The following is a 64,636-nucleotide window of genomic DNA, read 5'->3' on the forward strand; positions in this document are numbered from 1 at the left end:
AGTGTTTTCAAATCTGGTAGTCCAAGACCACCCTCTCTGACACTTTTATGCACTGTTTTTCTACTAATTTTATCTTGTTTTTTTTTTGTTCCATACAAACTTGTATTTATCTTGCAAAGTACGAAAAAAAAAAAAAAAGGTCTGGTGGGTCTGGTAGCACAAATGTACAAGTTTTGAAAGGATTAATGATTTTGATACAGCCACCCTGCCTAGGGTGTTATTTGTCTTTTTATCCATACTCTAAACAAGTGTGTTACATCTGCTAACTTTTCTCAGTAATTTATATTACCCCAGTTTTGTAAATCACTTGTAAACCAAACTCCTAAAATCTTAAACTTTGGTGGGTCCCATTCTATGCCTGTCATATGAAGTATGTTGTATGTAAGAGGAAGTGAATTGAACTGAACGACAACTGAGCTCCAAAAATCACACTCACAATATAAATCATATGCTGAAACAAAAATCAAGTAATGATTTAAAATGACAAAACAGATACCAAAAAACCCCATGAAACTGGTGCAATAGGGGGATATTCAGTCAGTGGCATTTGTGGTGTATAACTGTCAGACTGAGTTTTTGTTTTTTCACCTTGAGGCAGTTGGCATTCAGTTTGAATTGCCTTCACTTCTAGAAGTTTATTAGGAAACTGTCTGTTGACTGATTTTTTTCACCCAACCCTGTCTTCTGAAAAATAAAATGATTTGAAATAAATAGATGGGTAAATAAATGATTTTATCTCTCTCTCTCTCTCTCTCTCTCTCTCTCTATATATATATATATATATATATATATATATATATGTTAAAGAAGAAAAAAAGACAAAAAAGAAACAGTAATGAAATTACATCAACAGCGAAGAAACAACTCACCACACAGTGTTACCACAAAGCTTACATCACTGAAACTATTTTCTGTCGCTCAAACCATATATTCTGTGCTTTGCGTCAGCTAGATTTCAAAGCATGACAACCTATTGCGTTTTGTCCACCATCTTGCCAACATGTTGGTTTCTGTATGATGTGTGTTTGGCAAGCATTCAGAGATTTAGTTGGTGGATGGGGGGAGGTTGACATATGGATAGATGTAGTTGTAGCAATTGCCTGTATATTGAAACATTGAAATGCTTATTGATGTGGACAGGACTTGCCTGACTTTGGTTGGAAATGTTCACGCTCCTTTGTAAAACTGTTTCACTCAGTTTGCAGAATACAGTTAACATCTCAGGAAGATATTCACAAATTTGTCTTAGAATCAAAATGCCTAATCAATTTAATCTAATTCTGTTTTTCATATCATGTTTTGATTCCCTCCTGGTCATCATTGATATGATTACACACCCTGTTCTGATTGGTTGTTGTTGTTTTTTTACCCTGTGATTGTGTGACACCTTATCATCCAAAGCCCATGCTCATTTAAAACAGCATATGTGGTACTGTTCCATAAACACCTCTGTGATTACACACCTTTTTTTTTCACATATGATCCATTTTCCCCTCTCCACTGTATGCTTCCTTCCCATTTCGCAATTGAGTTTTTTTTGTTTTTTTTTCTTCTTTATTTTTCTTCAAATCTTAGCCTAGAAATGTTAAAGACCAGAAATTGTTGATAGATACATAAACAAATCTTGTGGAAATCAAAATGGTGACAAGGTGATCAAGGCTGGTTGTTTCAGTAAAAACATTGACATTCCAGCACACGCAGCTTTTGGTTCATGTGCAGCAGGAGCAAAAGATATACTTTGAGTCGATTGATGTTGTTTATGTTCTTTCTAAATCTTACCAATTTATATAAGTTTCATTCTTTTACTGCCTCCACCCTCCTTTCCCCAAAAAATTCGGAAAGAAAAAGAAACTTCTGCTTACTCATTTGCACCCTTGCGTTCAATTCATTTGGCCTTCCCCCATTGTGCTTTCATCACCAGACATTACAGTGAGAATGAAAAATAACATGTTCTAAAAGCCTGTTTTTAAAGATTATTTTGGCATGGTACACATGAATGTGAGTGCTGCTACTCTCGGACACTGTTTTGCTGCTCTCAAATAGTATATGTGCTGCTCTCAAGTCAAGTTAGGAGTTGGCATGCCTGAACAATGGTATGGTGGTCAAAATGTTGATGATTCTACTCAAGCTGAAAATGTCTGGGTAATCATATCTTGCAGATGACATTGAAAGCCACAGGGACAGTCAGTTTATATTCCAGAAGTGTGTTAGTCTGGTTCTCTCTGTGTTGTCTTTTTTTTTTTAATGCAGTAAAGTAGAAATGACAAGTGCCAGTGGGTTATTAAGGAGAATTTTTGACATCTTGGAAATTACCATCTGTGAGATGACTCACACATGGGTCATTGAAACTGAGTTGATCAGCACTAAGGCAGTAGATACAGTAACAGTGCTGATGTCATGCACCGCACTAAGCCACACACTGGCTGAGTGAGTGAGTGATAAAGTCACAGTGCTTGTGTGCCAGGTCAGTGGGGAGGACAGAGCAAAATGCATACTGGGAGCACAAATGAAATCAGGATAGTGTTTCGGCACTTTCTTCCCTCCTGATCATGATGGAGTCCATGGCACCTCTCATTCCCCTGGGCAGGGTTCTCAAGCACCCTCTTCAGAGGGCACTGAGGTTACGGTGGTCCCAGAGCACTCAAGCCATGGGATACCCAGATATGTCTGGGCGAGTGGTTCCTCGAGGTGACATCAGGGTGGTTAATCACCCCTCTTCGGACACAGGGGGTGCCTATAGCCACACCTACTCTTCAGGTGGCACTCTTCACAGACGCCTCCTCCCTGGGCTGGGGAGCCCACATGGACTCACTCCATGCAGCAGGGACTTGGTCCCCGGAGGAGCGCCAATGCCACATCAATGTTCTGGAACTGGAGGCAGTTCGCAGGGCTCTCCTGCATTTTATGGGGGAGGCCACTGGCAAGACCATCCGCTTGTTCACGGACAATACGACGGTCGCATGTTACGTGAACAAAGGGGGGGGAGCGCACTCGGCAGACCTTTCCCTGCGGACCGAGGCTCTCCTCCGTTGGTGCCACAGCAAGGGCATTGCACTTTCAGTGGGACACATAGCAGGAAAAGCCATCATCTTGGCAGATGCTCTCAGCAGGTCCAAGAGTGTCATCCACTCAGAGTGGACCCTGGACAAGGACACCCTTCAGGGGGTGTGGGAACGGTGGTTTCGGCCAATGGTGGACCTTTTTGCGACAAAGTTCAACAAGAGACTTCCCACTTATGTCTCTCTGGTCACCGACCCAGAAGCGTGGGCAGTGGATGCTCTCTCTTTAGACTGGAGCAGTCTGATTGCCTACACGTTTCCTCCCTTTCCAATTCTGTCCAAAGTGATACGGAAAGCCAGATTGGAACGCCTGCAGCTGATCCTCATTGCACCAAAATGGCCAGCCCAGCCCTGGTTTCCGGACCTTCAGTCCCTGACATATGTTCCACCCCTGGAACTCGAAACCAAATCTCATCTGCTGAGGCAGCCTCGTTCGGGCATTCCTCATTCCAATCCTCAACTGCTCCACCTGCACGCATGGCTGCTGTGCGGTCGGAACTGTCAGCATCACCATTGAAGTCTTCGACCCCTCGGTCGGCCTCTGTGTCGGCTGCGCTGACCCAGGGGGGTGCCTCCTCTGACCTCCTCTCCATAGTCACCAAAGCAAGGAGAGAGGGAACGGAGACTTTGTATGACTTTCGCTGGAAGAAATGGTTGCGGTGGTGTACAGCTCAGGACATTCCCCCTACTAACCCTACAAGCATGCAGCTGGCCAACTTTCTGGCTGACTGCTCCTCGGTTCTCAACCTGTCTGCTAGTTCTGTGCAAGGGTACAGGTCTGCCATCTGTACCACAATCAGACAGCTAGGTGGTCCTGCCTTTAAAGCAGATTCCCTGCTCAGAGAGGTGGCTAGGGGTGCCTCTCTGAAGGAAGCTAGAAACCCCAGAAGAGTGCCCCTCTTCGACTTGTTCCTGGTGCTGGATTTCATTCGAAAACAGCCCTTCGAGCCATTGGGGACTATTCCTTTCGACTTGCTCACCCTCAAGACGACTTTCCTTCTGTTGCTGGCCGCAGGCCATCGTAGAAGCAAGATTCATGGTCTTAGTGGAATGCCACAAGATCTGGCCTTCCACAGAGATGGTTCCATCACTCTTCGTTTCCTTCCAGAGTTACTGGCTAAGAACCAAGACCCTGAGGTCCCTTCCCCCTCTCTGAGGGTCAGACCTTTGTCTGATATTCTTGCCCAAGATGATGAGGATAGGCATCTCTGCCCTGTTTGGTGTCTCAAATACTATTGGGATAGGTCTCGCCATAGGCGTTCTTCTCAGAGGCGTCTGCTCATCTCCCTCAATGACAATTACAAGAAAGACATCGCTGCAGGCACCATTTCCCGCTGGGTTTCCCAAGTCATTCATAGAGCCTACTCTCATGCACACAGGGATATCAGCTGTCTTCATCCCAGAGCACACGAAGTGCGGGCTGTAGCTACTTCGGCTGCTTTCCAGCACTCAGTGCCACTGCAGCATGTCTTGGAGGCAGCCTTCTGGCGGTCTGAGAATCCCTTCATCAACTTTTACCTCAGGGATTTCCGTATGACCAGGGCTGACAGTTCCAAGGGGATTTCCTTTGTCGCGGCTAACACTGCCGTCTTGGTTACAAGGGTTCCCCATACGAACCAGTAGGCGTTGCCCTCCTCCATTTGCTTTAAATTCTGCATCAGTTTGACATGGTACAGTATATGACACCAAAAGGAGGAGTTTGTATTATACTCCATGTTTGGTGTTACATATACTTACCATGTCAAACTCGAATGCCCACCCGTCCGTCCCCACATCTCTGCCATGGTTCTCATGGGGCATTTTCTTCGATGGCCACAGAATGATTCAGCGCTTATGGCTTTTAGAGGCGTTTGATTGGCTAAGAGCGGATCGGGCAAAACTGCTCGTCTTTTCACCGTTAGCCGCGCAAAATTTGGCCAAGCAGAGCAAACCAATAGGCCTAGTTTGCATCAGTTTGACATGGTAAGTATATGTAACACCAAACATGGAGTATAATACAAACTCCTGTTTGTTTGTTAATTCTTGTTCCTATCCATCAGTCATGAATATGTGAATCAGTGGTTTTGTTGATAAAAGTAATGGACATTACAGGACAGTTTGGTGACATTTGTTTTGTTACTGGTTACAGATCAAGTCTACACTGAAAAGATGATCGTTTCTGGTGATTCAACAGTAAGTTTCAGTTTTTTTCATTCTTGTTTCTTTATTCCTTTATTTCTTCCTTTCTCTTGAGATTTGCATGTCCTGTGTTTGTTTAGAAGTAGTATTTTTGAGTTTTAATTGAAACTTAGGATGAATTTTCAAATTAGGGGTATAGGATCAGCCTTGGAAGATTCCTTTTTGGGGAAGTTTTCTGAGTTTGTCTCTGTGAACTTCTTGTATAAGCTGACAGGAAGTGCTTTGCTGCAATGGCTTCGAGTTAAGTGCTTTGTCTCACTAAGAGTTTGGTGGTGTTGTGAAATTTTTCTCTTTTTTGTTTCATTGCTTTCCATGTGAACGAGAAGGTGTGGAGACAGGGAGTGGGATGAGTTTCAGTTTCAGTAGCTCAAGGAGGCGTCACTGCGTTCGGACAAATCCATATACGCTACACCATATCTGCCAAGCAGATGCCTGACCAGCAGCGTAACCTGACGCGCTTAGTCAGGCCTTGAGGAGTGGGATGATGAGTTGTGATGATGAGTGGGATGATGAGTTGTTAAGTGTTTAGCCTTGACAGGTTCCACACAAATTCATGTTTCTAGATCTTGTTTCTCCTTAAGATGTAAAATTAGTGGAGTCTCAGTTTCTCAAGGAGGTGTCCAGTCGAATTTGTGAGAAAGGGTGAGAGTTGTATTCAAACCGAGACACTCACAGAAACTGTATTGGCAGATGAAACTGTAGAGCATAATGTGAACAGTCTTTTTAATGATGATGATGATAACTCAGTTGGTAAAGTGCCTCTCCAAGGAAAGCATGCTCAGCTACGCAGTACAGTGTAAAAACCAATGGTTGAAACATGCAATTAAATACTAAAATGAAAAACGTAAGTGTAAAACCTTGCACGGACAACCAACCAAACACTGTTTTATGTTCATACACACACAAAATCATCACGCACTACACATCACTCATCGTACATATCACACATCACTATTACAATACCCAAGTAATGTACTTGTCATATCACAATATATATGTATCCAATATCACAATACCTATCATAGCAATCTTCTCTTATTCTGCGTTCGTAGGCTGCAACTCCCACGTTCACTCGTATGTACACGTGTGGGCTTTTACGTATATGACCATTTTTACTCCGCCATGAAGGCAGCCATACTCCGCTTTCGGGGGTGTGCATGCTGTGTATGTTTTTGTTTCCATGACCCAACGAACGCTGACATGGATTACAGGATCTTTTACGTGCATATTTGATCTTCTGCTTGCGTATACACACGAAGGGGGTTCAGGCACTAGCAGGTCTGCTCATACGTTGACCTGGGAGATCGGAAAAATCTCCACCCTTTACCCACCGGGCGCCGTTACTGAGATTCGAACTCGGGACCCTCAGATTGAAAGTCCAATGCTTTAACCACTCGGCTGATGCGCCCATCGTCATAGCACTCAAAACCACTCCCAATATCACAAAACTTAAAACAGTATCACAATTCATAAAAACCACTCCCATCACTAGAAGCCAGCCACATACACCACAATACACTAAAAATGTACTTCTCAAAATACAAACACTCAGACAGCATTCTTTCTTTTCTTTTTCAGGGTGGTGCGTATATGTGTGTAGATCAGTATGTGATTTTGTGTTCAGAGCAGAGAAGGAGGGTTTACCATTTCCAGTGTGTGTGAACATAGAAACAATGTCTTCCAGTGTACTTCATGTTCATAACATTGGTATGTGAAGCTCTGTTATGATTGTTCCCAGAACCTGAACCTGAATAGAGTGAATCAACTCCACATTGCACAGACTGCCGAAGCTGCCACACTCAGTCATAGAGATGCGTCCACATCACAAGAGCCATCAGCCTCCAGTCTTCCAGCCTCAGAGCTGGCGTCACCAGTGTGCCCTTCAGGAGGTCCATCACCTGCAGATCGTGCAGTTCCTACCGCTCCACTCGAGACAGATCAGGGCTACGTGGACGATGGAGGGGCTGTGGCGCCCGAAGCCACCGCACTTGCTAATGGATGTTTATCCAGGTCACAGAGTACCCCTGGAGTTGAACAGCCATCAGCCTCCAACCCTCCAGCTGCTGCACAAGGTCATAGAACTTCATCCAGATCACAACAGCCATCAGCCTCCAACCCTCCGGCTGCTGCACAAGGTCATAGAACTTCATCCAGATCACAACAGCCATCAGCCTCCAACCCTCCGGCTGCTGCACAAGGTCATAGAACTTCATCCAGATCACAACAGCCATCAGCCTCCAACCCTCCGGCTTCACAGCTGGTGTCATCAGCAGGTCAGAGCAGCGTGAAAGATGCCGTCTTGACTGATGATGATGAAACTCTGAGGAAAGAGCCATACTCAACTCGGAAAGAAAAAACAGAATCTAAAGATAAGAGAAAAGATTCTAAGGGTAAGGGAAAAAAGAAGACTCTTGTCCAGCTTCCAGCGTGTTGATGATGATGATGATGATGATGAAGCTCCAAGGAAAGTTACACTCACCTTTGTCAAATAGTAACATGGAAACAAAGAATGAACCAAAATGCAGAAAAAAAATTATAATGTGACAAAAACAAGTACAAATTAATGTTGGAATTTCAAGAAATATACCTGTGTCAAGATCCGATGGCAGGAGAAGATCCGAAATGAAGATCTGTGGGAGCGAGCGGGACAGAAACCAGTGGCCAAGCAGATACTGTGGAGGAAGTGGGGCTGGATCGGACACACCTGAGGAAGCCAATGTCCAGCATCACACGACAAGCCCTGACCTGGAACCCGCAGGGAAAGAGGAAGAGAGGCCAGCCTCGCAAAAGCTGGAGGCGAGATACCGAGGCAGGGTTATGGAAACAAGAACCCACCCAGCATGCACACCCCCCAAAACGGACTATGGCTGCCTGCTTGGCAGGGCAAATATACAAAATTGTCATGCATGTAAGATGTTACATGTCTGTATGAGTGTGTATGTGTGCGTGTGTGACAGAGTGAGTTTTGAATGCCTGTGGCCAGAGGAAGAACGATAATTTTTTTTTGTACATTTAGAATACCTGTATGAATGTGAAAATATTTTGCACGTGGTAAGTGTGGGTGAATCGTGAGCTGTGCATGTTCATGTGTGTGTGTGTGTGTATTTATGTGCTGCAACGTCAGTCTGAATGCATCAGAGCTCGGGTGATGTGTGTCTGTGTGCCTTGACTGTTCCGAACATCAGGTGGGGAAAAAATTAAGTTTTTATTTCATTGTTTATTCAGTGATTGGTTGCTGGATTATTTTTATTTGAAATTCAACTTATGATTGAATAGTTTGAGAATTTAGTAGTTTTTGCTGTTGGTTTTGAAATGTGTGCTTTTTGATAAATTAATACTTTTTTGTGTAATTTATAAGACGTAGTGACTCATAAATGAATATTCTATTGTTAATTGGAAAATTGTATGAATGCATGAGTGGTGTGAAAGGATAGCATATATAAGAAAATAAAATAAGGGGAAAGTAAATGAAGGGGGAACATTGAGGATTAGCTGGATGCTCGTTCAGTGTGTCGGAAGGAATAATTTAAATGGAGTGTGCCGAGAGCTACAAACTGGAAAAAGTGTTGTCAGGGCTCCATGTTGACCGGCCACGGAGTGGAGGGACCTTGTGGAACTGGAATGTTCACTGAGAAGGAGGTGCCCGAGTTTCCCACGAGTGAGTGGGGTGGACATTGACACTACTGTGAGTAGACTAACTGGCTGGCATAGGACTGAGGTGATCCTGGGATTGGATAAGTTGTGCACAGAGAGAATTGACTTGTGACAGTCAAGACATTTGTTCCTGGTTCTTTTGAAATAATTTCTTTCAAGGTGAAGAATGAGTGAATGAAAAAACATTTTTCCTTTTGGCTCAGGGGAAAATTCCTTGTGTCTGTTTTCTGTTTGTTTACTGAGAGAGTGAGAGACTGAAGACTGAACTCGCTAAATATTTCTTCCATTATCTTGTCTGTCTCCTCACCCACTCAGTAACAGCGTGACTGAAACCTGATTGAATGACACAGGAAACAAATGATGAGGGCCCAATGGCAGCTGTCAGTCAGCTTTCGCCAGGTGGGTAGTCTGCTGTTGTTGAAATAACTCTGTGTTTCTAAAGTGCTTTGAGCTTGGTCTCCGACTGAAGGTTGGTGCTATATAAGTATCCATATAAGTATCATCATCATCATGTTACGGAAAGGGAAAGGCCATTAGAGGGAAAAAAAGCTGCCAGGCTGCAATTTCCCCTCACTGTCTGCCACAGACAAATCAACGTCGAAGACTTAAAACAGCTGTGGTATTGTTTCTTTTGTTTTGTTTTTTGTTTTGTAAGTGTGTGTGTGTGTGTGTATAATTTGACTGTCATCATTTATTGTTTTCACATCAAACTTTATCATCGCATCATTAACTTTATTAGTAATAGCATAGATATTGAAATAAAACCTCATCATTTTACTCCCATGTGTCTGATTTCCTCTGTATGAAGGGATAGGCCCTCTCTTCTAATGTGGGGTGTGACACATTGATATGTCGCTCCATGAGAAACCAGACCAAATAAATGAACAACTTGGGGTGTCAACTTGTACTCAAGAGGACATCAAACAGATTAGATCAGATGTGGATGAACTCACTGCAGATTTTATCGTTCAACACAGAGATAGATTAGAAAGTGTTTTACTTAGACCGATAAAGATGATGAATGGTGAAATGAAATGACTTCAAGGAAATGTTAATCTTCATAGCTGTTTGGAATAGCTGCAGAAGGAAAGATACAATTATAGACTGGCACAAAATGACGAGGAATAACATGGGTGCCAGTGGAACATTTGTGTGTAAGGAGTGTAGGAGGAACAACCGTGGAAAACTGAGTCAGTTGCAGTCTACATCAGAAAATGCTCCAAGACATTTTCACAAACCAGATGGGCATGTCTGTTACAGCGAAAGACGTTGAAACCACTCACAGCTGAAGTTGATCTGACACTGGTAAACCACATTTTATGATTGTTTCTGTTCCTGTCCCTTCGACCCACCACACACACACACGCACCACATACAATCACACACCACATGCCATACGTTGGTACGCTGCATGTTTGTGTCGGATTGAAGGGCCAACAGAAACATACTTCATGCATGCTTTTTTTTGTGGTTATTTAAGAATCATGAACTAAGTGTAAAAAGTGAGTTTGGTGCTGGGGGTGCTGATTTATTGGATTTTCCTTGTTCTGTTTGCTGTTATAGGAAGATTATGAATGTGATAAATGATAGTTGTGCAGAAAAGAATTTTATGATGCTCAATTACATGCATGCACACGCGTGCGCGCGCGCGCACACACACACACACACACATACACACCTCCACTCTCTCCCCCACACACATTTTCTTCTCATGGAATCATGCTTCTTGAATACATACATGATTTTAACTGTGATTGCTCTTATTTGTTTACTTAGGTTTTTGTGCTTATGTATGATGAAGTGTAAGATTTGTTGGGTATATATTTGTTAATCTTGTAAATTGTGTTTATACAGAATCAGTGATTGTGTTTTATTATTTTTATGCTTCTTTTATATCTTTCATTAAAAATTGATTCTTTCTAGAACTTTGTAAAGAAAAGAATTTCATGATGCTGTATATTACCCCCCCTCACCCCCCCCCCCCACACACACTTTTCTTCTCATGGAATCATGCTTCTCAAATACATACAAACATAAATTTTAACTGTGATTGCTCTCAGTCATTTACTTAGGTTTCTGTGTATGTATGATGGATTGTAACAATTGTTGGGTATATATGTTTGTTAGTCTTGAAAGTTGTGCTTTTACAGAATCAATGATAGTTTTTTATGACTTTTATGCTTCTTTTATGTATATTTATTGTGTGTTGATTCTTTTTGAAAAATGCTTAGAGAGGCTGCTTCAGTTTGTATTTTTGCATTGTATAAAAAAACGGAATTTGATGCAGCTATGAATTCTGGTCTCCAAAAATATGAGTAAGAGTTGCATGATATAAGTGATAATATTGTCTTTTATGTTTTGCTATGGATATGTTTTTTCATGTTTGGTGTGTTAATTTATAATGCTAAAATTGAGAAGTTACAATGTCAGTTGTGGTTTTTTGTTGTTTTTTGTTGTTGGTGTTTTTTTAAGATGTATCCAACCAATTAATAGACCTTCATCTTAAAGAGCTTATCTTTCGCCAGTTGCTCATAACCATCATCATACACGTTAACCCGGAGAGCGTGATGAGCCACGATCGTGGCTTTCCCTGTGAAGTGCGATGGGCCACAATCATGGCTCTGTTTACATAAAGTCCGAAATTGTTTGGCTATACTCGATAGCCATCCTAAAACTGCCTTGTTTTGGTGTTACTGCCTCCCTGCTTGTGTTTGCACAAAGTTTAACCTTGGTTACAAGTCCAGATCTTCATGTTTTTTGTACACAGTGAGTAACACTGAAGTTGACAAAGCTCAGGAAATGAGTGACTTTGTCACCAGTGATGATTCGTTTGCTGACAGGGATTCTGGTGAAAATGGCTTTGTTATTTTGACACTTGGGCATGCTGGCTTGCTTGTTGTTCATTCAGTTTTGTGTCCCCAGCTACAAAAACTGGGGGGTGGGTGATGGGGGTGGGGAGGGATGGTAAAGTGGGTTAGGCATGCTAGAAAACTGGGAATTATTTGGATTTAAAGCATTTTTGCTGCTTTTGAAAGCAACATGAGATAAAAGAAAACATTTATTTCTGTTTTTTCCTGTGATTGCATAAAGTATTGTAGATGTACGTGCGCGTGACGTCAGTGGGTGTGTCTCAAAGACCACAATGCTAATAATTTCATTGTTTCAATTATATTCATATGATTCTGCAGCCAGAACTTTTTTTTGTACAGTTTAATGCCAGTTTTGAGATTTTGACTGTAAGAGCTGTGAAAATACATATAAACATTGCGGTTGACATTTTTGGAAAATAAGTGTGCAAAATTTGTTGATTATATCCTGTGGAATATCTCCAACTACATGCAAGGTATACAGCCTTTTTCTTACTTTTATCTGATTCTTCATTCACTCTACTTTCCAAAAATGTATAGGTTTACCTATTTATTCGTACTGATAAGCATACAAATGTCCCAAATCAGAGCACAGGTAGCGGAGGCAAACTATCCCTTTGTTTTAAGCATGATTTCTGTTTGTATTTTTTATTATATCCAGCACTTTGAGGGTTAAGGTGGCTCATTGATACTCAGAACATCCATCACTCAGTATCAAAAACAGAATGTTATCATTGAAAAGTTCCAACCACCAGTGTTTATGAAATTCAGGAGTCACATCTGTGCCTCCTTGATCTGAGATCTTTTGAAGTGAGCCCTTAACAAGTTGCGAAGGCAGTGCTTCTCCCTTTCAACTATTTACAGCAGCTCTTTCCTTGAAACATGGTAGTTGCCTTCAGACTTTTTAAGATGCCAGCTGAAACAGAGGAATACTTACTCTATGCCACTGTTCCTGAGAGAGGACAGCCCCTGTTGCTGAGTTTGAGGCATCAGTGTCCAAGACAAATATCGCACTCACCTTGGGGAAGGAAAAGATGCCTGCTTTGGAGTCTCCAGGGATTTCTGGCTCTCAGCCATCCATCTGAATTCAGCACCTTTCTCGGTCCGTATGTAGTAGGTGAGCTGTATCAGCAAATTTCTTCCTGAATCACCGTGAACAGCAGCAAAGTTCCAGGAAACAATTGTGTAATTGTGTTGCTGAACGAAGGGCCGGCCATGCAACCACTGCCTCTGTCTTCATGGGTCTGTCTTGACTCCATCCTTGGAAAAGTTAAATGGCGTGGAATTCAATTTCTTTGTGAAGAAGTAAGTTACATGGCCCTAGAATTCAACTTCTTTGTGAAAAAATTTACATTTGGGTGGCCACAGTTTTTGTCAAGTTTCTTGCAGACAAGTAAGAACTTCCGGAAGATTTGTCAGATGCTCTTCAAATGTTCTGGAATGAAACACCACACCATCCACATACACATGCAAAATGCACCAAAAGCCCTGAAAGACTTGCAACACTCACATTAGTTGCTGAAAGGTGACCAAGTCAAGAGTGGAGAACCAGCATGAATCTTCTAGGGTATCCAAGGTGTCATCATTGTGGAGAAAGGGAAACAAATCCTTTTTGGTGATGGGGTTCAATTTCCGACGATCTATGCAGAACCACAGTGACTCATTATTTGTAACAAGGTCCACCAGTGGGGCCCAAGGGATAGAGGGAGGTTCTGTGATCTGCTTTGCCATCATCTTCTGGATTTCTTCCTCCTTCTTTGTTCATGGGGTCTGGCATGATGCTCTACAGACAGGAACATTTTTTCCTGTCTCAATCTTGTGTTTTTGCCAGTTCTGTTTTGCTCGTTTCATATGAAGTTATAGACATGTGAAGACACTGTATGCAAGGGCTCAACACACGTTCTGATTGATACTTCATTTTTTTCCTTTCAGCTCAACAACACTTCTGCAGACTATTAAAAGGTTGGGTACCTCCATATGGAAGTGGTGTTGTCTGTTCCCTCCCCTTTATGCTGCTTCAAATGCCAGAAATTTGGACATGTAAGAGACAGATATTCTTAGGAGGTCTGCTCCTTGCTAGCAGTTTTAATCTGGAGTTGGTTACCCAGCGCTTACTTTGATCAAAGTTGTTGTGGGGTTTTTTCCCTGTAGACTGATGTCTCCTCAAAGTTGAGAATAGTTACCACTGAGCTTTGATTTAAAAATTTATGAAGGTGGTAAATATTTGTTTTTAAAGTCAACATTTAACATACATTAAAAAAGAAAAAGAAGTTATGAATCCTACAGTAATATTTTGGGTACCTTGATTACTTCATGTGTCTACAACTTACATCAGCTATATGAAAATTTACACTGATAACTGATTTAAGTAATATTAGACTGATGATCATTTTGATGGTTCAGGATATCCTCAATGTATGCAGCATGCAGGGTTCAGATTTTCTAATTCTATCTGGAGAGTTGAAATTTTTCTGACGCAATGGAAAAGAAACTGTTTGTGCCTTTCTTCAGTCCTATCCATGTTTTTTTTTTTTAGAATTTCAAATGTATTTTGATCAAATAAGATTGCAAAATGTCTTGTGTTTCAAATTTTGTTGTTGAACTCAGCCTATGCCAGTCCCAAGCCCAGATGCAAATGGAGGGTTGGATTGGCAGCTGGCGACCCCTCTCTGTCAAAAAATATCTGCTACAAAAACGTCAACTTCTGTTGGACGGACTAAATATTGTGAAGAAATATATAAATAATGAAATGAACCGTTAACTGTTGAACATACTTTGGTTTATTATGTACAAATTAGGCTCTTTGAAAAATGTGTTGCCAAATTAAGATATTTGTCATTGTTAGAAATCATTTCATTGTTTAAATTTTTTTGTTTTGAAACTAGCCAGTTATTTTCAGTTTCTCAAGGAGGAGTCACTTCGGACAAATCCATATATTATATGCTACACCACATCTGCTATGTAGATGCCTGACAAGCAGGCATACGAGAACTTGCCAGTCAGTGTCAAACAACCACATCTCTCTCTCTCTCTCACCCCATCTGCATGTTCTAATAAAGCATTAAAAGATGATCTTCATATGTAACATAATAATCTGAAAATGTTTTTATGTTCATGTACACCCCCTTCTGAGGGGTCATGGCCTCATGAATAAACCATCTCAATCTCTGCATGCACTAAGTATGGGTGTTACAAGTGTGCCTGAGAATGTACTAGGTAAGTGATTGCAAGAACGTGTGTGTACGAGTTAATAGTAATTACTGTTTCAGTTTTTAAATCTGTATATAAAAACATATTATTTGTTTATTCATGATTGTGCAGTTCACACACACACACAGTTTGTTAGGTTTATCTTCAAAATATATTGATGAATTCTATCAATTTTTATATTCTAGGTAAATAACATTTAATGTATACAGTGAATGAGAGAAACTTTTTTTTTTTTTTTCTTTTACAATGCGTTCATATTTTAATGGAAGTGCCTCAGAAGTTAGTTTTTTGTTGTTGTTTTTTTCATTAGACATTTCATTTATTCCACTCCCGAATGATTGAATGGCGGATTTATTGTGTGGAATGATTATATTGATGGCTGTGCAGAACAGATGTTTATCTTCAAAATATGGATTATGTCAGCTTTTACATGTTAGGCATTTACAGGCAAAGTGAATGTGTGAAAATTTATTGTTGCGTGTGAAAACACTTTAACATGTTTAGGGTAATTGACAATTAAATGTGTGTCTTGTATAATTATATTGAATGCTTTGACTGAATAGGCTGGAGTTTTCATACACATGCAAATTGATATGAAAATATGCCTTCTGCTTATTTGAAGAAATAAAAGAAAATACTTTAGCCAGTTGGAAATCTCAGTCTGTCTGTACAAGTGCTATGCCTGATGAAAGGACCGAATCTGACAGTGAATGAAGAGAAGCCACCACCACTTCTCCTTGCGGACAGCTGCTCTGCACTTTCCTGCGTTCTGGTCAATCCAATCCACTCCTCCCCTCATCTTGTCTCAGTGTTTGATGCGGAATGGCTGGACCGCATATATTTTCTTCTTCTCTGACCTGGACAATCTTGACGTGCTGTGTTCAGTGGATGGATGCCAAATTTGTTGGAGACTGATGTTGATCATAATGATGTCGTTTCATCGCACAAAAGTGTCAGATGTAACATCAGTGCAACAGCTGTTTGGAGTCCCTAACATGAGACACTCTGCTGATAGGGGTTAAGATCTGTTCTTGAAATGTTTTCTTGTTGGGTACATGCCTGTGTTGCTATTGCACCAGACCTAATTTCACTTCTAAGATGATGAGTGTATATACCTTGCACTGATGTTTACAATTTACAAGAGTGTGTTGTTGAAAACAATCTTTCTTTTTTTTTTTTTCATTTTGTTTCCTTTTTTAAAAAAAAGGACATAAATTTTCAGTCGCTTTTTAATCCCTGGACTGACAACACTTTTGAGGTCAAATAAATTCCATATGCTGAAGAAAAAAAAGCAGTGTCAGTACCGTGCACATTTAAAAGTTACACTGTAGATTCTCTGTTTGTGGGATTGTTTATTGTTGTTTATCGTCCAGCTGACCGCACAGGGCCATATTAGGACTGCCCAACCATATAAATGCTCAACCGCGTCAGACAAAACTGTCACATCTGCCAAAAAGTAAATAAAAAAAATATAAAAAAAAAAAATTACCAAGACGAATCAATTAAACACAGTTCATGACACAATATCTTTACCATTTAGTTCCTTAGAGCAAATAAGATTAAAAAAGAAAAGAAAAAAAAACTTCAATGCCAAATAAAAATTAAAAAAACAACAACATAATAAAAGGCCATATAGGCAAATAATTCTGAATGGACAGCTAGTGCCCATCCCATCCCAGTGTATACGATCTCACTACCTAATCACCAGAGCAAACAGTACATATAGTACATCACAAATTGCGAGAAAGAGAAAAAAGTGTTGAGGCTTACTCGAAAAAAGAAAGAGGAATGGACTGGAAAGGCAGAAAAAGGAGACAACAGTGAAGGAAGAAAAATGGCAGAAATAAAGACAGCAATAGAAAAGAGGAAATTTCTAGCACAGAATTTCCAGAAGGCGGGGGTACTATTTATACTGAAAGATCCCCTGGCATCACACATGGGACCGTGGGAATTTATGTATGAAATTATACAGACTGAAGCATAATTAGTTACACTTTTGCATGGAAAGAAAAGGCTCGTTTTGTTGAGTATTTATTGAAATTGTTACACTTTATAATATTTTGTGAATATTTTTGCAAACTCACAAACATTCAACACAGAAACAAACAAAAAAGAGCAATAAGCCTCGGTGTCTTCATCATCAGAATTATCTTCCTTGGTCTTCATCACTACCTGAATCGATCATAATTTCCTTGAACACATCCAGCACTAACAAAAATCTTTTAAATGACTGCGAGTCCAAAACCGTCATGAGAGCGCCATTTTGAAAAAGACCAGTTTCATTTCTCTGGAGAAAAAAAAAATATGAGAACTGTATGACGCAGTGAATTGAAAAAGGGAAGCAAATTACTTTTATGATCATTTCCTGAGCCTACTGACATCAGTCAGTGGTTCTCCCTCTCCTAAAAGTTGGCACAAACGTTTAATGAAATACCTCCATTAATCGAGGGCTCTGACAGCTCTGTAGCTTTAATGGAAGACGCGTTCAAGGGGTTAACCCCCCATGCCGCAAAAAGCAAATAAATCTTGAATCTTGTGTATGTGTATGTGCGTGCATTAGAGACTTTGACTCATGTGCTGAATACCAGTGTTCACATTTTATTCCCAATTTATGTACACACACACACACACGCACAATCAGAGCATGTCGTTCGAAAGTCAAAAATGACCACTCATCTGGGACCATCTTACCACACATAACACACCAAGTGAAAAAGAAAATATTGTACTTTGAAAATTATTCATGAGAACTTGAAAACAACACACCAGTATACATTACAGATCAGACATTCTGCTCCATTTGCAAACTGTTGTCTGGTTGATCATGCAAGAAAGCTGCCATTTTATGAGACGGTCCATTTCAATAAGCACTGCACAGCTTTATGGTACAAACACATATCACATTTGCCCAACAGATCTAAATTTTTTCCTCATCCCCCATCGTCTGTGAACAATGGATCGCCTTTGAAGGTGATAAAGTCCACAATTATCGACGGCAGTGGCAGCCGTGACACCTTGTCCACAATACTTCGGCCTCTGTTGCAGTAGCTGAGCCTTTTTCGTATCCGGGTACGGCACAGACAGGCCAGCTTTGGTATCACTCCTCTTTTTGTTTTCAGAAACTTCTCCATGAGCTGCGCAGGGGACTCTGTGGCTTGCTTTTCGTCTCTTCTACAGGGTGGTGCACGGGAAGTTGAGGAGGAAGGAGAGGAGTCGGAGGGAACCCAGGGATCCTTGTGAAGCTTGTAGCCAGCTTGCACCAGCATGTCCAAAGTCCGCTCTCGCAATTCCTGGATGACGATTGGACCCTCCATCAGTAGGGAAACTGCCGATTTGTTCTGGAACAAAACATTTCTTTGCTGAAGAAGGAACCTTTTTTTCCCCTCCTGCATTTATGTTTTATAACATGGAAGGAACCTTTTTTTCCCCTCCTGCATTTATGTTTTATAACATGTTTCACATTCTTTCCTTGACTAACTGGCGCACAGACAAAGCACAAGATTATCCACTTCCACCTGTGCACATTTTGTTCAGTTCACTCGCATTCTCTACATTCTATCTACATCTATGGTAATACAATAAACTTTGATAAGTAACAGTTATTCGTGTTTCTTACATATTATCACTAAAACATTAGTTAACTTTTTTTTTGATTGATAGGTCAGCTGAAAAATCGGTCAATGAAATTAAATAGTAGTTCAAATAAAATGAAATAACCCACAGTCAGAGAACACATTGAAAAGAAAAAAAAATATCTTAAAAAATAACCAGTAACCACACAATTTATTCCATTTGTTCTCAACTCTGTCCTCATACTGAATTAACCAGAAAAGTGATGAGACACACATTACTGACAAAATGGTGGGGTACACCAACGGACGACTTACCTTTCCCATTCCCATGATATTGGTCTCCGCCCCATGTAAAAGGAGGAAACGCACAATTTTGATGTTACCCTGCTCCAATGCTTGAAGAAGAGGACTTCTGCCCTGAAATAAACCCACAAACATTATCTCTTCACAGGTCCGACATGTCATTGGAAGATAATCACTTTGTAAACTGTCCTTGGTTCAACATGAAACTTGTGCCAGGCACATTCTTTACTTCACTTCCGTAATTTGCATCTTATTTCTTTAGTCTTTATGGGCAGTGACTCTGTGTTCATATTTCTACGTGTGGCAAATTGAAGCCTGCCATTTTGAAAGCTATACTCCCTTTCCAGGGGCGGGCACATGCTGAGTGTCTGTCATGTTTCCTTAACCTACCGAACACTGACACAGAAAACAGGATCTTTCATGTGTTTTGGATCTTCTGCATGCATACAGACTCGTGGGGGGTTGAGGCATAAGCAGGTCTCTATATACATGAGTTGGCCAGAAAACCTGGGGAATGTCAATGCTGGAATTCAAGCACACAGGATGGAAATCCAAAACCCAACCACTCAGCTGTTTCAACCATATCATGCAATAAAAGCTTTGAGCAGTACAACACAGCAGAGCTCAGGTACCGTTAACTTTTCATTTTTGTTATTTTTCTACCACCTTGGTTCCTCATATTATGTGACAACAGCTCATTATACAGCCACGCCTTCACCCAAACCACCAAGCATGTGTTAACAAGTCATGCCTTCACCTAAACCACCAATGTGATAACAAACAACCAACTTCATCAAAATTCACCTACTTGACATCTTCTGTGGCTGGCTCCTACCTGGAACTGAGTGTGCTATGGGCTCCAATGGGAAAACCTAAACCACACATTTAAGGGTCATCCACTTCATGAATGCATCTTCAGGAGTGCTGCTCAAAATTTCCTGACCAACACTTTCAGGGAATCTGTATCTCTTGGGCCTGACTGATGCCAGGATATTTATTGAATGAAAACAGTACAGCATTTTTCAGGTTGCCTCCAAACCTACACAAAATCCTTGACGCAGCAGCAGCATCATTCCCATCATCAATCATTCAGCATCAAAAGAAAACAAAAGGTCCTAAATACTGGGGAAACATAAACAAAATCTGTCTGGACCTGTATTCCATCTTACCATGAGTATTGTATTACTCTTTTGTCACAACAGATTTCTCTGTGTGAAAACTGGGCTACTCTCCAGGAAGAGCATTTTGCTGCAGTGCGGCATAACCCGTAATTTTTTGTCTCTCTTTTTTTTTTTTTTGCCTGAAAGGGTACTTGTTTTCCTATCAAAGTGTAATTTTCTGCAGAACTTTGCCAGAACAACTCTTTTGTTGCCATTGTTCTTTTACTTGTGTTTGCCACACATTTGGTACCTCAGTTTATCATCCAAACTGACGGGTGCAACAGCCAAATGGTTAAAGTGCTGGACTTTCAAACTCAGGGTCCCGGGTTCGAATCTTGGTAACGATGCCTGGTGGGTAAAGGGTGGAGATTTTACCTATCTCCCATATCAACATATGTGCAGTCCTGCTTGTGTCTGAACCCCCTGCATGTGTATATGCAAGCAAAAGATCAAAAACACACATTAAAGATCCTGTAATCCATGTCGCATTCAGTAGATTCAGGAAACAAGAATATACCCAACATACACACCCCTGAAAATGGAGTATGGCTGCCTACATGACAGGGTAAAAACGGTCATACACGTAAAAGCCCACTCATGTATATATACAAGTGAACGTGGGAGTTGCAGCCGCATGAATGAAGAATAAGAAGAATCATCATCCCAAGTTTATCATCTCATCCAAATGACACCACTCAATTTCTAGTGGTGGGGGAGAACATACTGCCAAGTGTGAGATTCAATCCCATGCTCTAAGACTCTCTGGACACGTTTCCACCAGGCCACCACACACCACAAACTCACAACATGACTACTGCTTGACATGAGTAAATTTCCCTTGCTCCTCTATCAGTCATGCTTGGCCGACTCCAAGCATTGAGCATGCTTTGAAAAGAGATACTGAACCTCCCACGTGAGTGATTACCTTCACTGTGTAGTTGACCCTGGCTCCTGCTTCTACCAGCACTTGCATCGTGGAGAAGCATTTGTACTGCGTTGCAAACTGTAATGGTGTGCATCCTTCCTGCAGAGGCACAAAATTCATGTGAACAACATAAAAAAATAGCTAAAAACCAAAACCCCACCTTCTGAAAGGTCTTTTATACAAAAGAAAAAGAAGCAGGTACCATACAGGTCCTGGAAAGTCTAGAAAATTTGAAAACGTGGAAAGTCATGGAATTATGGCTGAAGTCATGGGAAAGTCATGGAATTCAAAATAAAACACTAAAAATTCACAAATGCTTGTACTGACTGAAGAATGAAGAAAATTATTAGAATTCTTCTTAATACCGTGGACCATCACCACTGTATAGTGTCAGTACATGTGCACCTGTACTGTTTCATCCAAGATACGCTAGGAACGATACCACTTGTGTGCATTTGTGGTGTCAAACCGAGACATAAGGTGTGTCACTCCATTGTTGTGACTCTCTGACTGTTCCACCATGGACATGCAAAGCAAATTATTGTTTGGAAATTTTATCTTCCCAACAGGCCATTTAGTTAACAGAATAAATACATTTTATGAGGAAAATACTTAATTTGCAGTCAAGGAAATTTCTGCAAATGGCATTAAAAAGTTTTGGACAAGTCATTGATTATTTAACTTGTAAACCTACATATGGACCCTGAAATTTAGAAGTCTATTACATTCATCCTGTTGCATGTTCAAATCATCAGAAATATTTTTCTGACAATTGGCCAGTGTTTGAAAACATGTGTGAACCTGGCAGTTCATTCAAACCACTTGCAATTTTTCACTCTCAAAGTCTGCATTTTTTTGCACACTCTTTCTTTAAGTTTAACTTGCATATGAATCATACAAACATTGGATTATAAAGCAACACATCATGTAACAAGGAATGAACAATATGCATCAACTAATTAGCTTTGCAATTTCTGACATGAGACAATAAGGGTTTTCAAAAACGTCTAATGAAAGATAAAAACCTGGAAACTTACTTCCCTAGTACTTCCCTGCCAATGAAATGTATACCCATTACATTCCACCAAGAGTTAGGACCTTTCCCTCCCTTCCCCAAACATATACATGTAAAAGTACACATCATACATTCATATGGAAGATACATGTTTTATGTCCACAGCTTCTGTTACTTCATGTCTGCATTGTCCATTTCCAAACAAAGTGAAGTGTGCTACTATACAAAACAGTTATGGGTTTGTTTGTTTTTTGTTTCTAATTTTGAATTATTTTACTCATTAGTTTCAAAGAAAATCCAAACACAATTAAAATGCTGACTTTTTTGCTACACTAGTTTCACACACAAAATCCAAACGCCTGACATGTTCTGCTTTTTATTTCATTGATTATTTTTAGTTTCAAGCAGAACAAAAACAATAATGTGAAGACCCAAAGCCCTGCGCATGGGCCAGCTTTGAAGACACAACGACTTCACCACTGCCAGGCCTCGTGTGGCCTGCTGTCAAATCCTGTTTCATCACGTGCCACTGACCGAGTCTGGTATGTTGGGATCGGCACCTGCCTTCAACAGCTCCTCCACTACTTTCTCGTAGTCTCTCCATATTGTCACATGCAGACAAGTTCTTCCATCCTGGAAAAAACAACAACAAAAAACCACATCAAAAAACCCCATCAAAATAAATTGCCTTTGTGATGAATGACATGCAAGTGATAAAGAATAGCGACCCATTTCCACTGGGGCTTTAGTCTAAGACGGTACTTTGGGGTGTGAGTGGTGTGAGGCTTTAGTACTGATGATCTCTGAAATAACTTTCCCTTTAACCAGTTGTTAAACGCCTTCAATATCAACTTTCCCTTTAACCAGCTGTTAAACACCTTCAATATCATTCACTTTTTGAGTACTGAAACTATTTCCCTTCTAGCCACCATAAAATATCAGACATGTAAATGAAAATAAAAACAAAACAAAAAAACTGACAACAACAACAACATTATACACTTATATACTCACAATATACACAGCTTAAGAAAAAAACAACAACAACGAAAACCCGAAAAAACCTGACCCTTCTCTACCCCACCTTCAATTTTTAAACAATCAAAGCACTCTTTACCAAGAAATTTTATAACAGACAAAAAAAACAACAAAAAACAAACAAAAAAACCAAAAAAATCAGTTGCAACAGTTAAAAGAAAAGAACTATCTGAAAGTGTAAATAAAGCATACCAATTTTTACAATTACCTTTTTGTTCAAAAATATTATTTTGCATAGAAAACAGTATTGGTCATTCAGCACTGTACATGCCTTACTTCATGCGTCATTTTTCACATTACATCATTCATCCTTGAAAAAGGTCCACAAACAAAAATTAGAATATTTCTTTTGTTGTATTTTCACGGTTTTTCTGTGTAAATGTGTGTGTTTCTTGTCCAAACAAAACAGTACTGTTTCAAAGGCTTTTTCATCTCTATGCAATGGTTCAAAATGTAAAAAACAGGTATTACCACAGTGCGTCTGTTAACATTCGATCCTGCAGCTATCAGCATTTGCACAATCTTTAATGCCCCCGCACGACATGCCAAATGCAGGGGTATACGGCCACCCTGAAACACAGACACCGTTTCAGTAAGTGTGACATCAACAGCCATCAATTCAACACATCCACAGGCATGAAAACATCCTTTCAGCATTGGCAAGCACATAACACAAGTTGCACAGACAATGCACAGAGAATCACTAAGAAGTGGCACACTTCTCCTGGACTGTGTGTATGTCTTTGCTTTACAAAGGTAGTCATAATGAAGACAAACATATCTCAACCATGACCTATGGCAAACAGCTGACCAACATACCTTGAAGGTGTATGTGATATACAGAAAAACTTATATTTAGATTTTTTCTTTCTTTTTTTCTTCTTCTTTTTTTGTTGTGTGTGTGTGTGTATGTGTGTGTGTGTGTGTGTGTTACAAAAGATTTCATCACACAACAATACATGTCACAAAAAAATTCACCACGCACGATTTGGCATGAGAACAACTTTTCACCTATCGTAACTACAAATCATGCATTCCTAATTGTGCATCCATATATGTTTGTTTGCCTGCATTTGAAAATGTATGCATTTATATACCTGCGCATCTAAAAACATACATTTTTATGATTTATACATATTAAGTGGTGTTTTTTTACAAGGATATTGAGAAGAAATTTTTAAAAGGAAAAAAAATTATCAGACATTTGCCTGATACTGACGTAAAGACATACAGATGTGGTGGATTAATGAATGAAATGAAAAGAAAGCAACACGAAAGCCACCGTAAGTACTTCATTTCATTGAAACACACAACTGGTCAGATCCCAATCACTGATTCAGGGCCCATAACTATGATAAAAGAGTTATCACCAAGTTATTAGCCTAATCCCACCTGCTCTCTGGAGAACAACAACATATTCCCTACTCCTAGCAGTGTCAATCTGAATAACAAAATGGTAGGCGTTTTACTGTGTTGACTGAAGAAAAAAAAAGCCATTGTCATAAAATTCAGTTTATTGTGTCATAACATTAACACTTTTGATGACTACAATAAGGTAGGCAAGGTATGCTGCATGTTGGATATTTCCATAATATTTATGCCCCAACTTATTTTTCTTTGTGTGTGGTTTCATTTGTGGATGAATCCAGTACAATGTATTTTAATCTGCTGCAATTTTTTTTTTACAGCAGCAAAGTAACTTCTTCAATAGAAAAATCAGGGGTATTTGCTCGTTTCATCAACTTCTCTTTTTCCCCAGCTGTAGTAACACTAAAAGTGAATAAAGCAAGGTAAGTTCAATAGGCTCATTTATCCACACACACAGTTTGAAAAATCACATATATTTAATTTCTAAAAATGGATTAGATGATGGCTGACCATTGGCATTCCTTCATTCCTTCCCTTCAAAGACTGGAGACACTAAGATAGTAAGAAGCGCAAAGCTATCTTCCTCTTTGCATTAAATTATCACATGAATAAATACAGGGTTTAAACTATCCTGCAAACATAGCTATACAGGCCATGCAGAACTGACAAACCTTATTGGGGCTGTTGACATCAGCTCCTGCACGTAGTAGCACCTCCACCAAATCCACATTAAGCATGGATACAGCATCGTGAAGCAAGGTGCTCCCATACTATTGAAAACACACACACACACACAAACACACACATGGGCACAGTGAGCACTGGCAAAAACATACAAGAGTTTTAATAACATTTCCACTTGTAAAGTTCTCTTACTGAAGGAACAATATCCATCTCCAACTAGATGCTTATTAGATGGATAAGACTAAGAGTGCAGAATTGAAGAATGCTGCCTTTTCTATGCTTACAAAGAACATGAAACATAATTTTCTTGAAATTACCATATGATACCTTCCTGTGGTGCAAAAACACATCAAAAGGATTAAAACTTATTCACAGGTGTGAATCTTGTGCCTTTTATCTTGTGTGTTAAATTTTTTTTTTTTTTTTTATTCATGTGTGTGTGTGTGTGTGTGTGTGTGTGTGTGTGTGTGTGTGTGTGTGAGACTGATTGCTTCTTTTATACTATTTTTTCAATTATTTACAATGATAAAGAGGCAGTTTCTTGTTTGAATTTTAATATTTGGGCAATATCCATATTTCTTCCCCTCTACTATCATATCATATCATGTGTCACGGCATTTAGGCTTTATCAGCCTTTTGCCTGATTAATTAGTACTTCTTTTTATTCTTTAAAAACAAAACAAAACAAACAACAACAACAACAACAAAAACCTTTACAAAGAGTGCGCAATTACTAATGTTGTGGCTAGCTTCCTATGGAAAAATTAACTTGGAATCCATAATCCTCTGTGTAAATGATGGATATTCCTCTGTTCAGGATCAGGATCAGGATCTGTATGTTGCAGGGGCCAATATGACCATCGTCGCAACGGAACTTGGGAGAGTGCATGCAAAAAACAAAAAAAAAGCAAAAAAAAGCTACCACTACTGCTACTGTTAATGATGGGAAACAGTAGCTGGCACGGGTCTTTTGACGGCTGCCTTGAATGCTGCGGTCGTCCCTGCGTTCACAACTTCCTCCAGCTGATTCCATTCCGCTATTGTTTTCACAAAGAATGAGTTCTTTAGCTGGTCTGTCCTGCAGAATGGAATGACATAGCTCTTGCTGTTGTTGAAAGTTCTTCTTTCTACAAAATTGTCTATATCATGGTCTTAAAAAGATGTAGGCTTGGATCTTCTGCTGGTCTTGCTTGCGGGTGTCAATAACTTTCCTGGTGGTAGGGCCAGTATTTGATTGTCAACAATCCTAAGCATTGCCTGGATCCCTTGATCTGTAGTCACTGGTAGTGAATCTGGCGGCCTGACTCTCTCAAGCCTTTCAATGTCCTTTTTGAGGTGGAGGTCCCAGAGTGCTCCTCTATATTCCAGCGTTGAACGGACAAGTGAAATATATGCCATTCCACATGTGATCTCAGAGGCAATGCTTTGAAATTAGAGAAACACCAGTGCCATCTTAACATCAGAGCAAAGTACTTCTCTGAAAGAGTTGTTAACACCTGGAATGGTGTGCCAGACTCTGTGGTGATGGCACCATCTGCTGACTCTTTTAAAAGTCGCCTGGACAGCTACTAGACTGAGCTACCTTCAGTGTATGTTCCTGCCTGCCAGTGTTAATCACCATTGTACTTGCCATTGCCCGCACGTCGCATGCACATAAGTTTAATAGATCTCGGACGATGAACAGGCCCTTGACAGGGCCTCAACCACCCTTGACAGGGCCTCAACCATCTAATAGTCAAGTCAAGTCATTCAGCGGCTTTCTGGGGGGCAATTCCTCAGATTACTTCAATCGCCAAAGACGTGGAACAAGCTCCCTGATACCCTCCGTCATTCTGATTCCCTCGTATCTTTTAAATCTCGTCTCAAAACTCACCTTTTCCCTCAGCAATAAGTTCAATCGTGGCAGGTCCGCTTCCTTTGCTTTGGCTGTGCTCGACTATGTGTGTATACATATGCATGTGTACATAACTACATGCATGTATATGAATGTGTATTGTGTGTGCGTGTGCGTGTGTTTATGTAAGTTTGTGCCTGCCTATGTTTGCGTATGTGTTAGGGTAGCTGTTAGATACACATGTATGTTAAAATGTATGTATGTGTGTGTGTGTGTGCGCGCACATGTGCGTGTGTGTAGTCACATTTTGGTGTGTGTATGTAACATAGATATGATGTTTTATGTTAACAAAAGTGTTTTTGTAAAGCACCTAGAGCAGATTTCTGGATAGTGTGCTATATAAGTATCCATTATTATCATTATTATTATTATTAAAGCTGAGTGAGCAGTTGGCTCTTTTGCAGATGTTTGTTATGTGGCCAGTCCATTTCTGGTCGTTTGAGATCTGTACTCTCAGATATGGGTTTTGTTGAACTTGTTGTAGTATGACTCCATTTAGTCTGAAAAAGTATGGTGATTTTCCTTTGCTGGACAGAGCGTAGCACACCTCGCCCACACCTGGAGACTATCCAGGTCTTTCACGAATATTGCCATTAAAATATCTTTAATATGTCCCTGAATTTATCATATTAAAACATCATCAAAGCATTATCAAAACTGACGACGACGATGATATATATATTTTATTTTATTTTTTAAAATTTTTATTATTATTTTTTTTGTGTGTGTGGTAAATCACACACACACACACACACACACAAACATACAATTTCGACTTGAAAATCGTACCCAAAATTTGACATTCACATCGACTCCACCTTTCAGCAGTCTCCGAATAGTTGTTAGATCACCCAGATTGATGGCGCATCTTAATTTAGAAAGTAACTGCCTGTCTGACATTGTATTATTGCTCTTGGTGTTTGTCTCTTTTTTGGCGTTACTCGTCAACACCTTGTACGTCAGGAAACCGGTAGTCAGTGAAGAGTTCAGCCCCTTTAATACTGGGACGTTCCATATCAGTATCGTGAGCTGAAGGAGGTGTCACGTACCGCGTTCGGACAAATCCATATATGCTAAACCAGATCTGCTAAACAGATGCCTGACCAGCAGCGTAACCCAACGCGCTCAGTTAGGCCTTGAGAAAAACAAAAACAAACAAAGAAGTAAACGTGGCGACTCCATTCGCTGAAACTGAAATCGGGTAAGTGCGTTTGACTCCATGAAAGTTAAAGAACTGAACGATAATTTAAAAAAAGAACGGACAGCTGATAAATGGCACGAAATTTCAATTGCTGCGGAACCAGAGACAAGAAGGCGAAGTCAAGTCAGTTTCTGACGGTGATGAGAGACTTCCGACTGCTGTAACAGCGACATCAACCACCCGCCGCATATTTCAACAACTGAACTGAAGCCGAGAAACTGAAGTATCGCTGCTGCCATTCAATCAGGATTGTATACATTGCAGCAATTTCATATCGTTGTTACATAGTGTGTGTGTGTATGTGTGTGTGTGAAGTGTGTGCCCCCCTCCCCCGGCCCCCCCCCCCGCCCGAGATATTTCTCTTCTTTTGATGATGTCATCAGAGACATCGCTATCGACGTAAGTGCTGTGTCATGAGGAAGTCAAGGAGTGAAACTGAACAAATAACCTTGAAATCAGACAACTGATTATGAATTAGTATCTTTTACACATTCCGTAATCTGGTGCCATATCCAATTAAACTAATACATTGTTGAATTGACAGATTAACTCAAAACCATTCAGTCACTGATAAAGTGTACGGCAATTAATACATGTTCGTCTTGAAGGAATATCATTAAAACAAAATTCAAAACATCAATGAGTTATATCAGCGTAATGGCATGAAATTATTTACTGATGATTACCATAACTCAAGTTTGGTTACTTTCAGAAAAACCAAAATGTAGTTGTAGTCAAGTTGAAACTGTTTACCGGCGGTTTGATTTCAGCTTCAAATCCTTTTTTTTTGTTTTTAGTGTAAACGAATAAATCAATAGAAAACAAAAACAAATAATACAAAAAACCAAAACAAAACAAACAAAAAACAACAACAACAACAAACAACAACAACAACAAACCAAAACAAAAAAGCAAAACAAAACAAAAACACACACACACAAACAAAATAAAACAAAAACATATCAGATACTTACAGTTAATAAGCCGAATAACGGAATGATTATTCAAAATAACTGAATAAGCTTTACAACCCAAGAATTTACAAAAGTACATACCTTCTTAATGTGACAAAGGCTGTGACTGAAATAATGAACTCGCCCAGAGAAAGGCAAAGGCAGAATTGGTCATTTCAAACTGAATGGAGATGTGGTCACATGCTAAGCAAAATATAAATGAGACAGAACTGAACCCACAATTTCAAAGTTCATAAGATATATAACTCAATAATATTGTGACAAACTCATATCCGGATGTGTCGTGGCTTTTAGGCTTTATCAGCCTAAGGACAGAACTACTTAAAAACTATAAAGTTTTTTAAAACGGTATACGTGCATGCGTGTATTACATTTCTATTAAAAAACAACAACAAAAAAAACCGCAAAAAAACAACAACAACAAACACACATACACACACACACAAATCCCAGCTTGCAAAGTGTGAAACCAACTGACCAACAAAGAACCATTGTTACTATATATTTCCGGAAATTACTGCGCTAACTGACCCACGTTTTGCATTTGTGGGTTTTGACCTGGAAAGGTTCTCGTCACTCTCGTCCGAAACGCACGTTCTGGAGACTTCCGCAGACATGGCAGCCACAGAAGGAAACAGCATCGAGAAGAACATACAATCTGAAGTTGACCACGGCGTCATGACTCAAGAATTTGGGTAGACCTATCTGTTACTTTACATCTTTGTCTTTCGGTAGAATTATTTTTGCTACTCATCTATTCTGTTTGCAACTGAAGAAGGAGACGTGGCTCAGATATAACCAGTTTACGTGTGTTTTCATCAGAGAACCACTTTCACTTCTGGCCTATCATTCGCGCAGATAAAGAATAAGATGAATGGCATGAGCTGTGGCATGAGCTCAGTTATTGCATGTGCATATTTGATATGAATACATATTTTTTACAGAGCGTAATTTCAGTAGAACTTTTGAGTTTTCGCATAATGTTGACGACAGTCACCATGATGTTCTAGATTATTCTACAAGTACAAAATACCAACTAACCAAGCCATGTTGTGTTGAAATAATTTTCTTAAATTCTTTTATTAAAACATGTTTCAGACGAGCAGAGGTGGCAGAGAGCAAGAAGGAAGAAGGGAACGAGTATTACAAACAGCAAAAATATAGGGAAGCTCTTGAATGCTACACTCAAGCAATAAGTAAGTTTTTACTCACGATTCGTTTGACGTTTTGTTGAAAGTTTTTTTTGTCAATATTTGACTGACTTACCCATGCCCGGGCATGGTAAACAAATTTCAGTGTTCCCCATGCACCTAAAATGTTGAGGGTCAGTATGACCCTCAGTCTTATTTGGTTGTTTTTTTTTTCACTAATTTTGAGGGTCAAAGTCAAAATCATCCCATGTTTCAGTAGTGTTGCTTTTTTTGTTGTTTGTTTGTTCCCTCACACACACACACACACACACACACACACACACACACACACACACACACACACATGCACACTACTCAAACTGAAATCCAATGTAAAAGTATTAAATGACAATAGTAAACAAAATAAAAAACCCCACCCCAAAACAATATATTTTTTCAGTGACAGCAGTCACAGCAATAACAAATGTGTCTTAATACCAGCACCATGAAATGACTGCTAGATTTAGGTAGCGACAGTGAAAATTTAAATATTCATTACAATGACTGAAATGTGATTTTTGGCAAACGGCATGACAATATAAGAAAAAAAAAAGAAAAAAAAGAAAAAGAAAAAAGTAAGTGAATATCTTGATTGGTTCTGAAGATATTTCATTTTAAAGATGTACATGCTGTTAGTACTTAATATTTTCACATTTTCACAGTTATATTATACTGTCCATGAGGGTCCTGTAATGAAACCTCATGTACTTTTAAAAACCATATGATAATGGCATATTGCACAAGAAAAAACTAACATATCAGCAGCAAAGAAACTGGAAAATATGTCTGTCAAAGTAGGAGGAAATAGAAAATCAAGACGTGTCAGTCTGCACAGAATAGCAAATTTGAAGGTCTACAGCACTGAAACGAATAGACAGTTGCATTTCATAATAAAATATCTTGCAGAATACATCACAGAAAGTGCACTGAATTTTTTTCAGGCAGGATAGTTGACTGAATTTTAAGTATCAGAGTCTCAAACTTTGAAAAATCTTCAATTTGACCAGTGGAAAAAAAAAACTGTTTATTGGGGTAGCATGCTGCAAAGATTAATATTTCAGTAACTCACAAGTAGGACCATGAAATTTTGTGTGTGTATTAAGTGAAATGTCAACTTTCAAAATAAATTAAAATCAGCCTTAAAACTTCCCTCTAAAGTTGGCAGAAAGGGAATGATACCTGATTTTCTCATTAAAAAAAAAGGGTGCATGCTGTGGATGAGACTTCTTCAAAATTTTTGTTTTTGAAAAAAATATCGAAGTTACAGCCATAATAAGTTACCAGTGGTCTAGGCTGATCATCTTCTGCAAAATTACTACAAATTTTTAAATGAATGCAACTTGAGAGCATTATACAGAATGGGTAGGTTGATGGGGCATTCCACGACAGGTTCCCAGGAGGGAGCAAATATTACTTAAGTTGCTAGCAAAAAAATACAAATATATGAATCTGTTTTCTTTCAGCTCTCTAGCTTTTTCTTCCATCCATGAACCCAGTCATGCATTTCATTATAGAAGAAAAACAATAAATAAGAAATAAAAGGTGGGTCTTCTTCTTCTGCGTTCGTGGGCTGCAACTCCCACGTTCACTTGTATGCACATGAGCGGGCTTTTACGTGTATGACCGTTTTTACCCCACCATGTAGGCAGCCATACTCCGTTTTCGGGGGGTGTGCATGCTGGGTATGTTCTTGTTTCCATAACCCACCGAACGCTGACATGGATTACAGGATCTTTAACGTGCGTATTTGATCTTCTGCTTGCATATACACATGAAGGGGGTTCAGGCACTAGCAGGTCTGCACATATGTTGACCTGGGAGATCGTAAAAATCTCCACCCTTTACCCACCAGGCGCCCTCACCGTGATTCGAACTCGGAACCCTCAGATTGACAGTCCAACGCTTTAACCACTCAGCTATTGCGCCCGTGTAAAAGGTGGATGATGCATCTTTATTTCTTCACAAAATGGCATTCACAAGAGAAAATGCACACCAAAAAATCTCATTTTTTGGCACTCACAGGTTTCCTGGCATCAGTAATAACATGCTACCTGAGATGTTCATACTGAACTTTTTGGATCATGGAATAGGTCTTGCAAACCCTGCCTTGAGCAGCTGTTTCTGCAGCGTGTTAGATACACAGATCAGCTCACAAGAAATAACAAATGTTATGTTCAATTTAAAACTTAAAACCAAAACCAGAGCTCTCAGTTTGATATATGTTTAGGCTTTTGTCAATTTCTGAGTGTTCTGAGTGGGAAGAAAACACTGTGATAACAGAATTATAAAATGGCATACTAACAGGTAAGTATTCATTCAACAGCAACACAAAATTCACTGCCCTGAACTATATGGCTACATTTACCTTTCACACAAGAACTCAAATTGCAGCAACAACTTATGCTTTGACAACTGAGGCTGAATTTTGGGGGGTCTGTCCTTTCCAGTTGCTGACAAGAGCTTTGCCATCTACATGTACTATTCATCTTATGGATGTCTTTGTTGCATGCAATTATATACTCAGATATTTCCACTTCAGGGTGCTACATTTCATGACTGAGATGAAAGTATTATTTAATGTCTTATGTATATATGATTACTTAATATTGAATATTTTATTGTTAATATGCACATCATACTTAGTATCTTATAAATTATTCTTTGATATATATTTTGTGTACTCACCTTTATTTGTGTGTGTATGTGAGAATGCATGTCTTAGATATATATCAAACTGAATATTTCATTCACAATATGTGCATGGTATTTTGCATTTTATCATTTCATGAAATATGTGTTTACTTCCCTTTGTTTTCTGTTTCATGCAGTCTAGATGCACAGCATATCATGGGTTACATTAACACCCCCCCCCTCAACCCCCCCCCCCCCCCACAATTATACTTTCTTAATGGCTGGATTCCTGATAGTGTTATATAGTTTGACCGAACCTGATGTACAACTTAGGCTATGGGTGTTATTGTACTGATTTTCTTTTTACTTATTTTAGTTTGTTAATAATTGGTGTTAAATTTTTGAAGAAACAGGATGTTGACTGCACTGTTCAAATTAATCATATATCTCTTCACATGACACTTTTTTCATACTCAGACATACACATACTCACAAGCATACATGTGCAAATGCAAACTTGCTCTCTCTCTCTCTCTCTCTCTCTCTCTCTCTTGCTCACACACACCTACTCCACTGACAGGAAAGAAATGGGGAAGGGGGATGACTGGAGGGAGGAGGTGGTGGGTTATATCACTGTCAGCAGTCAGGGCCCCGAGCAAGTGGTCAGTGGTTTGGCTCAATGCCAAGTTTGCCACAACCTCCCCTCTCCTTACCATTGGTGGGAGATTCTCAGAGACAAGGGAGGGGAATGACTATACATCTCTCAGCTAATTTAAATTATGAAAGTGAAGTTTGCAGAGGAGAGAGGGGGAGGAGGGGCGTGGGGGGAGGGGGGGATTTGTATGAATTGGTGTTCTTGTTCTTTCTGGAATGTAAGAGCATAGTATCTATCTGTCTGTATATATTAATATAAAGTTTCACAGCTATCGAAGCAAAATGCAACTAGAATATCAGACTTTTGTGTGATGTTGAATGAAAAAGAAACCACATTACAATTTTTTACTCACTGTACTTATTTAACACTCACCGAATTTGTAGCAGACGACGCTAATGCTGTCCAGAGCACTTCCGGTTTTAGACCTGGGTAATATTTTGCTTACTAAAGCAAAAATCAATCAAATATTAGTAATGGGAATTACTGGTCTCCGTTTTAACATGTCCATTTTTCATTCGTATTCCGATTGAAACAAAGTGTCACGCTATGAAAACACTGACGAAATAGATCCAAACTGCTCAGTTACTGACATCGATAAAAATCCTGATTCAAAGAATTTCAGATCAATATTGTGTATGAAAGTGCTAAAGACATTCGTTTTAAAAAATAATGTAAAACTTACCGATGAAACTTAAGATTTTCTGGAGAAACAATGCCATTTTTGTGTTTGATGAAGTGCCGCTCTCCTGTGTCGAATGTTGATTGGGCCGACGCAACTGACGAAGCGGGGTACCTGCTTTTGAATGGCTTGAGCAAATTGGGCATGGATCAAAAATCTTAGTTTCTGATACCATTGAAATCAGCAGAAAATGCTCTTTACCGCTCATACAGTATCACGTAGGGTCAGATTTCATTTTCGAACTGCGCGAGACGTTGAAAGATAGCCAAACATTTCCCCTAACTTTGCGCTAAGATCTAACTACCCTACTTCGCCCAAGGCTTGGAAAAAAAATGCACGAAAGTTCTCCTTGAACTTTCGCCTTTCAAGGCTCCCAGTTTTTCAAACAGTAACCAGTGAATGGAAAGCAACGGATGCGATTTTTTCCACTGTGTGGTTGAAACTAACTTTGTCATGCTCAGAAAGACGCCGGCCGCCATTGAACAAGGATTGCTGTTTTGCGTTACAGTACACTTCTTTTTCTTTTATTCGTGAACTCATTCACGCATTGCATAAAGCAAACACAATCAAAAATTAAAATATAGATGATAAATAATTATTTCAGTCGGATAGTTTTTCACAAAATGATATCAAATTTGAGAAAATGCACTTCAAAATTAGTCAATTTTTTAAGCGTTCATAGGTTTCCTGGCATCGGCCATGGGGGCTGCTGCTACCTACTAGATTGGTCTGGGTTATATAGTACTGTCACAAACAAAACTTCAGTAAAAAAAAAAAAAGGGCAACTAAAAAACTTGTCTGAAGAACCAAGTCACATAGAATAGAATAGAACATGTCTTTATTACCAAGTGTACCGGGGTCGCAAGGAATATTGGGGGGGATAGTACATAACAAGATACGAACGTATATCAAAAATCATACGCAAACACAGATACAGTAGAAATAAGATACATACAAGTGCATATCAGTATAAAAACTTGTGCATACTCACGCATGCACGCACTGCACACACACACACACACACACACACACACACACACACTCACACGTGTTTGAACAGAAGCTGCATATTACATGTGGATGGAGCTGATGACTAGATATTCAGACTGGGAATGGCGTCACACATTCTGTGCAGGTCGTTAGAAACCGGTGGTTAGTTGCAAAAAAGGTGTCTGCTATTGCTCAGCTTTCAGCTTGTGCTGTGAGTTGAGCTACGGTCATCTGTAGTCAGCTGAGCGCTTGGCTACATTTAGAAAAGAGTTTGTTGGATCAAACCACAGAACAGATGAGAAAGGGGCCTTTCATTATCAGAATAGGTGAAGTCAATGTGGTGTTAATTTTGTTTCCCAAATTTGTAGTCGGATACTTTGTTGCTGTTGTTGTTGTCATTTGTGTCTTCATGATATGATGTGGGATTGTGGATAACCGACCCATGATTTGGTCATATTTCAGTTACATCAGCGCTCTGTCTGGCTGGTGCTGTTGTTTCTTATTACTTATGGAGTGTTTATATATATATATATATATATATATATATGTTGCTATTGTCTCTCCCCTGTGCCTCAGCTGGGGTTGAAAGATTGAATTTTCTAAATTCTTAATTCTTGTGTGTGTCTCTCTCTACCTCTCTCTCTAGCAAGTGTCCACCCTCTCTTGTCCTTTCCCTCTCTCTCTCTCTCTCTCTGTGTATAGATGTATGTGTAGCCTATGTGATATATTGATATAGGTAGATACGAAGATAGGTAGGTGTGTGTGTGTGTGTGTACGCACAAATACATGGATTCACACATATACATAGTCACAATTCACATATGCTGATGTGCACAGAGATTGTATATTTTTACATTGTGAGGTTTAATACAATGGATGCATCCTGCTACACTCTGCAATCTGTATTTTTGAAAGAAATGGTCATTTTGAATTTAATTAGTGGTCAACCATTGATACTTTTGCTGCTAGCCATGAACATTTCAGTTATATGCTTCCTTTACTGTTCCAGAAAGCTGGAATGTTTAAATTTGATGTGACAAAATACAAATGCATATGGATTCATATTACTTTTATGAGATCTTACAAAAAGAGAAAAGCTGTTGGAAAAAATTGCTGGTTACCACATACAGTTTCAATGTTTCGTATTCTGTTTTGTTGCTTGTACAACAGTTGTTATCATTTTGCTTTATACAAGATTCGGTTGCAGACATATGTCCGTCATGCGCTGCTTACTATGGAAACAGAGCTGCTGCCAACATTATGTTAAAAAAGTACCGAGATGGTCTCAGTGATGCCCAGAATGCTGTACAAATAGATCCAACATTTGTCAAGGTGAGAAGATAAAGACCAGATCATCTTTATGGATTTGATGAAGCCACCAGAGTAGTAGCTGTGGTCATAGCAGGCACAGCTGGCTGCAAAATATAATGTGTGTGTGATTGTAAACAAACATGTGAACAGCCTATGTACATAATATATGAATAAGCCAGTTGGAAAAAGATGAAAGATGACGACGATATGAGTTTTTATATACTATAGAGCAAATCCTCAGCCAGAGACTAAGCTCAAAGTGCTTTACAAACATGGAGTCATTTGCACAACAGGCTGTCTACCTGTGTAGAGACGACTGACAGCAACCATTTGGGTGCTTGTCATTTGTTTCCTGTGTCATTCAAACAAGTTTCAGTTACAGTACTTACACACATACACGCTTATACAGACATGTAACATTTTACGTGTATGACTGTTTTGTTCATTTACCCCGCCGTTTAGGCAGCCATACTCCATTTTTGGGAGGTGGGGGTGCATGCTGGGTATGTTCTTATTTCCATAACCCACCAATATTTCAGAGATTTGACGGACTGTCTTTGTGGGTCAGATATTGGGTACAGAGATTTGACTGACTGTCTTTGTGGGTCAGATATTGGGTACAGAGATTTGACTGACTGTGGGTCAGATATAAGGTCCTGATTTGAAATGGAGTAGGGCAAAGGTTTTGTTCACTGCCGTGCTACTTAGTGGTTGCTGAAAATTGACTTTTAATGTGGAAAAATCCATGAAACAATGTTCATGTTAATTAGAAGTATACCCCATCTGCTTCACTGAAAATGAAAAAAGGAAAAAAAAGGGAGGTGGGGTGAGGGGTGGGTAGATGCCTGATCTATGACTATTTGTGCTGATGAGGCCTTAAGTGTTAATAAATCCTACAGGAATGACAGGTGTAAGGTGGAAAAGCAAACGAACAACATTAGATGAAGTAAATGAATGTGTAAAAAAAGAAAAGTTAAAATGAAAAACAAAAAAAGGTAGATAAAAACAATGTAAAAGAAATGAATAACAATGAGCTTTGTTCAGTGAAGTTGCACACACACACACATGCCTGCCCGCCAGCATGCACACACATGCACATCTCTTAGATGCATAAAGCCTCACTCAGTAAACTTACACGATCAGACACACACACACACACACATTACAAAATGATGACACAAGCACATGAATCACCTGCATTGCTTTAACCACACTTTAATCCAGGTTGTACAGTCTTAGTCAGGAGTGTGGATTTTGCTGCTGTAGTTGAGATTTTCATTATCTCTCGACATGTCTTTTAGAAGGCATTGTAATCGGTATCTTTTCATATATAATATTTTCGTTTATTTTGCTTTGAAATCAAGATGATTGTTTGATGTATATATCATTTGTGTTTTGCCACATGTGTTGGCTGATCGCAGTTTGATTGATAAGTGTTTTCATGTCTAATTTTTATGTGTTTGATCTATGGATTAAACCAAAAAAGTATCTATCTATCTGTCTGTCTATCCACATGTGGACAGGTAGATAGATATGTATATATACATATATATTCTTGTTTTTCTTGTTTATTTATACTTGAAACTTACTTTTGGACATGTAATTAACATTAAACTGATGTATTCCTGAATATTTATGAAAAAAATGTTATGTTCCTTTTTTGTGTGTGCACGTCCATTTTCCAGGGCTATATACGAGAGGGAAAGTGCCACATGAAATTGGGAAATTCCATGGCAGCCTCCAACAGTTTCCACCGTGTTTTAGAACTCGACCCCAACAATGCAGTAGCTGTAACTGAGGTATTTTGAAATTAGTCTTTTATCTGAAGAACGTTGGAATTTTATCAGAATGTGCGCATTGGTTAGTAATATTTCAGGCAGGAAAGCGGAAAGTTTTAAGTGCAAAGATTTAGGAGATATGTCTGATTATTTTTCTTACTTTTTTTCCCTGTGTGTTTTGTTTTATACATGGCTATCTGAGTTTATTATTTCTTTTATAGTTGTTAAAGAATTCTCTTTTAACTTACTTTGCAGATCACATTTAACTTCCTCTGCAGTCATACTCACTTTTGTCTTGCACGTGTCTGTGTGTGTGTGTGTGTGTGTGTGTGCATGCGTGCAGGCGCGCACGCGCGCGTGCATTCAAGTAAAGTATACTTTTTTATGAGCTGAAACTGATGTTCACGTGCATGTAATGAAATGACTTTTACATGTGAGTTTTTATCCCAACATTAAGGCAGCATTATTCTTGCTTTCAGAGGCGTGTAGCTGTATATGAAGATGCTCAGTTGATATCTCTCTCTCTATATATATATATATGTTTGTTATCACATAGACAATACACATAGTGTTTTACTTATCCTTCATGTCCCAACAGGTGTCAGAGAAAGAAAGTTTCTTGATTTGTGTGTGTGTGTATGTGTGTTTGTGTGTGCGTGCATTCGTATTTGCACTCGTGCTAAATATTCAGATCTTCAACCCCACGCCATCAGTTGCACTCCTGTTGTTGTTTAGTTTACATCTAGACTGGTCCTACAGTTCTTTCTGTTGTGCGATGTTCTGTCTGTTATGTTATTTATAAGTTGTAGAATTTATGCAGAACACAAAATGTCCTTGAGTGGTATTTTGTCTTGCATTGATGATCACATTTGATAGGTGTTAAATTGCAAGCTTATAACAGTTTGGTGTAATTTGTGGCTGTCAATCGAAATGGTTTGTTTCAGCTAAAAGGTGTGAAGCAGTTGCAGGAGATGGAGAGCAAAGTGGAACTGAACTTTGTTAGAGGGGACCACAGAACGGTAATTGTAACTTACATAAACCGTCGTTAAGATCTTGACAGCGGTCATTCCTCAAGTCCCTTCTTTCCCTTTACCTTCTCTTTTTTGTTTGCTGTCTGTTAAGTCTCTTTCATTCTGTCTTTTTTCTCCATTTGTTAGATATGCAGATGGCCAGATGACCTGCCAACTGCTATGATTTCTCATAACAACTATGGAAAATGATCTCTTTCTTTCATTTGTTACAACTTTGCAGGTGTTTCAGTCCGAAGTTATGTATCCTTTTTTTCTTTCTTATTGCTTCACTTAATGAATGTATCTTTTGCTGCAATTTTTGTTTGTGTCATTCATTCATTGTGCTGCATTGTATTGTATTATACTTTTGCCGCAGCCCTTTGTGGCAAGTATAATGTGTATGGATTTTGGCTGCTTGCTCCCACCCCACCCTCCCTGGAAGAGCATGTTGCAGTAATCTGGTGCCACCATGTCAAATTCTTTTTTTTTTTCTGTAGGTTTATGCATTTTTAAGTGGATTTTTTTGTACAGAATTTTCCTTGTTAGAAAACGGCAACCCAACCTTTTTTAACCATGGGATCTTTTGCTTGCACTTACTGCATTCTGCATACAAGACCTCTATCATCTCATTGAATGATGACCACTCCAGACCATCACTGAAAGTGTTGTGAGGGGGGAATAAAAATGCTGGTCAGTTTGGAACTCTTACCTGTGGATACTGACTTTCTGGTCACCGCTTGCTGTGTTCATGGACACAAAGTATGTTTGTATACAGTGATGCTGAATATGAAATAAGGATTTTTTTTCCTTCCTGCCCATTAAGCTGTTATCTTGAGGCAGTAGGATCAGTATTTTTACATCATCATAGCAATAGTTCTGAAAGGTTCGTTTTCTGACTTTTTGTTGTTTTCTGGGTTTTTTTTTTTTTGTGTGTGTGTGTGTGTGTGTGTGTTGTTTGTTTAGGGAAGGCCATAAGTGGGCGGAGGGGCTGACCCATTGATAGCGAACCCCTACATTACTGGGAACCCTTACATTACTGGAAAAGGGGGGGGGGGGGGGGTGTATAAAAGTGGCCATCCTGATTGAGTGAATATTATAACCTTGTTTGCTTCTGTTGCTTGCAGGCACTGTACTGTTTAGACAGGTGTTTAGACCACAGTCCTGCATGTTATCGCTTGAAAGTGCAGAAGGCCGAGGCACTTGCCCTCCTTGGCAGACATCAACAAGCTCAGGAACTGGCAAAGTGAGCATGAGAAGTTTGTTTTACTTTCTGGAGCTTTAGTAGAGATTGGAGTAGTTGTGTTGTACATGTATCTATCTGTCTATCAGCCTTATCTATTATCTGTCCATCTTCTTGTCTGTTTAGCTATCTGTCTGTCTGTCTGTCTCTCTACAGATAGATATAGCCAGCTGGCTGACAGAACAACTGTTTTATGGAAGTCTGTCTCTCTTATCTGTCTTTAATCAAAGCACTTTGATTTGTCTCTGCATAAGATTCAGTGCTATATAAATACTATTATTATTATTATTATTTAATAAGAGAGTGCATGCATTTTTGTGTGTGCATGCATACATGCTTGCATGTGTTTGTGTCAAAATGCCCTTTTCTATTGTTTGAATTATTTTGTGTGTCCAGAAGAAACCATTTTTGTGTAGCAGCTTACATTGGAGCAGATTTTTTGATGTTGCAGCCTCTTGTAAACAGTCCCATTGATTATCTGATTTCAGCGACGTCATTTTGCGAGATGCATTGAATGCTGATGCTTTGTACGTGAGAGGTCTGAGCATGCTATACCAGGACCAAACAGATAGAGCATTCCAGCATTTTCAGCAAGTCATGCGCTTGGCTCCTGACCACAGGAAGGCCAAAGACGCCTATCAGGTAAGTTACAATACCTTGGTTTTTGTCCATCCTTTTTAAAATATCACCAAATTTTCAGGTGTTGCTTTATGTCCTTCTCTCTCTCTGTGCATCTCTGGGGGATTGGAGGAGGTAGAAAGTAAGTATTTAGCTATTCATGAGTTATGAACTTCAGACAGATGATCTTTCTTTCTTTTTGTGCTGGTTGGATGCAGCTCCTATGTTTACTTGTATATATGAGTGGGTTTTTATGTGCTTGTACATGTTTCTTACCCCACGATATAAGCAGCCATTCTTCATTTTTGGCATGTATATGTTTCCATAACCCATAGAACACTAACATAGGTTATGTGCATATTCTGTCTTTTCCTTGTATTACACCCATGAAGGGGATCAAGGCACTGGCAGATCTGCACATACGTTAATCTGGTAGAAAAATGTTCACTTTCAAACCATCTGGCACTGATACTGTGATCAGACCTTGGATCTTTGTATTGAAAGTCCAGTGCTTTAATCCTTCGGGTATTTGCGCACATCTGCAAAGTGACATTGGGCCTGTTTATCCACATGTATGTTCTGATTGTTTAGTTCTGATAAGCATTTATTTTTAAGATTTTTGGTCTGTTTTCCATTTAAACAGGTCTTGAATGAAGTTATGTGTACAACATCCAGGTTTTATTGTTGTACTGTCACTTGAGCTCTCTGCCTCAACCGCAAGTGCTGAGATTGAAGATTGGAAGACAATAGGAGTATGGAATAACAGAAAAAAACCCCAACCTTTTGCTGAAGATAGTATCAAAATCCTCTCTAAGCCGACAAACAAGCAGTTCAAAAACAGAAAAGAAAAAAAGTTCAAATGTCAATATGGTAGAGATTATATCAGTTCTGTGGTCTGCAAGGGCATTGGTCCGATATAAAAAATGCAGATTGTAGGCTTTGTTGCAAGTAACTGAACACAAAAGAGGTTAGTTTTTTATGTGCAGCAGCACAATGGTCATGATGAATTGCTTAAAATTTACGATTTGTTTACAGAGAGCAAAGAAGCTGAGGACGCAGAAAGAAGCCGGAAACACGGCGTTTCGTGAGGGCCGGATGCAGGAAGCCTTTGATCTGTACACCCAGGCCCTTCAGATTGATCCCCAGAACAGCTGCACCAATTCCAAGTTGTACTGCAATCGTGGCACGGTCTGCTCAAAGGTGAGCTGGACATGGTAAAAGGTGTGGTGATGAAAGCCCACTGTAAAGAGAAGTGAAACAATGTATTAAAACAAACACGTTTCTTCATATACCTTGTGGGTTGGTAAGCGAAGAGTGGCAATGGCTGAGCTGGAGGGGAAAAAGGGGTTCTCTCTCAGCATGGTTCACAGATTTAATGCTCCAGTGTTGAAGAGGGACAAAAAAAAAAAAAAAAAAGAGAGAGAGAGAGAGAGCGATATAGAAATTTGAATGTCACTTTGTTGCAATACAGAGATAGGGAAAGGGTAGGGGAAAGGGCAGCAGTTTTAACTGATAAGCATAAAGTCTAAAGGGTTGTGCCGGGTTCCTGTGCAGGCAATTATCCTGTCTGTGTGGTTTCTGTTATTTCCTTTACCTCTGGTGTGTTGTCCATTCTCTTGTTTTTGTTATAGGGACTTTTATCATCACACCATACAGATTTATTTTTATTATATATTTATGTATTTATTGTTATTGTCTTTTTTCAGAAGAGTTCAGTAGTCATGTTTAATCAGCATTATGTGTTGGAATTCCTTGATTATTAACATGTCAGATGTCAGAAATTTTCTTTCAGTTGGAAGTGTTTGGTTTGGAGGAGTGTGTATGTGGGAGGGCGTAAGGAGATGAGGGGGAGGGCAGGATTAAGGGAAGTTGTTGAATTTGGTGTCATATACTGCACCATGTCAAGCTGATGAAAACCAGGCCTATCAGTTTGCTCCTCTTGGCCAGAATTTTGCGGCAAGTCAGTGATAATGGGTCTCGCTATTAGTCTGCTGTCTGCTAGCCACTCAAACGCCCTTTCTGGCTGGAGCTAATAACTTATTCACAGTGGCCACCATTCCTTAGATAAGTAAATAGTAAAGAGTGGTAACTCTCTCCATTCACAAGGTGATAAGTACATTATCTTGTTGGGGACCATGGGTTCTCCCATTTGCGAATGGGCCGATGGGTCTTAGCAGACACATTGAAGTGGGATAGCTTGACCTCCTAACACAGTCTGGAAGGGGACTTTGGGGAGTTGTGGTCAGGCCTGACCCCAGGTTAGCCCAAGCAGAGGAAAAGAAGGGTTGAGTGGGCCAGACATACCCTCACAAGGGGATAAGGTGTCAACCCTCTATCCTAAGTGCACTGAGAGGTTCTCAGTGCTCATGTACTGATTGACTTCTGTTTCAGCTCAACAAGTTGGACCAAGCAATAAAAGACTTCACCCAAGCTATCGATCTCGATGACAGCTATGTTAAGGCATATTTGAGGCGTGCCAAATGGTGAGATGATCCTTTGTTTGTTCTTAAGCTCATATATCTTTATTTATTCATTCATTGTTCAGTTGTTTTTTTAGAATGTTTATTTATGATAATTGCCTGTCGTTATATTTCTCATAATTCACTTGACATTGATTGAACATTTGAAGGTCACAAAGGCATGGATAGATATAAAGAAACAAATCTTCTGACTGGTCTTGATGAATAGAACACGACACGTCAAGTGTTAAGCAGCTTTGAGGGGCAAACAGCTTTGACAGTATCTTTTTGACATAGATCGGCTTGTCAGCTTTTTTACGCTGTCTGGTTTGATTTTGATTGTCAACATTTTTTTGATTGGGAGGACAAATGCATATTAACTTGAGGAAAAAAAAAGACCCTACTATGATTTTTTCAAACATAGTTCCACATATTCTCCTATGTTTGCAACAGTTACTCTTTTATATTCCATTGTCCTTCGTTTTTCTGGAAAATCAAGTTCAGAATAAAAGTAGAAAAATATTTTGTTCATCTTTCTAGAGAAGCAAGTTCAGAATAAGAGTGGGAAAATGTTGTTGTTCATCTTTCTAGAGAAGCAAGTTCAGAATAAGAGTGGAAAAATGTTGTTGTCAGGCCTAACATTCGCAACTTTTCTGCACTGTGCACAATTAAAAAATTACAAATCACTCAGCAGCACCACACATACAAAGTAGATTCTGACAGTAAGTGGAAACATACAGCATGAAAGTCTGTTTCTTGCCCACAGTCTGCATCTTCTTGCTTTACTTTGTATCAGTTCATGTGGCAAGCAATCAAAAATTCATTTGTTTGATAGCTGCTGGTTGATCTGTTATAGTCTTTTTTTGTGGAGTAATCGAAACAAACTGGAAACAGTTGATAAGTGGTCTTTTCTGTTGTGCTTAAAGGTTTTGATTGTAATTATATCCAGGTAATGATAGTAAATTCTTTTTTTTTAACTGAATGAGGCTGATGTTTGCTGTTACTATGTCTGAACAAACTCAAACTGTGTGTGTGTGATGTGTGATGTGTGCTTGTATGTGTATGTATTTGTGTTTTGTCTACAGTTACATGGACACAGAACAGTATGAGGAAGCTGTGAGAGACTATGAGAAAATCTACAAACTGCAGAAGAGCAGAGGTAATGTATTTGTGACCTGGTTTGCTGCTTCAGCAAAAACTCTCTCTTTATTTTCCTTTCCTTTTTTTTTTTAGTTTAAGATAGTGACACAGCTCAGTCTCTCTTGTGAGTGATTGCACACACGTGTGTTTTTGTATATGTGAGAGACTGAGATAGATCAGCTTCCTGTGTGTATTTCTGGATGAAAAAATCTTGAGTATTTTTTGTTCTTTTCTGTCTCAGATAACAAGCAGTTGCTGCGTGATGCAAAGGCAGCATTGAAAGGAAGCAAAAGGAAAGATTACTACAAGATTCTGGGAGTTGGGCGGTCAGCAACAGATGATGAAATCAAGAAAGCTTACAGAAAGAGAGCACTCATTCACCATCCTGGTAAGGATAGAATGTGTATGTATGTGTGTATGTAAGTGTGTGTTTATGTGAGTGTGTGTATGTGAAAAGCTTTGTCATTATTGTCTGTCTTGCCTGCTCTGTCTATCTGTGTATTTGACCATTTGTCTTGCTGAACTTGACAGCTGCATGGCTCACATCATTGCTGACAGGTGTCGGGCTCACAAGACTGATTTACTGCTAAGCCAGCATCATTACGTTTCTTTTTTGAATATAGCTTTGTTCCATGCATTTTTTGCATTGTCACAGAATTTTCTTGCAAATTTTGTTGTCGTGTACCAGGGATTCCTGCCAAGAGCTCCAACATGGCAAAGGACTGACATGAATGAAATACATGTTATGGAAGGTGGAAGGAAATGGTTTTAGTCAATGATACTGATAAACTCAAAAGCTGAGGGAAAAAAAAAAAAAGATTTTAGTAATCAGGGTTATACTGGAGTATTTCTTTCTATGAAAAAATGAGGAGAAGCCAAGGATACATGCAAGTGGAAGTGGTGACACAGCACTGAAAGTGTGTATGATATGCAAATGGAAATGCACATTGGAATCAGGTTTTTAAAATTTGAAATAGATTTGATAAATACAAAAAAAGCCAGTTTTTGAAGTCTTGCTTTGTTTTTCAGTTTGGATTCAAAGAGATTTCACATGTAGGCTGTTAGCCCATGATTTCTCTCACTTGGAAGAAATCATGGGATTGCGAGAAAGTGTGGTTATTCCCCTCCCACATTTTCTTTCAATTGCAAGAAATCTTGGGGGCACCCCCACAATTTTTCCCAGAGTGAGAGAAATCGTGGGATTGTGAGAAATTGTTGGCTTACAAGGGCCCTTCTCTATCAAGAGGTGGATGCGCTGTGGACTCTTGATATGAAAATTGAGATCCAACAGTCAGCAGAGCTTTCACAGGTCAGATTCCCAGTTCTGGAAACACCACTCTTGCTCAGTGTAAAAAACAACAATCCAAAACACTAAAAAAACAAGGCAGAAATATCACAGCTAGATTCAGGAAATGCCAGACACTGGATGTCAGTAAATCATGTGTGCAGAATCGGAATGAGTTTGTGTCTTCCTTTTTATTAAGTAATGCCCTGTTTCTTTCTGTCAGATCGCCACGCCCATGCCTCGAAGGAGGAGCAGAAGAAGGAGGAGATGAAGTTCAAAGAGCTGAGCGAGGCCTACAGCGTCCTGTCAGACTGCAAGAAACGCGCACAGTACGACATTGGCCAGGACATGGATGACATGATGAACGGGCCCGGTGGCTTTGCAGGTAAGTGGGTCTGGGGATGGTAAATAGAGTGTAGAGTCTGTTCAATCACCTGGTCTTGGTTGGTTGGTTTTGTGTGTATGTGTGTGCGTGTGTGTGTATGTGTTGTGCATGTGACGTGCACATGTGAGTGTACCTCATATCTCTCTTTCCATGTTAAGCTTTGATGTTGGCATTTTCTCAGCTACCTCCGGTGGTATAAGAATCAAACATGGCAGACCTTTATGATGACCTGGGAAGCTGGTTGAAAGTTCAGCATCACAACATGGCACAATGAAAAAGTGACTGAGCTTGGGAGTTTACATCCAGCTTTTTTTCTTTTTTTGTTGTTGTTGCAGGTAAAGATGTCTTGTAATTGTTACAAGACCATATACTTTGCAATTACATTTTGGTTTCTTTCCTCATTTCATGATTTTTGTGTTGGACAGCATCTATGGGTTCTTAAAGAAATCAGGAAAGAATATTGATGGAAGTAACATACTGTGGGAAGTCATTTTTGTCAGTCATGCTTTGAGAGAGAGAGAGAGAGAGAGAGATGGATAGACAGACAGACAGGTAGATAGATGGATGTTTATTTATTTATTTATTTTCATGTGACCAGGCTTTGGACTGATTTAGGTGCAGTCTGGACTTCAGGATACTGTAGACATATTGATATCTTGAAAACATTGACCTTGTCAATAGTGACCTGTTGCTTGCAACAAGGATACTTAAAAATCTCGAGTGATTGCGATCCAAACGGCGCTCATGACAATGCTGTTTTTGTTGTGGTTCCAGATGTGGACCCTGACCAGATCTTCAAGTCCTTCTTTGGCAACATGGGCTTCAGTGGCAGTGGTAGTGGCAGTGCAGGCATGCCTCACTTTCCTTTCGGTGGTCCCGGGCCCCATGCGGGACCTGGGGGTTTCCCTGGCAGTGGCTTCACATTCCAGTTTGGATAGAAACTGGGTGTGGTTTTTTTTTGTGGTCTCCCCATGTGTGTTCACTGTGGGGGAACCTTGCACTGTTGGGTCACCCACTTTATTGTGTTGTTGGCTTGACAAAAAAAGAAAGAAAGAAGAAAATTATTAAAAAAAAACAAAAAACCCCCAAAAAACCCAACAAAAACAAAGAAAGAAAAAGAACTAGCAAACAAACCAACCAAACGTGTGTTAGACTGAAAACATGAAAATAGGCAGCAGGGACTGTGCACTGTACCTTCTGTTGTTCACTTTTTTCTTCTTCTTTCTTTTTCTTTCTTTTTTTTTTTTTTGGTGTGTGTGTGTGGATATTTGCAACAAATGACTGTATTTACCACCTGATGTGTCCCTCCATCTCCAACCCTCTCACAGACAAAAAGGGATATTTTCTGTTGTTTGTCAGACTGTAGTTGGGACTTGGAGATTGGAAAAGTCTTTCCACTGTTATTGAGTCTAGTTTTGATTTCAGTTGTATAAGACGTAGATCAATGTTATGTTTGGCTTTATCTGTTTGTTTTAAAAGAAATATTTCTCTCCTTTTTAGTTTTTTTTTTTTTAAGACAATTAATATATGGAGAATTGTAGTTAAAGATTGGGGTTTTTTTTTAGTATGTGTGTGTGTTTCTCCTTGATTATGAAAGTAAGTTCCTGATTGCCATGGGTTTGTGTGTCTCTTGAGGGCCTAGCCCTGGTCAGATTTGTTCACCACTTGTGTCTGCTCTCACTGTGAGTCTTCTTTATCTCTGAAAACAGTCTCTGGTTTTTATTTGTTTGTGTGGGTGGTGGTGTTTTACTTTACTTTCGTTTTGTTTTATCTTAGTTTATTTTATTATTTTTTTAAAACTGAATTAAACATTAGTTAGAATCATTGTATCATCCAGAGTCTTTTGTAGGGTTGAAATCCTGATGTGGTATCATACTCTGCTTCAGCGTGGACTCATATTGACGGGATTTGATCTGGATGTGTGTGTGAATGTGTATATATATTTCATGTTTGTGTGCTCTTGTAGCTCAAAGTTGTAGATGTTTCCAAAATGTTCTCTTAATTTAGCTTTTTTTCATAAGGCAAAGGGCTGGAAGTAATGTTGACAGTTTGCTGTGCAATTGATTAGTGTGATTCTTGAGAAGGATGCTGTGCTCTTTCCATGTGTAAGCAAGTAGTTGTTGTTTGTGTCGTTTCATCAAAAGCCTGCAGACAAAGGAGAGGAAGGAAGATCTGTGGTTACTTTACACATCTCATTTTGCTGTCAGTGGTTGAAGTGAGCTGTACAGTTACTGGTTATTATGATCCTCATGGTCACACTGTACAGACACACATTGTACACATAATGCACAGTTGTTTCTGCAGGTTACTTCAAGTTCTCAGCTTGTGTGCATGATGGGGAACACATTCATTGAAATGTCTTGTCACTGCCTCCCTCCTCCCTTCCTCCCTTCCTCCCCCCAGGTGACTTTATTGTGTTTATCTTGTCACTGAAACAAAGCATTCATATCTTCAGTCTTTTCAGTTTGTTACATTCTTGAATGGCCCTTCTTGATGGAAAGTTCCATCTGCATCATGAAAAGAATTTTCCTGTTGCAAAATCATCAAATCCATGTGAAATTGTTAAAATTGGATAGCGTGTTCCATGTGAGGACCAAAACCAGTATACTGATATTGATCGTTCATTTACATTTCAGAAAATTATTGGTTGTTTTTACTTTTGTTTTAGCAGCTCGCAAGCTAGAAATTGTTTCAATTATTTCAGATAACTAATACCCTTCATGACAAAAACATGCCTTGGCAAATAGTTGTCACTGAGCATAGATTAGGCTTGGCACTGAAAGGGTCAAAGAAGTGAAAGAAGAGCATCTTATAGAAGCTGACTTAACCTTGAAGGTGTGGGGGCATAGGAAATTTAAGATGGACATGTATATTATTTTCCAAAGAAGTGTGTTCCCACAGCTTTCAGAACAGTACAAAGCTGAGAAGATGTGCTGCCATCACCTCTTTGTTATTTAGCAAAAAATGCTTTGTGGATGCGCATTATAACTGGGACACTAATAACAATCGTGATGTAATGGGGGGGGGGGGGTTGTTATTTGGCAAGCAATGAGTTGGACTGTTCAGTTGTGAAATAGGCTTGGGTGGAGTTGATAATCGCCATGTTTTGTAAAGTGTTTAGGTTAGAGTACCTTTCATCTTTCACAAGACTGTGATGTGATGACTGGTGAAGTGTGATACTCTGTTGTGCTAAACCAAATTTTTTTTTCGTTGCATCAAAACCATGTCAGGAGCATGTTTACCTGCTCTGTGAATACAGGCTGTTGGTTTGGAAGTGAAGTTTTTGACTGTGGAACAAGCCGGCAGAGATGTTGGCTGTATTTGCATAGTGGTTAGCACCTAGGGCTGATGACTGGGGTTTTGGGTTTGGCCCCCTGGGGGTGACCAGAAATGATTATTGTGGGGTTTTTTTTCAGCCTCTGGCTGGACTCCTGTTGGGGCTGTGAGTTCTCACATGGGGATTCTAGAAACCTTCTCTGTCATTTGTTATGCACTGTATGAATGTGTCTTTGATTATTAGTTGTTAAGAGTGGACCTGCTCAATATCTTTACCCGGATTGCAAGTGTCTGTATCTCTTGGATTTTTTTTTTTTTTTCCCCCGTCATGAAAGGATATATAGAGTATAGCCTTAATATGCAGCCTCAGAGTGGAGTGAATGTCTGTAGCAGCAGCGTCTTCATCCTATAATCACTCTGATCACATTTCGAAGAAAGAAAAGAAAAAAAAAAGAAAAAAGGAACATACCAAGTTATTTTGATCTTCATGGGTAAAGAATTTGGACAGCACCTTTATATTGAATTTCTTAGATTAATGCAGATCACACGCAAAAAGATAAATGAAAAAAAGGCAAAGGAAATGAAAGCTCAGAGAATTTTGCAGAATATTTGTTTTTCATAATATTTGTTTTGAAAATTGTAATGTTGTAATTGCATATAATTGTGGATAATTGTGGATGTCTGAATACTTTTGTTTGAAATGTGAAATTGAATTGCTTTTATTCAGCACAGTCATCTTTTCATTATCAAACATAATTGTTGTATGATTATTCATACACTGTATACACGTGACGCAGTACAGTTAGTGTACAGTTGGTGTACAGACACACACTTTTACCAATCAAAAAAAGAAACATTGTTTCAGTGTATTACTGGAACTTTGTGAAAACCTGTGACATAAGGAGAGATGTTCTCAGTGTATTGCCAAGTGTTGGACAGGAAACACTCATTTTAATATGTACTCATCACAAGGAAAAGGTTAACTGCATATTTTATTTATTCTTTGATTTTGTTAAGTGTTTAGGTCCTGTAAATGTCTTATACTGAGTGTGTTTAAAAATGTTTTTCACTTTCATTTGTCAGAATTTGTGTGAATAGCACTGGCAAGTTCATTTAGATTTATTTATTTTTGTGCGTGTGGGTTTGGATATATTGCCTTCATGAAATTGTTCATGAAGATGCATGTGCAATGGCTGAAGAATTTGCTTTTGTGAAATATAAATCTATTTTCAACAGAGCTGTACATATTTTATCATGTGCATGTAAGCATTGTATGTTGGTGTGTGTTTTCAGTCAAAACAAGATGGATTCCAGTGTTGTAATTCCAGTGTTCACTCAAGTCAGCGTTTCATAATGTGTTTGGTGTTGACAGTAAACCACTGTTTTGGTAGAGATGTACATATGGGAAACTAAATTGAGTATTGAGAGTTGAAAGAATGTGCGAGTTAAAGAAACAACTAAATGTGTTCATCTTGCCCATGGCAAACCTGTTTAGCCAAGCTCAGGAAACAAATTTTAAACCAGCATCAAATCTGCAGGACATCATGGCAGAGATAGCGCAGGTAGTCTTCCTATGGCTATGATGTTGGGGAAATTGTTTGCAACACTCGTTAGCACTGGCTTACAGAGCCTGTGATTGCCACAATTGTCATGATTCACATCCACAGAAAAGACAGTTGGCACAGTGAAACCACTATTGCCAGAAATATAACCACTAGTTTCGGACCCTTCATTTCATTTCCTACACCCATCTTTCTTCCTCAGCCATCTGTCCAGTAACTCTAAAGTGCCATCACCTATCCCCTGTGTTGGGCTCTTTCATTATGATTGATATCCCCCACCTCCTGAAATTCTGTTCAAGATATTTCCTCTTTTCTGTGGCTCTCTTTGTTTCTTGCCATTTCCTTTTCTGTGTCTGTCATCTTTTCTTTTTCTAGGTGTATGTGCATGAATAGGATCGCGTCTAATTTACTTTGCCTTCTTTTTCTCAAGTTATATGGTATCAGTTGTTTACAGTTTTCAACCTTGGTATGGCCCTGTGAGATTGGATGGGCTATAAGCTGCAAAGATGAATAAATATGTGAATAAACTATCACCTTCCTGTGTCAGTGTGGGGTGTAGGTATGTCAGATTTAAAACATTTGAAATTTACTAGCGTGATTTCTAATGTCCATCACCAAGTTCATAGATCTGGAAGGGAAAATCCAGTCAATTCTTTGCAGTTGTTTGGAAGTTAAAAGTCTTGGAAAGTTTGAGACAAAATCTTAGGAAACATGCCTTTAGACTTGTATTTGAATGACATTATTAAAACAATAAATGATATTAAATTTTCTTAATGTGCATCTATATCATACTGAGGTAATATAAGTATGTCTACATGGACATTTATAATTACAAAAAAGGGGAAATTATTTGGCAATATCTGACATGAAGAAATGAATATTTTGAAGTAGTATCACATACATGTTGACTGAAAAACTGCATGCAATATTTATTGATGGATAGCTCAGCCATGATGGAGACTTAACTCAAGGGGGTGGGTGTTACAAACTGCCAGACCTTGCGAATGTTCATTTGCATTATTTATATTGGTCGGTGCAAAATGTACATACTCTCTCCACTCCCCCTCCCCCCACATGTTCATTTGCATTATTTATATTGGTGGGGGCAAAATCTGCATAATCTCTCCACCTCCTCCCCCCATCCAACCCTCTCTGTGTTATTTCATCAGTCATTGTATACTTAGAGTATTAGAGATGAGGTGCGGTGTGGTGTGAATGCTATTCAGTGTAGATAAGAATGTGTAGTGTATACATGTATTGATGTAGTGGATTCATAGTGAATATGTGTTGATGTGTGTCATCTGTGTGTCCTCATGTGGTGGGAAAGAAAAAAATAAATCCAAAAACAATGGCTGGTGGAAAATAAAGTGGAGAGTGAAATTTTGTCTGTTCGGGTTTTTCTTCTGTGTTTGTTTTCAGTTTGCAGAGTACTTTTGTTTTTTTCTCCTTCAAAATTGTGTTTGTCTGGACAGTTATGTGTGTGTGTGTGTGTGTGCGCGCGCGCACATACATTTGTGTGTTAGTGTGTCCTGTGTGTTTGATCCTGGCATTGGTGCTGGTGGGTTAAGGTTGATTGGTTGGTTGGTTCTTTCCCTGTGTTCTTGATCAACATATATGCAGACCTGGTAATTGATTTACCTCTTTCCTTTGTTAAAACGTGACACACATGAAAGATCCTGTAATCCATGCCAGTGCTGGGTGGACAGTGGAAACGGGCACAAACCCAACATGCACACCCGTGAAAAAGGGAGTACAGCCACGTAAATGGCACAGTAAAAACGGCCACACACACACAAACACACACACACACACAAAGGCTGACTCGTACATAAAGGGGAAGGTTGGAGACACCTCGGAGGTCACCTGTTCTGGACACGTTGGGCACTGTGCATGACGGTTCCTGGACGGGAGGGTTTTGGATGGCTGTGGACGCAACAGGATGTGTGTCTGATTACCCAGGCTTTAGGAACACAACACAGTTTTAATACTGCCCGGATTGCCACAAGCTAACCTAGATAGTTTAGGTTTGCGTAGCTGTAAGAAATTTCCCGAAGTCTACACCAGCGGTAAGATTAGCCATACGGATTTTCCAAATTCTTGAGTGAAGTGGAGTGGTGGCCCAATGGTAAGCCTTGGGAGTGAAAGAATCTTGAGTGTTCGGGATCAAATCCTGCACTTGCCAGAATTTTTCTCTCACTCCATTAGACCTTGAGTGGTGGTCTGGATGCTTTCTTTCATTCTTTCTTTCGTCCTTTCTCTGAGCGTATGTCTTTCTCTCTCTTTTCCCCATTCTTCTTTTATCTCTTTGTTTCTTGTTTTATATCCTCTCTCTCTCTCTCTCTCTCTCTCTCTCTCTCTGTGGAACAAAGGATGAAGGTGACCTAAAAAGTACAGCACCCGTGTCGGCACAGAAACACACACACACATACAGGTATCACATCACACCCACGCCTCCTCTCAATCACCCACAACAACGTCTGCTTTAGCCTTTTTGTTTTCTTTTCCTTTTTTTCTGTTTTCTTGACGATTTCGTTCCCTCTGTTTTCTGTGGTTGTGATGGGTTGAGATTCTGATCTCACATTTACACTGATCCACCCAGCCTCCCCCCTTAAAAATAATTCATATCAATTTTGTATATTGTTCTAAAATCACGTCTGTACCTGCACATTTGTTTTCCCCGGCCCAGTGTAGTATTTTTCAGCTTCTTTTCTCGTTTCCTTTCTTAACCTCCTCCCTTCTTTTTTTCTCTTTTCTTTCTTCTTTCCTTCCTTTCCTTGTTGAGCCAGCAGAAAGAGTTTTTTTTTTTTTTTTTTTTTTTTTAATAACTAAGTTCAGGGTTCACATACGTTTTACACAGAATGCACTATGTGTGTGGGTTCACAATGGTTATCCGTGTACATCTTTCTTTTCCTCTTTTCACCCCCCACCCCTCCCCACACACCTTCTTATCATTCTCTCTGTCACAGGAGTGACTGGGTATGTTTGTGTTGTGCGTGTTGTGCGTGATATGTCACTTAAGTGTGCTGTTTGAGATGCACGTGTAGTTGGTGACGGTGAGCTTTCAGGAAGGTGAGAGTGGATGAAACCTGTGCGAACGTTTTTAGGTCGTGCGGGCCGCGCGCTGGCGGCGACAGGATATTTCATGGGTAAGTTTCCCCCCTTTTTTCCTCGCTTGTTTCAGTCGTTTACACTGTCCTCTTCCTTTGATGTTTTTCTCTTTGTGTTTTTAGTCTGGGTTAGGCTATTGTCTCATGTTGTTTACTGTATCGTTGATTTAAATTAAGTTTCATTTCGTTTGATACTTTCGCTTCCGTCTGTCTATTCTCGTGTTAATCCCACCGAAGTGCTTGACCATCGCTTCTCCTCACTCACCTTGGGTTTCACTCTCTGTCGCTAGCTCGCTCGCTTCTCTCGCTCTGTCTGTGTCTGAAACTCAAGCACATGCATGCACTCACACGTACACACACACACACACACACACAGAGCGAGCGAGCGGCGAGACTCGGTGAGAGAAAGAGAGCTCAGCGCGCTTGCAAAGAAATATGTCACCAAACTGTTGTCTTGTTATTATGATAGTTCTTCAATGAAATCGGGGTTGGGGCGGGTGATGAGAGGGGGGAGGGGGGAGGATAGGGAGGCAAGAGAGCCTGGCGAAGTGGTAGGGGGGGGTGGCAGGGGCCGGGAAGGGTGTCAGGGAAAGCGAAAGCGAAAGCGGAAGTGACTTCATCTTCCTGGCAGCACATGGCTGCTCCCCCCATTCCTTCAAATCTTCTACACGATTGTCCCCTCCTCCCCCCCTCTCTCTAATCTCTTTCTCTGATGCAACTATATTCTGGAGCCACGATTGTTCCATGTGCGTGGTGGCCCTTTGCTCTTTTCCTCCCCTTCCCCAGTCTGTTGTTATCAGAGAGGCTGGATCAAACTGACTGTTGTGATTTCTTCCATTTCTTTACATACCCACCTACCCCACGCCCTCCCCCCTTTCTTATTTTTGGTGCACACACGTGGCTGCTATGTTTGTACAATTCCCCTTCCCCAACCCAAGCCATCCCACTCCACCCACCTCCTTCCCTTGCCTGTCCCCCCCACCCCCCTTCCCACCCTCACCTCCCCCCAACCCAAGGTGTGTTCCAGTCTCGGCAGCAGCTTGAATCTCCGCAGAAAGATTTGTCAGGTGTGCGCGTGTGTATGTGCAGTTCGTATTTATTCAGTTCCAGCCCTCTTCCTCCTCACCCCCCCCCCCTTTTTTTTCTGCATCTGTAGAATTCGACAGGTTGAACAAAGTAAAAGATACCCAGTCTTCAAGTGGTGCGATTTGTAGGGGATGTGTCTGGCGTGTAAAATGGGCTTGATTTGTTGTGGACCATTATCCCGAGCAACAGCAGCAGCAGCAGCAGCAGCAGCAACAACAAAACAAACAAACCTGATTGATTGCGCAATATTTGGGAGGACAAGTATTCAGGGATTATCGGAGTAAGTAAGAATATAAGAATAACTCTGAATGTAATCAAGAATAACGTTGAATGTGCTACACCCATCAAGATCATTAAAAAAAAAAAAAATCAAGAATAGAATAGCGACCTGAGACAGTGAAGCATGGTGTCTGATGTATGTGCTACGCCCGTGATGATATCCAGGATCAGCTGAGTGACGTTAGACAATAAAGAACGACGCTTTGTACCCATAACAAATCTTCAGGATTAGCACTGTAAGTTTGGACAATAAAGTAGGATGTGCTCTATCCAGGATGCTACGTGCAGCGGGGATCAGTGATTAAAAAAAAAGTCAAGCAATAAAGATGATATGCCATGCTCAAGATGATAGCGAGAATCAGTAGAGTGACGTCAGGCAATAAAAGTATAGTGTGTCTGTCATACCTTAAACGACACTCAGGGCCAGTGTGTGCCGTCAGCAATAATAGTACGGTATTGTACTCCGGGTGACAGGACTGATGCAGTGACATCTACGATAAAGTATGATGTGATATACTCAGGGCAATAATCAGGATTAGCAAGGCGATATTGGACAATAAAGGATATTGAACATTATCTTGGAAAATCTCCAGGATTCGAAGCGCAAAGTCGAACGATAAAGTAGCCTATATTGTGCAATGATGACAGGATTGCCGGAGTACACTGCGCAATCTGTACACAGGATGACATTCATGATTCTTGGAGTGACGCCGGAAAACAACTGTATGATGTTATCCAGGATGATATTCAGGATTAGCGGGGTGAGAGCGAAGTATGATGAGCTATACACAGGATGATATCCAGGATTAGTGGAGTGACGCTTTTCAATAACAGTTTGATGAACTGTATTCAGATTCATATTCAGGATTTGCGGAATAACTTCAGACCATGCAAGTATGACGCGTTATCATACCCAGGAAGACATTCGTGAGTAATGGAGTGACGTCAGGCAATAACGAAGCATGCTAAGCTGTTGTCAGGATGGGATTCAGGATTAACGGGCTGACGTCAGACTATAAAGTGTGACATTGTCTTCTTCACTCAGGTTGATGTCCAGGATCAGTGGAGACACCAGACTCAATATTACGTTTTATACTCAGCAAAACAATCGGGATAACTGGAGCGACGTCAGACGATAAAAATATGATGCACTGCATCCAGTACAGGAACTTGAGACATTCGGGATCAGCAGAGTGACGTCAAACAATAAATGACATGCTTCACCCAACCTGATATTCAGGAATAATGCGGTGACGCTGGACAACCCAAAAACAACGGTGCACTACACCAGCATGAGTGAAGAGACGCAATTAGTCGACTATAAAATACAAAGTGCTTTTGTCAGTATGGCATTCAGGATTAGCGGAGCAATTTGGAGGAATACATACCTGCACTCGATATGCCATCCAAGTCGTTGACTTGACTTAACTTGCTCATGGTTGAGGCCTTGTTACAGGCATGCTCACGTTCCAAGTTAACTATTATACTTATAGCATGCGTGGCTAGCAGTTCCCTGAGGCCTATCGAATGCACTGAGGGTCATAAATGGTTGACAGGTCCTTCCAGTGGCTGTCAAGGCGTCGTTTTGAAGGCGGCGACCGATGGTGCTGTGACTACCCGATCTGGAAGTTCATTCCATGCTGAGATCACTCTCAGTGAAAAGAAATTGCCCCGCAGTGACGTTTATGTCGTCTTCTGTTGCAGTGTATAGCAGAAGCTCATCTACTGTAAAGGAAAAGGCCGGGATACAGAGAGACAGCAGGAAAGGCTTTAGAAAAAAACAACAACAACTAAAAAACCAACAAAACAAACCGACGCTGTGTCCCACCGACTTTTGTGGGGTTCATGCCAGATTCTGGTCTTGAGCTGAGCTGCTGTTCGAGGACCTAGAGGATTTGATACTGCCGAAGGGCTTGGATTTTGTGTTGATTAAAAACTGAGGTCAGTGACATTGTTTGTGTCTCACAGTCACTCCCCGTGATTATTGTATATTATCACCATCAAGTAGTGTCATGAAATGTCCTCGTATGTCATAACTGAATGATTGTAAACCGCCTCACCCCAACTCCGGCCGCCCCCACACCTCCCCCAAGACCCCCATACACACACTGTCTGTCTGCCTGTCTGTCTCTCTGTGTGTACTAGAATGTAATGATATCCCAAACATCAAAACATATAATGATACCCGGCCAAATATCATAATCATGTCAGTGTCGACATCACCATCGTCGTTCTCCACTTTCACCATCAGTTTAAAAAAAAAAAAAAAAAAAAAAAAAAAAAACAGAAAAGAAAGAAAGAAAGCTGTCGTTTTAGTTTGTTATATCGTTTATCATTTGTTTTTTCCTAACTCAATCAAGAATGCAGTAGCCTCCCTTAGTAGGTCTGTCGTTTCCATGTCACGACTTGATGTGACGCAATGTCTTGTTCTCCTTGTTGGTAGCTCATTGTGTCGGGATAGTTCAGAGCATGCGCGCGCTTGTGTGTGTGTGTGTGTGTGTGTGTGTGTGTGTGTGTGTGTGTGTGTGTGTGTGTTGTTTTGTCTGAATGAACACCATTGACTTCAATAGGCTGACTCGGCTCATTACTGAGCAGTGTGTGTGTGTGTGTGTGTGTGTGTGTGTGTGTGTGTGTGTGTGTGAATGCCATCATTGTGTATTCTTTGTGCCTTGAGTTTAACACCTCTTAACTAACAGTGGTACTAAATCAATGTATTATTGCTCGCTCCCACCTCGTCAGTCTCTCCACCCCCACCAAATCGACTGGGGGCGTCTTTTGCCACAACTGCGTTCGGGTGTCTTGAGCCCTACTAAGGGAAGCAACCACGTCATTTCTAAGCTGGAATGAGCCCCCACACAGAATTCTAAACTTACGTCCCCTGGTGGAATTCCTTCGTTTTCAGTAGTTTTTTTTCCCCCCTTCTTCTTTTTTTTTTTCTTCTTCTTTTTCTTCTTCTTCCAGTCTGTGATTGTTGGATGGGTACCAGAGAGAGAGAGAGAGAGAGAGAGAGAGCGAGAGAGCGAGAGCGAGCGAGCGAGCGAGCGAGAGAGAGAGAGAGAGAGAGAGAGAGAGAGAGAGAGAGAGAACCACCTTTGAACGGCAACAAAAGCAGACAGGTACACACACATGAATAAACTGTCTGGAAAGTTAAGGGAAGGGAATGCGTGGTGGAGGAGGCGTGGGGAGGGGAGGGGAGGGGAGGGGAGGGGAGGGGCATGACGAAAGATGTCTTTGCCAAGTTCTCCATGGAGATGATCATGAAGATGGCACGGATGGGGAGATGCTACTGAGAGGATGGGGGTGGGGGTGGTGGGGATGGGCGGGGCAGGAGAGAGAGAGAGAGAGAGAGAGAGAGAGAGAGAGAGAGAGAGAGTGTGTGTGTGTGTGCATGAGTCCGTGTGTGCGTGCATGTGTGTGCGCACGCACATCAGTTAATTTCAGACTAGATGACAATAATGATCTAGGTAGTGGTGGTCGGTGGCGGCGGTGATAGTTTATCAACTGAACTATGAGAGAGAGAGAAAGAGAGAGAAAGAGAGAGGGAGAGAGAGAGAGAGAGAGAGAGAGAGAGAGAGAGAGAGACGGACAGACAGGCGGACAGGCAGAGACGGACAGACACAGACGGACAGACAAACGGACAGGCATACAGAGACAGCCAGCCAGCCGGGTAGACAGAGAGACAGAGACAGTGGAGAGGGAGGGGTTGTTCCGTCGGCAGAGAATCATTCCTATTTCCCCCGCCCCCCTTCCTCCCCCCCCTCCATGCCCTCCCCTGTACACCCTCCCAGAAAGCTCTTAGTGGTGATCCATTTCACTTTTTATTTTGACACTTTCCATTCGATCGGTGTCGGACTCACGCAACAACAACGACAACAACAACAAAACCCGTGTTGCCATTCCACACTGACTCACGTGCATTCGATCCGACGGCCGCCACGTGCAGTGCGCACCGGTCTTGCTTCCGATACTGTGACTGACAAAAGGTGGCGACCGTCTGTCCGGCAATATCCTACGACCGTGAGTGACTCCCGTTAACTTGACGAGTGATCCGACCGTATGATTTCCACCGCTACTTCTACTGACCACGCCTCTGTTAGGGTACAGCGCCAAGGTGTTATTTTCAGTTTCAGTTTCTCAAGCAGGCGTCACCGGTCACTCCGAGCGTTCGGACAAATCCATAATACACTTACTACACCACATCTCAAGTGCCAGGCAGATGCATGACCAAGCAGCATAACCCAACGCGCCTAGTCAGGTCTTGAGTGCACGCACGGTACATCTGATATTATGTAATATATAATAATTATTTATGTGCCTATCAGAGTGGATATTTTTCTACAGAATTAATTTTGCCCGAGGTCAAAGCTTTTGTTGCCATAGGCTCCTTTTCAGTGTGTCAAGTGCATCCTTCACACGGTTTGTCGTCTCATCCGAACAGTCGACTAGACTTCTCGGTTTGATTCTCCGGTCAACGTGGGAGGAAGGGTGACTGAGAGCGGCGGGAATCGAACCCAGACCCTCACGAACGCTGTATTGGCAGGTAAGCGTCTTGACCATTCTGCCACCTTCCTCCTCGTTTGTGAAGATGCGTGCCTGAACATGTCCGTATTGAAAGCATGAAAGAAACTATTGCATATTTCTTATTCCATTAATCTGAGACATCGCACTGATTCTTCATCGTGAGTTCAACGGTCAGTTAATTTTTTTTCCCACCAATGTTCCTCTCAGTTCATGGTCCTTTGTAGTGTATTAGAAAACAAAGTTATCCCATAGGAATGCAACGCGAATGTGGACGCTTTGTGAAAACTGCACCACTGAGCTCGCCGCCATTGCTGAGCGGTACTGACGCACTTTGCTTGATTGATCCGCCGTGAGTGTGTCGCAGTTTCAGTTTCAGTTTCAGTACCTCAAGGAGGCGTCACTGCGTTCGGACAAATCCATATACGCTACACCACATCTGCCAAGCAGATGCCTGACCAGCAGCGTAACCCAACGCGCTTAGTCAGGCCTTGAGGAAAAAAGAAAAAAAAAAAGAAAAAAAGGTGAATAAATGATAGATAAGCTTACACAAATAAATAAATAAATGATAAATAATAACTATAATAAAAAAAAGGTAAATAAGCAAATAGATGTAAAACATGAAGACACACATTCACATATACACCCACACATGCATAACAGATATGCACCGAACATGCAGTTTCACAGATATGAAAGCACAGTCAAATACATATAAACGTACATGAGCTCCAACACACACACACACACACACCACCACGTGAGTGTGTCGCAGGTTCTAGGTAGTGCGCAAGATCCGCCAGTGCTATGTGTAGCAGCAGGTTACAGTCAGTGTTAGGCAGTAGCGTGTGGAGGTAAGTTACAGGTATTCGTCAAGATCATGTAGTGCTATATTGAGCAGAAAGCGAGCGGCTGTGGACATGAAGGATCCTGTAGTACTATACTGATCAGAGTTGCGAGAAGGATTATTGACACGAAGCATCTTGTAGTGCTCTGTTTAGCAGAGCTGAGAGAGGGGTTGTGGTTATATGGGATCCTTTACTGCTAGAGATTGTGCTTATGGACATGAAGGAACCTGTAAAACTATATTCCGCACAGAGAGAGGCTATGGGCATGAAGGATCCTGTAGTACTATATTTTGCATTGTGGTTACGGACATGTAGGATCATGCAGCACTATATTTAGCTGAGCTGAGAGAGGGGTTATGGTTTTATAGGATCCTGTAGTACTATACTGAGTGCTTACGGACTGAAGGATCCTGTAGTTCTATATGGAGTAGAGGGAGGGGCTATCGACATGCAGGATCCTCAGTACTCTGTTTAGCAGAGCTAAGACGGGGCTTATTCTATGGGATCCTGTAGTACTGTACTGAGCAGTGAGAGGGGCTATGGATATGAAGGATCCTGCAGTACTATATTTAGGAGAGATAGTGATTACAGACATGTGGGATCATGCAGCACTATATTTAGCAGAGCTGAGAGAGGGGCTATGGTTATATTGGATCCTGTAGTACTTCGCTGAGCAGAGATGAGAGAATGGGGTTATGGACACGCGGAATCCTGTCGTACTATCCTGAGCAATGATCAACGAGTTGGCCGTTATGAACATGCAGGATCCTGCAGCACTCTTTTAGCAGAGCTGCCGAGAGAATGGGGGTCATGGGCATCCAGGAAGCCTGTAGAACTACTGTGGGCAGTGACGCTGATCGAAGAGGGTGACATACGTATGCAGGATCCTAGAATACTATAAGACATCATTGTGCGGGACATTGTTGATATCATTCGGAGCAGGGCTCTTTTTAGTACTACAATGGAACAGAGGTGACACGCATCTCAGACTGAGTTGTTCTTTCTTTTTAGCTTTGTGTCGTTATCGCTATCGTTATCTGTGTTTCTGTCTCTGTTTGTCTGTGTCTTTCTCTCGCTCTCTCTGTCAGCCTCTGTCTCACTTACTCTCTGTGTCTGTCTGTCTGTCTGTCTGTCTGTCTGTCTGTGTCTTTCTCTCGCTCTCTCTGTCAGCCTCTGTCTCACTTACTCTGTGTCTGTCTGTCTGTCTGTCTGTGTCTTTCTCTCGCTCTCTCTGTCAGCCTCTGTCTCACTTACTCTGTGTGTCTGTCTCTGTCTGTCTGTGTCTTTCTCTCACTCTCTCTGTCAGCCTCTGTCTCACTTAATCTGTGTCTGTCTGTCTGTGTCTTTCTCTCGCTCTCTCTGTCAGCCTCTGTCTCACTTAATCTGTGTCTGTCTGTCTGTGTCTTTCTCTCGCTCTCTCTGTCAGCCTCTGTCTCACTTACCCTGTGTCTGTCTCTGTCTGTCTGTTTCTGTCTCTGTCTTGTCTCAGTGTCCCTTCAGTTGTCTCAGTCTTTGCCTGTCTCTGTTTCTGACTCTGTTAATGTCTCTCTGTGTCTGTTTGTCTTTCTGTCTCTCTCCCTTCCCCGCCACCTCCCTCCCACCCCGAACTCTCCCTCTCACCCCTCACTCACTCTCATTCCAGCGACGTGGTGGTTTCAACTCGAACAACAACACACTCAACTGGGATCCCCTTCCTTTGGTCGACGTCAGCAAAAAAACAACAACAACCCCCCCCCCCCCCAAACAACAACAACAAAAAAACAAAAAAAAACTCGAGAGCAGCGGAGAAAGTCAAGAGAAGAGTATAGAGGATGAGGATGAGACGACGACGATGACAGTGATGCTGTTGTGCGATGCTGCTACTGCTGCTGATGCTGCCGTCGTTAGCGTTGCTGTTGCTGCTGCTGCTGCTGCTGCTGCTGCTGCTTGCAGATGACGGTGATGTAGGTAAGTAAAGAAAGCAGCTGCGATTTCGTAGTGGGCCCGCGTCGTTCCCACGCTTCTGCGGTGCCGGATCTCGTCTCACTTTCCAAATATACTGATCCCAGACCTTCCCCCACCCCCACTCCCACCCCGCTTCCTCCCTATCCCATCCTACCCCACCCCACCCCACCCCACCGCACCGCATGCCACCCACACCCCCTCTCTCCATCTGGCCCCCTCCAGTCTCTTCCCTTCACCTCTACACTCCATCTCGCTCACTGCGATCGGCTTCGGATCCACTCTGTTTACGCATACCCAGAATCAAACACTCGACTGTTGGCCGCCGTTCTTTCTCAGTCTCTGGACCTTGCAATTGGAATGAACTTCCTCTTTCGCTTCGTCAAGTCTCCACACTCAGCTCTTTCAAGTCTGGCCTTAAAACCCACCTCTTCCCAAAATAGCCTCCCTCCCCTGCCTCTTCCTTGTTTTCAGTTTCTCCAGTTTTTAGAGTTGTGCATGCGCGTGAATGACTGGTGAGAAAGCGCTTTGATTTGTCTCTGCACAAGATTCAGCGCTGTGTAAATACCATTATTATTATTATTATTATTATTATTATTATTATTATTATTATTATTATTCTCTTCCTATACTACCTCGCCCTTCCCATTCTGTCCACTGCTCTGATACCTCCACCCGTCCCCTTTCTTTTTAGCGAACTTCTCAGAGAGATATACTACGTCAGGTTCTTCTTGTTTGTCTAGTTCTTCTTCTTCTTCCTTTTGTTGTTGTTGTTGTTGTTGTTGTTGTTGTTGTTGTTGTTGTTGTTGTTGTTGTTGTTCTTCTTCTTCTTTTTCATCTCCTTCTTTTTGTTGTTGTTGTTGTTGTTGTTGTTCTTCTTCTTCTTTTTCATCTCCTTCTTTTTGTTTTGTTGTTGTTGTTGTTGTTGTTGCTGTTGTTGTTGTTGCTGTTGTTGTTGTTGTTCTTCTTCTTCTTCTTATTCTTTTTGTTGTTGTTGTTGTTGTTGTTGCTGTTGTTGTTGTTGTTGTTGTCGTTCTCAGTCTTCTTCGCCTGCTGCTGCATTTGCTGACTCCTTCTTTTTCTCTCCTTCTTCTTCCTCTTGCTTCCTTGTGCTTCTTTCTTTTATTTATTATTTTTTTTATTATATTTTCCTTCTTCAGTCTCTCTTCCTTCAGTCTTACTGAGTGGTTTGCACATGCGTGTTAATGGCTGGTGTGAAAGCGCTTTGATTTGTCTCTGCACAAGATTCAACGCTATAAAAATACTGATTCTTCTTCTTCATCTTTTTCTTCTTCTTTCTATCAGTTTACTGTATCCTTCTTCCCTCCTCCTCCGTCTTCTTCCTCCTCCTTGATTTTCCTCTTCCTTCCTTCTGCTTCAGTCTTTTTGTTTTGTTTCCTTCGTCTTCTTTCTTCCTTCTTTCTTCCTTCTTTCTACCAGTTTACCGTTCATCCTTCCTTCACTCTTCCTCCTCCTCCTTCTTTCTTCCCGTCTCCCCACTTTCTCTCCTCGTCCTCCTCCTCGTCCTCCTCTTCGTCCTCATCCT

General features: G+C 40.5%; 2 protein-coding genes across 3 annotated transcripts; one reads left to right on the plus strand and one right to left on the minus strand.

Annotated features, from left to right (window-relative positions):
* Positions 1 to 16,294: 16,294 nt before the first annotated feature.
* On the minus strand, positions 16,295 to 27,895 carry LOC143292723 (uncharacterized). The gene is made up of 7 exons (XM_076603243.1): positions 27,717 to 27,895; positions 25,021 to 25,119; positions 23,453 to 23,551; positions 22,478 to 22,576; positions 20,929 to 21,027; positions 18,856 to 18,957; positions 16,295 to 18,306 (listed from the first exon to the last, which is right to left on the minus strand). Exons 1-7 carry the CDS (start codon positions 27,825 to 27,827, stop codon positions 17,899 to 17,901), a joined length of 1,017 nt encoding a protein of 338 aa, XP_076459358.1. The 5' UTR covers positions 27,828 to 27,895; the 3' UTR covers positions 16,295 to 17,898.
* A 1,797-nt stretch (positions 27,896 to 29,692) lies between these two features.
* LOC143292724 (dnaJ homolog subfamily C member 7-like) lies at positions 29,693 to 47,568 on the plus strand. Of its 2 annotated transcripts, none has more exons than XM_076603245.1 (13): positions 29,693 to 29,797; positions 30,201 to 30,298; positions 36,443 to 36,579; positions 38,244 to 38,357; positions 39,281 to 39,355; positions 40,471 to 40,589; positions 41,075 to 41,228; positions 42,240 to 42,404; positions 43,596 to 43,687; positions 44,749 to 44,822; positions 45,045 to 45,191; positions 46,312 to 46,473; positions 47,248 to 47,568. In XM_076603245.1, exons 1-13 carry the CDS (start codon positions 29,718 to 29,720, stop codon positions 47,409 to 47,411), a joined length of 1,581 nt encoding a protein of 526 aa, XP_076459360.1. In that variant the 5' UTR covers positions 29,693 to 29,717; the 3' UTR covers positions 47,412 to 47,568. The 2 variants fall into 2 exon arrangements, with proteins under 2 accessions (XP_076459360.1, XP_076459361.1); XM_076603246.1 differs by having other exon boundaries at positions 36,455 to 36,579.
* The last annotated feature ends 17,068 nt before the right edge of the window (positions 47,569 to 64,636 follow it).

This window comes from Babylonia areolata, chromosome 18 (genome assembly GCF_041734735.1).
Source record: "Babylonia areolata isolate BAREFJ2019XMU chromosome 18, ASM4173473v1, whole genome shotgun sequence".
Taxonomy (NCBI): domain Eukaryota; kingdom Metazoa; phylum Mollusca; class Gastropoda; order Neogastropoda; family Buccinidae; genus Babylonia; species Babylonia areolata.

Coding starts and splice junctions, on each gene's coding strand:
- LOC143292723 (XM_076603243.1), bottom strand. CDS start 27,827: ATGTCAGACAGGCAGTTACTTTCTAAATTAAGATGCGCCATCAATCTG. Junction 23,552..25,020: donor ATGTCAACAGCCCCAATAAG/GTTTGTCAGTTC, acceptor TCTGTGTTTCAG/GGTGGCCGTATACCCCTGCA. Junction 18,958..20,928: donor GGGTCAACTACACAGTGAAG/GTAATCACTCAC, acceptor GGTTTATTTCAG/GGCAGAAGTCCTCTTCTTCA.
- LOC143292724 (XM_076603245.1), top strand. CDS start 29,718: ATGGCAGCCACAGAAGGAAACAGCATCGAGAAGAACATACAATCTGAA. Junction 42,405..43,595: donor GTGGCACGGTCTGCTCAAAG/GTGAGCTGGACA, acceptor CTTCTGTTTCAG/CTCAACAAGTTGGACCAAGC. Junction 46,474..47,247: donor CGGGCCCGGTGGCTTTGCAG/GTAAGTGGGTCT, acceptor TTGTGGTTCCAG/ATGTGGACCCTGACCAGATC.